This window comes from Lampris incognitus, chromosome 3, assembly GCF_029633865.1.
Source record: "Lampris incognitus isolate fLamInc1 chromosome 3, fLamInc1.hap2, whole genome shotgun sequence".
Lineage (NCBI taxonomy): Eukaryota > Metazoa > Chordata > Actinopteri > Lampriformes > Lampridae > Lampris > Lampris incognitus.
In genome coordinates this window covers 95,725,128-95,797,216 of record NC_079213.1, presented here as the reverse complement: position 1 = coordinate 95,797,216, position 72,089 = coordinate 95,725,128, and the positions used below count along the sequence as shown (strand labels likewise).

The following is a 72,089-nucleotide window of genomic DNA, read 5'->3' as shown; positions in this document are numbered from 1 at the left end:
CAATCTTTGTGCCTTGCAGGATGATGTCATCAGTGAGCTCACTACTGATTTGTTTGTACTTCTTGAGTGTTTCAGTGTGGTGTGTGTCACTTGCAACGTTGTACCATATATTATCTCTGATGTGGGTACTGACCTTCTGCAGGACTGGGTCTTTAAGTGTTTCGTCTTTTATCGCAAAGTTGTGCCACAAAGTTCACATACCCCTCCGTCACCTTCTCTGCTCTTGTTTTTCCACTTGTCTGCACTGGAACATGTAGTCCGCAGGGTTCTCCGCTCCTTTTCTGTATTCTACCCTGAAGTTGTTGGGCTGTAGTCTCAGTGCTCATCTTTCGATCCTGGCAGGTGTTTCAATCAGGGTTTGTTCCAGATCACCTTGAGTGCCTTGTGGTCTGTGACAAGGGTGAAAGGATTGCCATAAAAAAGGTACAAGTGGAAGTGTTCACAACTCCAACAATGGCCAGTGCTTCTCCCCGAGTGTAGCGTCTTTCTACATCACTGAGGGAACGGCTGGCGTGGCTTCTGGTGCTGTCTCTCCCCTTCTTCCTTTTGGTAGAGAATGGCGCCCAGGTCGATAGGGCTGGCATCCACGACAAGTTCTGTCTTTGCTAGGGTCAAAATATGACATTACTGTGTTTGATGGTCTGTAGTGCTTTGTCTTGCTCTGTAGTAGTGCTGAAATTGAAGCAAAGTCTTTGATAAAGCATGAGCAATAGTTGGCCATACCTAGTAGGCCCCTGACTTCAGTCAGGTCTCGTGGGTTGCTGAATGGCGGCGACCTTTTTGGGGTCAGCTGAGAAGATGAACCTGAAAAACTCAAGCTTGGACTTGTTAAACTCACTTTTTCCTGTTGAGCGTGAGCCCTCTCTCCTCAGTCTCTGAAACACCGCTCTGAGGCTGTCATCATGGTCAGTCTGCGTTTTTTCATAGACGATGTTATCACTCAGGTTCTTCACCCTTGTAGTGTGGCAGATTGCATCCTGAAACACCTCCGCTGCTGAAGATATCCCAAAGTTCAGGCCGTCTCAAGCCTAGGTGTGTTGTGAACATCGTGATGTACCTGCTGTCCGGGTGGAGTTCAAGCTGATGGTATCCAGCTGTCAAGTCAAGCTTGGAGAAGACTGTCGCTCCGTTCAGCTCGTGAATCACGTCGTCCGTCCATGGTGGGGGTGATGTGATGTTCGCACTGGATGGCGGTGTTGGCTTGTCTCATGTCAGCACATACTCACCTCGTCTGGATCTTTTGGCTTTGGTGGTGTGATGATGGGTGAGACCCATGGCGTAGGGCCTGTGACCGTTTCAATGACGTCATCTTCTAGCCTTTTCAATTCCTCTTCAACTTTGTCGGATGTGAAACGATGCAACGCCGTGTATTTGGACCCAGTTGCAGAGAAGAGGCAGAGGCAGTTGGTTATGTACAAAGTGGCTTTACTGGACTTCAGCAAGACACAAAAGACTACTGCCAAACTGCAAACTAGAATAAACCTAAAATACCAAAAGCAACAACCCTCTCAACACAGAGGAGGCAGAAGAGGGTTCAGGATACAAGAGCTTCCGCAGACCGACGGGAAGCCTCTCCAAGATTCGACCACAATGTCTGCAAAACAACCCATTAAATAGTCCCCAGCACAGGCGCACATAATCACAGGCCAACCAGTACGCAGGTGCAACGCATACTGGCTGATTGCAGGCCGATAGGTAAATGTCACCTATTGAATGCTGGTCCTCTGGCCAGTGATTGTGTCAAAACAGCACTCGCCTGTGTGGCTGACAGGTTGGCTGAATGTCGGTGTTGATGTGCAGCTTAACTTGAAAGTCTTTTAACTTGCCAATGCCTTGAAACAGCTCTGGGTAGCTGTCTACCAATTCATCTGCTACTGTTCGGCTGCTTGGGGAGGTCACACTGTTCACGATTTTGACGAGGCCTAGTTCCTCAGCTGTTTTGTAGCCTAGCAGAGAGCAGCTGTCACCAGTCATCACATAGCATTTAGCTTTAGTCTTTTTATCTCCTGCTTCCGTGTTGCACGTGAATGCACCAGCTATGGGCAGTGGTTTAGTGCAGCCGTAAGGGAATATCCTCATGTCAGCTGGGGTGAGTTGTGGGCGTGGTCTCAGTGTACTGAGCACCTTTTCTTTTTTTTCTTTTTTTTATTGGAAACCAGTGTTCTATGTATGTTAGACACAAAGAACAGATCAGTGTTTAACAACATTTTCCCTTCTTTTTCTTTGTCTTTTTTTTTTGGTGTTAGAACAGAGATATACAACACCACCTTGTTCCAACCCCCCACCCATCCCAAATTCTTAACAGGGAAGAAGAAAAAAAGAATGCACATAGAGAACTGAATAAGTAAATAAGACACACATGTATACACACACACACACACACACACACACACATACATACATGGAGTTAATAAAATGAAATAAAATAAAATAGGGAGGTCAGTGCAATCAAAAGGATGCTCGGGATGTCCACCCCAAGGAATGGATTTATTGATAATCAGTTGGGGTCCAGAGAGGTAAGAGAATTTACATATGAGATAATAGGCTGCCATTTTTTTGTAGAACTTAGCAGTTGAGCCTCTTAAAGAATACTTCAACTTCTCTAATGAGAGTAATGTCATTAAATTCTTTAACCAGGAGGTAGTGGAAGGTGGATTTGGGCTTTTCCACTGTAACGGAACACGTCTATGGGCAATGAGTGAGGTAAAGGCAACAACATCAGAATTTTCCTTGGTAAGACTGGTTGGCATAGGGGGTACCCCAAAGATGGTTATCAAGGGGTAGGGATCTAGTGTAATTTTGAGGGCCTCTCCTGTCATCTTAAAGAAAAGGGACCAGAACTGAGCTAATTTTGGACAGGAGAAAAACATATGACTGTGATCCACTGGTGATGAGCCACATCTATCGCAGGCATCTCTCATGCCTGGAAACAGCCTACAAAGCTTAGCTTTTGTAAAAATGAACCTTATGCAAGACCTTAAACTGAATTAAACTTAAACGGGAACATGAGGATGTAGCGTTGACCCTGGCTAGTGCCTTGTCGCACCATTCATCTGTCACATCACGTTCTCGCTCCTTTTCCCAATCCGAGGATGATATAAGGTCATATAAAATTCAGATCATGCCACGTGCCCTGGGGAGAGAAAGTACCTTAGAGACAAGAGAGCCTACTGGAAACTGAGGGAAAGATGTGAAATGTGTGCAAGCATAATTATGAGCTTGAAGATACCGGAACAAGTGATATTGAGGTAAATTGTACTTTAAGCAGAGATCATTAAAAGTGTTGAATGAGCCCTTTAAATATAAATCTGAGAAATGGGCCAGGCCGCTCTCTCTCCACAGATTGAAAGCTGTATCTAAATTAGAGGGAGGACACAAGTGGTTATTACAAATGGGGTTGCATGGAGTGGGGGCAGAAAGTTTGAAATGTTGCCTATATTGTTTCCAAATTTTCAAAGTAGAGAGTACAATTGGATTTCTAATGTATTTAGGACAGCAAGAAGCCAGAGGGGCACAGACCAGAGCCCTCAGAGATGGAGGACAGGAGGAGTTATCCTCTATTATGCACCAGTCGAGGTTGGGAGAGTTACACCAGGCATGAATATTTTTGAAGGTTGTTCGCCCAATAATAAAATAAAAGGTTAGGCAGCACAAGGCCCCCGTCCCGTTTATCCTTCTGCAACACCGATCTATGAGCCCTCGGACTCCTCCCAGCCCAAATAAACTGTGAAATTGTTTTGTCTAACATTCGAATAAATGATTTTGGCAAAAATTCTGGAAGGGACTGGAAAAGAAATGAGTATGGGCAGAATGTTCATAATAGAGTTGATTCTGCCTGTCAGAGAGAGAGGGAGTGAATCCCAGCGCTTCAAAATCAGATTTAATTTCCATAACCAACTTCATGAAGTTATGTTTATGGAGAGAGGGGAGGGAGTGAGCAATTTTGACACCCAGATAACAGAAACTACTGAGCACCTTTTCACTAATAATGTTCACTGCAGCCCCTGAGTATATCAGTCTGAAATCTTAACATCATTCAGTCTAATGTATGTCTGTGGCAGCATAGCATTGTTGCTGCCACTGGCTGCGAACACATGCCTTGTCACTACTAGATGAATCTTGTGTGTTAACACTATGTGTTGTTGTGCTGTTAATACACTTTCTTGTGTGTTTTGAATTGCTTACTGTCTCTGGGTTTCATTTCAAAGTCTTTTCCAGGTTGCTTTTGCTTTAACCTGCACTGCTTCGCAAAGTGATTCAGCTTGCCGTATGCTTTATAGTCTTTCCCTTTTGCTGGGCATTCTCCATCGTTACGGTATTTTCCACCGCAGTTGTTGGGCCTGGCTGTCCCAGCGTGTCGGCTGGTAGCTGGTCGCCCCTTCTGCTACACTGCATTCACTGATGCAGCTACACTCTGTTCCATGTCTGCTGCTTGCTCATCTGACAATTCCAGTGATCTCCTGTGCTCCAGGAGTTCATCCAGGCTGCTATCAGGCTCCCTGGAGCGCTCGTCTGCATAGCCATGTTGAAGAGCAGCTTTGAATCGTTGCGTTTTAATCTCCTCGTCGACGTCGTAAACTCACAATTCTTCGCTAGCATATGTAGTCTTGTATAGTATGTGTACACTTGGTATTGCACATTCTTTTTAGGCACGAAGTACTTTCCTAGCTTCTGCTTTACCTCAGCAAACTGGTCTGCCTCTGCTGCCAGTGTGTCATAAATGTCATGAACACATTCTCCTGTTAAGTGTAGCAGCAATTCTTTTTGCCTTGCAGCGCCTGTAATGTCCATGGCAGTAGTATAATTTTCAAACTTCTGCACCCATTTGGTCCAGCGTGGTCCTACTGACCCTGGATCCGTTTCTGTGTCGAAAGCTGGCAAAGTGACGGTGTTTGCGGGTGACATTTTGAATTTAAGTCTTTTGCTAGCCACTCATTCAAGTCTCTTTTTCGTGCAGTGTGTCATTAGTCGTCCTTTTGTTGCCGTCACCAATGTGATGATATCGTGTGTAATACAAATAGGCAGACAACTTATTAAACAAACGCGGAACTTTACTGGAGAAGCTCAGGTTCAATGCATACAGCCGTACTGTGAACTACTAACTGACTCATGTAATGTATGACTGCACATGACGGCAATATATCACTGTCGTAAATATTTATCACTGTACTGTTGTACACATCCGTAAACATTACACGCTCCACTAGTATTTATGGCCACGGGCTGCTACTGTTCATACTAACACATATATCCAAACCCCCAAAAAGAAGAAGAAGAAAAAAATCACTGTCCAAGGGAGCACACGCCAGCCGAGATGACTGTCGGAACCGCCGGTCTGCGTGGGCTAGCAGTTAGCCTAGCCTGCCCCGATTACGCGTCCTGTCAGATCGACCTCCGTGTTTCCTCCTCGGGCGCAGCTCTAGACAGGGGCCATGGTCCCTGTGGCAAGCAGACAAAGCAGACCAAGCCCTTCCAGCCGATCCAGCGCCAGCTCTCCCAGCCAGACACCCTTGACACACCTGTCAGACCGTCCTCTGTGTTTCCTCCTCAGGCGAAGCTGTGAACTCGCACCGCCATCTTCCCCACACTGGTACAGGGTGAGGCGGCTGTGAATGTGAATTCGCGCCGCCATCTTCCCACACTGGGAACATAATGTAGCGAATTCGGGGGGCAGTCCGAGATACCGTCGCCACAGCCGGGACGCGAACCCGTATCTCCTGCACCGCAAGCGACAACGTTAACCAGTCGACTAAAGGGTCCGACCCGTTAGTCAAGGACCAACGTGTCTACTTATCCATGCACGTTACACTAACAACATAATCTGCTGTCAGTATTAGTTAATGTGTACCGTCTCTTTAAGAGTCTTTTGTTCACTGATGATGTCACCAGCACGACATCGCCAGTACAGGAAGTGCAGCAGTCAACAGAAAACATAATAAAACCTTGAAATGTTTTGTTCACGATATTGCTATTCTCTACATACATTTCATGCTTTTGGATGCACTGTTGTTTTACTATAAACTGGCAGAATAGTAAAACGACAGCTTCCTAACGGGCTGAGATACAGCAGAGGAGGTCAGTGTCATCACAACAGAACAGTGAAACAGGCTTACAACAGAACACCAGCTTAACAATCAGGCTTCCACGACATTATGGAAGAACAGAAGTCACGATCCCCAAACAGCTTTATTACCGGTTTGGCGGGTCAGCAACATTTAAACGCTCTTGCGACTCCTCTGCTAGCTCAGCGGCTGTCATAGCCTTTGCAAAGGCTGAAGAAGCCAAAGCTAAAGTAAAATATGCAGAAAAGTAAATGCAGATTAGAATGCAAAAAGAAAAACCCAGCCACTGAGGATGCACAAGCCAGTGCATTCTTAGTGCCGGTCCCAAGTCCAGACAAATGGACTTCGGACAAATGGAGTATCGGAGGTGGCTTCAAACTCTTCTACCGTGGTGTGAATCGGAGGAGAAATTGGGTAGGGGTAATTCTGAAGGAAGAGTATGTCAAGAGCGTGGTGGAGGTGAAGAAGAGAGTGTCAGACAGAGTGATGAGTATGAAGCTGGAAATCGAAGGTGTATTGCTGAATGTTATCAGCACATATGCCCCGCAAGTTGGGTGTGAGATGGATGAGAAAGAAGAATTCTGGAGTGAGTTGGACGACATGGTGGAGAGGGTACCCAAGGAGGAGAGAGTGGTGATTGGAGTGGACTTCAATGGACATGTTGGTGAAGGGAACAGAGGTGATGAGGAGGTGATGGGAAGGTATGGAGTAAAGGAGAGAAATGTGGAAGGACAGATGGTGGTCGATTTTGCGAAAACGATGGAAATGGCTGTGGTGAATACATATTTCAAGAAGAGGGAGGAACACAGGGTGACGTACAAGAGTGGAGGAAAGTGCACACAGGTGGACTATATCTTATGTGGAAGGCACGATCTAAAAGGGAATGGAGACTGCAAGGTGGTGACGGGAAAATGTACTTAGGCAGCATCGGATGGTGGTCTGTAGGATGACTTTGGAGACCAAGAAGAGGAAGCGAGTGAAGACACAGCCGAAGATAAAATGGTGAAAGTTGAAGAAGAAAGACTGTTGTGTGGAGTTCGAGTTAAAACAGGCACTGGGTGGTAGTGAAGAGTTGCGAGATGGCTGGGCAACCACTGCAGAAATAGTGAGGGAGACAGCTAGGAAGGTACTTGGTGTGTCATCAGGACAGAGGAAGGAGGACAAGAAGACTTGGTGGTGGAATGAGGAAGTACAGCAAAGTATACAGAGGAAGAGGTTGGCAAAGAAGAAGTGGGATAGTCAGAGAGATGAAGAAAGTAGACAGAAGTACAAGGAGCTGCGGTGTAAAGTGAAGAGATAGAAGGCAAAGGAAAAGGCATATGGTGAGTTGTATAACAGGTTAGACACTAAGGAAGGAGAAAAGGACTTGTACCGATTGGCTAGACAGAGGGACTGAGCTGCAAAGGATGTTCAGCAAGTTAGGGCGATCAAGGATAGAGATGGAAATGTGCTGACAAGTGAAGAGAGTGTGCTGAGAAGGTGGAAGGAGTACTTTGAGGAGCTGATGAATGAAGAAAATGAGAGCGAGAGAAGGTTGGATGATGTAGGGATAGTGAATCAGGAAGTTCAGTGGATTAGCAAGGAGGAAGTGAGCACAGCTATGAAGAGGATGAAGAGTGGAAAGGCAGTTCGTCCTGATGACATACCTGTGGAGGCATGGAGATGTTTAGGAGAGATGGCGGTGGGATTTTTAACTAGATTGTTTAACACAATCTTGGAAAGTGAGAGGATGACAGGAGTGGAGAAGAAGCATACTGGTACCGATTTTCAAGAACAAGGGCGATGTGTAGAACTGTAGCAACTACAGAGGTATAAAGTTGATCAGCCACAGCATGAAGATTTGGGAAAGAGTAATAGAAGCTAGGTTAAGAGGAGAGGGGATGATTAGCGAGCAGCAGTATGGTTTCATGCCACGAAAGAGCACCACAAGTGTGATGTTTGCTTTGAGAATGTTGATTGAGAAGTATAGAGAAGGCCAGAAAGAGTTGCATTGTGTCTTTGTAGATTTAGAGAAAGCATACGGCAGGGTGCCGAGAGAGGAGGTGTGGTATTGTATGAGGAAGTCGGGAGTTGCAGAGAAGTATGTAGGAGTGGTGCAGGATATGTATGAGGGAAGTGTGACAATGGTGAGGTGTGCGGTTGGAATGACAGATGGGTTCAAGGTGAGGGTGGGATTACATCAAGGATCGGCTCTGAGCCCTTTCTTGTTTGCAATGGTGATGGACAGGTTGACGGACAAGATCAGGCAGGAGTCTCCATGGACGATGATGTTCGCGGATGACATTGTGATCCGTAGCAAGAGTAGGGTGCAGGTTGAGGAGAGCCTGGAGAGGTGGAGGTATGCACTGGAGAGAAGAGGAATGAAAGTCAGTAGGAGCAAGATGGAATACCTATGCGTGAATGAGAGGGAGGCCAGTGGAATGGTCAGGATGCAAGGAGTGGAAGTGATGAAAGCATATGAGTTTAAATACTTTGGGTCAACTGTCCAAAGTAACGGGAAGTGCAGTAGAGAGGTGAAGAAGAGAGTGCAGAAAGGGTGGAGTGGGTGGAGAAGAGTGTCAGGAGTGATTTGCGACAGAAGGGTACCAGCAATATTTAAAGGGAAGGTTTACAAGATGGTTGTGAGACCAGCTATGTTATATGGTTTGGAGACAGTGGCACTGATGAAAAGACAGGAGGCGGAGCTGAAGGTGGCAGAGTTGAAGATGCTAAGATTTTCACTGGGAGTAATGAAGAAGGACAGGATTAGGAACGATTATATGGAGGGACCACTCAAGTTGGACGGTTTGGAGACAAAGCAAGAGAGGCAAGATTGAGATGGCTTGGACATGTGTGGAGGAGAGATGCTGGGTATATTGGGAGAAGGATACTGATTATGGAGCTGCCAGGAAAGAGGAAAAGAGGAAGGCCAAAGAGGAGGTTTATGGTTTGGTGAGGGGTGACATGCAGGTGACTGGTGTGACAGAGGAAGACGCAGAAGACAGGAATAAATGGAAATGGATGATCCACTGTGGCGACCCCTAACGGGAGCAGCCGAAAATAATAGTAGTAGATTAGAATGCAAAAAGCACACTTGGATGCAGAGAAAGTATACTTAGATGCACAACTTGATGTCCTAAATGCTGAAAAAAAAATAGCAGCAGCAGTTGCAAAGGCCAGAGCATTGGCGGCAGCCCTCGTGTGCAACAAAGAATCGAACTTTGAGTTGAAACGTGATGTAGAATTCAGTGCTCATGATTCTGCTCAGCGAACCATTGACTATGTTAAAGAGCAGACCAGGCTATGGACTGACACTCAGGCAGACCCAGTCATGACATCAGAAGACCCAAGGCCACCACCAGTGCCATCCCAAATGTATGGCTTAGACACAGACAGTAGCTTTCCCCATAGCAGGCCATCTACAAGGGCCACCTATGATGTTGAAACACATTTCCCTAGCAGTTATCGTAGAGAGACAAGTTACCTACTCTGATCCCAATGCTACCAGGCCATCACAAACCACAGAGCATTCAGGCTTTAGAGAGCAGAAGCACAAAGCTTATTTTGGCCATGTCAGGCAACCTGAGAATCATAGTTACTTACTCGCAGATACTCTCCACCATGGTGTGGCGCAGCCACCAGCCCTAACCCCAGTGCCACAATCTCAGACTTACCCACAGGTCAAGCCACACCCACCTTCACCAAAAACACATGCCCAGTTTCCTGTTAGCACCCCACAGGCTCACTATGGAGACAGTCAGAATATGTCTGATCTTGTTAGGTTCATGGCAGGTAGAGAGGTTATTGCCACAGGCCTACTGCAGTTTGATGATCACCCAGAAAATTATAAGGCCTGGAAAGCGTCATTCTTGAATACCACAATAGGCCTTCACCTCTCAGTTAAAGAAGAGATGGATCTCCTAGTTAAGTGGCTAGGTGCGGAGTCAAAAGAACAAGCAAAAAGGATAAGAGCCATACATGTCCATAACCCAGAAAAGGGACTGCAGATGGTTTGGCAGTGACTTGATGAATGCTTTGGGGCACCTGAGAGTGCATTACTCAAAAGAGTTGACAGCTTCCCAAAGATTTCAAACAGACTGGAAGAAACTGAGAGAACTGGGAGATCTGTTGATGGAGCTTCAAGCAGCAAAATCAGAGGGAGTGCTTTCTGGTCTTGCCTGTTTAGATACAGCACGGGGCATAACCAGCATAGTTCAAAAGCTGCGCTTTAATCTACAGGAGAGATGGATGATGCTAGGCTACACGTTAAAAAGCAGCATGGTGTCTCCTATCCTCCATTTTCTGTCATTGTTGATTTCATATGAGTATCAGATCAAGCAAAGATGCGCAATGACCCTAGTTTCTTTCTCCCTCCCCATGCAGACCACACAAAACAAGAACACCTTAGAAACTCGAACAGAACATCTGTCTCAGTCCACAAGAGAGACATCTCTCTGAATAAAACAGCAGACGAAGACATACAAAAGGCTAACATTGATCCAGCAAAGCTGTGTCCAATTCATAAGAAGCCACACCCTTTATACAAATGCAGAGGGTTCAGGGAAAAGTCTGAAAGCCTTTCTAAAGCAGAATGGCATTTGCTTTAAATGCATAACGTTAACCACACACCTAGCAAGGAATTCCGAAAGGTCTTTAAAGTGTAATGAGTGCGGCAGTGAGAGGCGTCACTCTGCTCTACACCCAGGGGCTGCACCTGAGTCTGTAAACGCCCTCACCCCTACTGAAGATCATGGCGGGGAGAGGTGTGATATTTCCAAAGAAGATGTGTCAGCCAGTTGCACTGAAGTCTGCAGAGGTAATCTTGAGTGGTAAAACCTGCTCAAAGATCTGCCTCGTCAAAGAGTTTCCGAATGGTCAGCAGGATAAGGCAATCAAAGTGTATGCTGTTATTGATGACCAAAGTAATCGTTCCTTGGTGAGACCAGAATTCTTTGTTTTCAAGTTGGAAAGCCACAGCTCTCCTTACCATCTAAAAACCTGCGCAGGTGTGGCAGAGACAAGTGGGAGATGAGCACATTGCTTTCCAGTAAGTTCCACGGACGAACATGTCACACTTTCTCTTCCGACCTTAATAGAGTGTAACAACATTCCAAATAACCGGTTGGAGATCCCTACACCACAAGCTGCTCTTCAACACCCACACTTACTTACAGCCTATAGCAGGCCAGATCCCAGAGCTTGACCATGATGCTCCAATTATGATGCTACTTAGCAGAGATATCATCAGAATACACAAGGCGAGAGGACAGATAAATGGACCACATGATGCACCATATGCCCAAAAACTAGACCTTGGGTGGGTCCTAGTCGGTAACATTTGTTTGGGCAGAGTCCATAAGCCACTTAGCGTCAACGTCTTCTTTACCAACACTCTGGAAAATGGTAGACAGTCCCTCTTTAAACCATGCCCCAACACTTTTCATGTGAAGGAGAGTTTCTGTAAAGTGAATGCCCGAGGAATGCACACTAATGTCTTAGCTAAGAAACTGACACAAGACAAGGGCAGATGACATCTTCAAGAGAAAGGAAGATGATGAAAAGCTAGCCCCTTCCATCGAAGACCTGACCTTCCTACATATGATGAAACAAGGCTTCTACAAAGATAAAGGAAACAGTTGGGTAGCCCCCATCCCCTTCAAGCCTCAGAGATGGCATCTACCCAGTAACAGAACAGGCCCTGAATCATTTCAGATCATTAGATCGGTCTTTCTCAATGAAACCTGACATGAAGGAACACTTCTTTGGCTTTATGGAGAAGATACTGGAGCAAGGCCATGCCGAAGTGGCTCCTCCACTCAAGAAGCATGCGGAATGCTGGTATTTACTGCTGTTCGGGGTCTACCACCCAAGAAAGTCGGGCCAGATCAGGGTGGCCTTCGGTTCAAGTTGTCCCCAACAAACATGCCTCTTTGGGGCCCTTATAGGGCCACTGCGGGCAGGAACAAGGGCTCACTGTGGGCAGCCCACTGTGGGCCCCGTTACCGGCATGAAATGCGGGGCACATGTGGGCCCCACACTAAAGGCCCCTGGTGGGGCCCCAGTGGGCAGCCCACACTCAGCCCACATGGCTGCCCACACTAAGCAGAGTGGGCCCTCACTGGGACCCATTGTGGGCCCGCAGCATGCCCATAGTACGTATGCCCACACTTTGGGCTGGGAGCAGTGGTCCCACACGGGCCCATAGTGCCCCATGTGTATGCTAGTGACATTTATTGACAGCCAGCTTCAACAAAAAAATGAAGAAAATATAAATTATACGAAGAAATAATTTATTGAAAATTGGAAACAATTGGAATGGAAACATAGAACCACATTTGAACACAATAAGAACATTAAATATAAAAAAAACCCCAAACATGAAATCTATTTATTTTTTGCTCCTTCTGTTCCTTCCTCCGTCTCTATCCCTGGCATTTCTGAGCCACATTTTGATGGCAGCTTCCACCTCGGATGCTGTGGCCCGGCTGCTTTTTGTCACAGCATCTGAAGAAAACAGCAATTGAAATCTAAGTGCACAGCATGAGTTAGCCCCAGGTGGAACATTTAATCTAGCCTGGGATTCCATTCACCTGTTGGGGTAGTCATAGGAGAGGATGGCCTGCTGACAGTTGGAGGACGCATTTCTTGAGAAAACATTGGACATAATGAGAAGAATCCCATCATAATCCCTGGACGACATCACCTTGCATTGCTCATTGTGAGACATCATGAGCAGTCTCAACATCAGGGGCGGCATTTAACTGAAGGTGCTGTACACATGGCAGGTCACTGGTTTGTGGGAGCTAAAAGATCTGTATGCTCCCTCGTCTTCAGATACTATGTTACTTGCCGAAGGCTCCGTGGCAGATGTGAAGTGCAGAAAATGGCAGACTTACCCATGGACAGAGTCGGCACTGAACTCTACTTAACACATCCAAAAAATGAAAGAGTTCCTCTTCCATTTTTTAATTGTAAAACAAGTTTAATTTCAACAAGAAACAGACTTAAGCATGACATCTTTTTTTAACAATATGAACAAAGTCACTCCTTCACAATAACCTGTCCAATAAAGACTTGCATTTTCCATCACAGAACCACTTCACATATCAATCGAGAGAGAAAGAGAGAGGGGGGGGGGTTGATTTTTAAAAGTAACTTTTTTTTTTAAAATGCAGCCATATTCAAAACACAAGCAAATAAATAACTACTTAAAAATAAATAAATCGCATCAATTCTCTAGAAAAAAAGGACAAGTTGGTTGTCGTTTACCGAGCACAACACATCCCCATGAGCCCAGATGACACTGAATTGCTTGATATCTTTCATTTCTCTGTAATAGAGAGAGAGTACCGTTTAAACTGTATTTTTTGATGCTTTGGCAACATTGTTGTAAAACTTTCATGCCAATAAAGCCCACACACACCTGAGAGAAGGGTGTGTGTGTAAGAGAATGTAAGTGTGACATCAGGTTGTTTGGCTGGGACAGACGTGTAAAATATCCCCGTCTTTCCCTCGAGCTCCTGACAATGGGGTTTGTGATCAGCTGACATTCCAGTGTGAAGTGTCACATACTGGAGAGGTGAGAGGAGAACATCAGCGGGGCGGGATCGAAAATATGTGTACAATGTGTGTATTCTTTCTGTGTGTGTAAGTGTGGGTCTGTGCATGTTTTTTTTGGGACAAGTGTGGTGTGGATGGAAAGAGGGGACTTGAAATGTTGTGTTGTAGTATAAGGGCAAGGCCAAGCCAAGTCACTCTCTTGCGCGCACACACACACACACACCCACACACACACACACGCAGTCATGCATTTCATGGAAGTGTGAATAGAAGCAAGCAGCTTGCCCTTTCATGCCCTCACTGACAGAATCAATGCATCTATGTTTAGTCATGGGGCTGGTAGGGGCTTGCTCCTATTTGGATTTATGTTTCTCATGATTTTCTCACTTGGAGGTCACTCACTTGTCTTTTAATCTTGATTTATTTGTCGAGCGTTTGTTTCCATTTTATGAACTGTGTTTTAGTGAGTTATCCGATACGAGGGTTTAAGGACAGGATGTTGTGTTGCTGTAAAGCCCCTTGAGGCAAATTTGTAATTTGCCATATTGAGCTATACAAAATAAAATTGACTTAACTTGATGTTTTCATGTTGTGTACTATTGTGCATTTTTTATTATCAGCTATGAAACGCTGTATAACTCCTGTTTTGAAAAGTGCTATATAAATGAAGTTTATTTACTTGCTTGCTTACTTACTTAGTTCCTAAATTACCAGCAACACAAAAAATAGCGCAGGGGGGAAAGCCGGCATACTAAAGGGCCTCTTCATCACACAACTGTTCCTAAATAGGGAATATGCATGGCTGCTTTGCTATGCTAAAGATGAGCAAACAGTTTAGAGAGCCGTGTCTATGTCGTCCTTTGGCCTCATCATCCCACTGTGATTGACATCCATTGCAGAAAGGGAGGTAAACTTAGCACCTGCGTAATGGTTCATTCCATGAAGGAGTCATGCACGCATGATACCCCCTAGGGGGTGGGGAGATGCGGCTGGTACGACAGCTGCGAACCAAAGCTAACAGCACCAGCAGAGGAACACCACTAATCCTAGAGCAGACTCTCACTTGGCTCTTCCCAAACAAGGAGCCAAATACCATTGCCTTTAGCGGATGACGTCTGGCTGTAACTTCTTTTTTTGCGGGTTAGTCTTTCTTGAATGATACCGAATCTCCTGTCCTTTGAATCTCACCAGCCCCCTCCCCTTATATTCAGTTCCTCAGCCCAGTTGTGATCGGTCCATCATCAGCTCAGGCCATGTTCTCCGGCCTCCTAAGGCACAGCAGATCCCTTCAACACAGATTTTCCTCTGGATCCCCTTTATCTAGAGTAAGTCGCTTTGCCCACTGTTTCCACCACACCACATGGGACTGCGTATGCACGTGAGAGCACCTGAGCACACTCACTCACACACACGTTCACCTGCACACGTTCACATGCGTGTGTGGACACACGCTCACACAGGCTCAGCCTCAGGCACAGAGACCTCACATAAATGTAAACACACACACACACAGGGTCTCCCATGGGGGGGGGGGGTGTAAGCTTTCTGGAACCCGGCCGCTAGGGGGAGCCCACGGAGGCCAATAATCATGTTCATCCTAAATATAAGCAATTATAAGGGCAAGTACCATTGAGTGTGAACTGGCTGAACAGATGGACTTTTAAGACATTATAAAGGACTTTGCTTCCAGGAAGACGGCCGTGTAAGAGGCAAAGATGAAGCTTCGAGGTAATAAATTGCATTTTCTACTGTGTGGCGTAAGTGTAGCAGAGCTTTGTTGACCTTGGTGTGTTTAAGTGTGTCAAAGAGCTCTATTGTGGTGTATGTGTGTGTGTGTGTGTGTGTGTGTGTGTTTAGTAGGAGAGAGAGAGCAAGCAAATGCATTGATATGAGTAAAGCAGATTTGTGTGTGTGTGTGTGTGTGTGGGGGGGGTTCACTGGATCTTTTCAGCGGCCCAGCAATTTCTGTGGGTGGGCTGGCACACACACACACACACACACACACACACACACACACACACACACACACACACACACACATAAACAATCATAGTTAGAATATGTTTTGGTGGCCCTTTTAATTACCCCAGAAATGAGTGCAGTGTTCTCTAGGTGTAGATATGAGCACACAGACAGACAACTTGACCCAAGAGTAATCGCTGAAGAGCGTAACACTGGCAGACAACCTCAAAGCTCCCTTTCTTCCCTCCTGTGCTGTGTCGAAACATGCACGTTACCTTATCTGTTCTGCCACCTGTGCCGTTTTGAAACTTCCCAACTGCCCAGCCACACAGATGATGTAAAGTTTCCTGAACGCAAACGTAATGACCCTCTCACCAGAAATGTGTCTACTCCCCTCTGAGCTGCTGGGTGATATTTCCTGCTGGTAAGTAGGATTTCTGAAAAAGGATAGCACTTTACAAAAGGCAAATGAGTGGTTACTGATGACTTCAATATTTGTTAATAACTTGTCATAAATCAGTAATACGGTGTTAAAACGCAATGATTAAAAGACTTTTTGGGTTGCCAGGTTGGGAGCCCACATGGGGAGCGCCTTCACAGAAGTTGTTATGGAAACCATGTGATTGGATGAAGCTAGCTGAGCAGTTATGTGCCAACCTCACAAACCACAACCTAAAGATTGCGACAAAAGTTGCTGTCACAACTGCACAAAAATTGACTTTTGCATATGCACGACACCCCCCCCCCCTTTTCCTCCCCAATTGTATCTGGCCAATTACCCTACTCTTCCGAGCCATCCCGGTCACTGCTCCACCCACTCTGCCTATCCGGGGAGAGCTGCAGACTACCACATGCCTCCTCCGATACATGTGGAGTCACCAGCCGCTTCTTTTCACCTGACAGTGAAGAATTTCACCAGGGGCATGTGGCACGATCTCGCTATTCCCCGCAGTTCCCCCTCCCCCCTGAACAGGCGCCCCGACCGACCAGATGAGGCGCTAGTGCAGCAACCAGGAAACACATCCACATCCGTCTTTCCACCTGCAGACACGGCCAACTGTGTCCGTGTAGGGATGCCCGACCAAGCCGGAGGTAACATGGGGATTCGAACCGGCGAGCCCCGTGTTGGTAGGCAATGGAATAGACTGCCACGCCACCCAGATGCCCCCCTGCACGACACTTTAAAGTTGCAGTATTTGTAGTACACAACTTGCTGAGAACGAAATCGGTGGTCGCACACATGTAAGTCATGTGGTTTCTGAGAGAATGTCAGTGGAGACTGTCAAATTGATAATAGGTGGGCTCCTAACCTGGCAACCCAAAATGTCTTCATAATGAGTTAAACCATCTAATAAATGATTCTTAATGCAGGAATAAATGAGTTATTAACAAATATAATAATGTATTAACCACTTCGTAGAGAATACCTTTTTGTAAAGTTTCTTGAATGTTTGCGTAATGTACAAAACATGTACAATATGACAGTTGGTTAGCAAAGATTAACCTTTGACCTTCCAGCCCATCCTTCACCTCTGGATGACTGTGTACTCATTGTAGTTTCCCAGTCACATGCCTGTTCACTGAAGCACTAGGAAAATATGCCATCCAGCTAGTTTCCACCAAAGACACCCGAAGCATGCAGGCATAGCTCTCTTAGCACGCTGGAACCAGCTCTGACAGGCCCGGACTTCGCTGTCGGGACCCCTGTTTGCAAATACCCTTCAACTACACACTGGGGTGGGTTGTAGGGCAACAAACAAAGACTAATAATACACAGCTCTGTGTGTGTGTGTGTGCATGTGTACATGTGTGCGTGCATACCTGAATGAGTATTCTTATGGCCTGCAAATCTCATTCCAGTGTTTATGAAAGAACAAATAAAGAATTATGTTGAAAAATTGCTGTCCAAAATGCGGTGTATCTTGTATTCAATTTGTAAAAAAAAAGAAGCAAACTTTAAAGTTAACATTTAGTTTTAAAATGTGTAAACCATTTGTCAAACGTATTTTAGTTTGGTTCATTTTCATTCGTGATGGATTGCAACTTTGTGTAAACAGTGTTTATACCTGATACTGGAATGAAACTTAAATTACTCATGTTCACTGTCCGTTAAGGTTAGAGCCCTGTGTCTTTTCTGTCTTGCGTCTACTGAGAAAATCGTCCCTTAGATTCAATACATTTTTTTTCACTGTTTCTCCTCCTCGCTACACCCCTACCCATACCCCCCCTCCTCCCACTCATCTGCTAATCCCTGCATCTCCCCCAGGTCAGCCCACCTCCAGTTACCCAGCGTCACACTAACTGGGTCAAGATGTTGATGATGACGGCTAGGCCTGCTAATACTGCAGCGCTGCATTGCAGAGGCCCCATCGGGCCAACAGTATGGTGAAGTTCAAATAGTGGACTTTGGTCCCATTTCTACTACTACTGATACAAGGAACTGTGTTTGACTGCTGTGTCGTAACACCCATATGTCTACTGTGAATGACTTAGCTCCACTGTCTGTTATAACACTAGCTACATGTGCTTGTGTGTGTGTGTCTTCTGAATGCAGCCACTGACTATGCAACATGTGGAGACTCCACATGACTCCATGAGTCCATGACTCCAAATAGATCCCCAAAGCACTTTTCCACGGACTCCGAAAGGTCAGATAGATGTATTCCAGTTCAGCACCACCTCTACATTACTATCTATGGTGATCAAGTCTGATCAGCACATAGCTTTTTCAGATGCTGAGTATTCAACTTTATCAAATCAATAGTCCAGCTTTTCCCATACTACACCCCTACATGTATATACACACACACACACACACACACACGCGTGTATACATGTATATACATGTATATATACATTCATACATGTATGTGTGTGTGTGTGTGTGTGTATAACACCCCCCCCCAAAAAAACAAACACCTATCACGATTGCCTTAATCATATTTGTCAAGAGTTTTGCTAATACTTTTTCCCCAACTACTGTTGCCGAAGTAAATATCTGAAATATGTTTAAACTGCGAGCTGCATGAGCTGGAATGTAAACATGTTACAATTACAACCGCAGACTATGAGAAGTTCCATAATGATGGCTCCCCTGAAGCCATGATGTCCTTCGGATTCTCAGACCCAAAGTTATTCCTCTGTGGACCGCTCAAGGATTAAAAATTCATCATAGAAATCAGCAGAAGCTGGCGGCCGTACTCATAGAGCATACATAGTATGTGTGTAGAATCAATGGCGTTGTCCAGTCGATCATCTTTTACTTGTGATATATGCCAGTTCAGTGGCAACCTGCTTCCTTTGCCACTTGTAATTTCAAAATCTTGAAGTTTCTGGTGATATAATTCCACACACCCTCTCATATTCCAGTCTGTGATTCTGCACTGGTGTGGCTAACCTTGGCTTTACTTTATAAACACGTCCTTAGCGAGAAGTAAACAGATGGTATATCAGCTAGCTTAGTATACATGTATACTATGCTAGTTATGTTTATGTACACTATACATAGACATACGTGCCTAATGATTGGTGGCATCGAGTAACACTGAACCGAAATAAAACATACACGGAGCAGGGTAAGGGGAGGATACTTATGACTTAGTTTATGTGTCAGGTATGTTAATGAACAATAAAACCAACACTATGTGGTCGAGGGACAGGATGGGGTTAAAAATAATTGTAGTCAGTCAATAAAGATTTAGCAAGCATTTGAAAGATTCAGCTGGTAGAGTGTAATGGTGTTTTTGAGCAATTTCATAACAAGCAAAGCAAAAACATCACAGTGTTTGGACTGATGTGTCCATGACCCTGACACCCTACACTAGCCTATATTGTGAAAGCAGGTGGTAAGATGTTATGGATGAAGACCAAGCATCAGCAAGTGATACTGATCCCCGACCTTCTTCTTCATTTGGGCAATTCACCTATGTGATGCTATTTTTTCTGTTTATTATATTACATTATTAATACATAACCATTAAATTATGTTAACGTGAACAGATGGAGATTGTGTATTTGAATATGTGGGAGTGAATTTGTGGCCTTTTTATTAGCTTGCATTCATACCGAAGCAGCACAACAGCGGCAAAAGAAATACGGTTCAGCCCAAAAAGTCAAGTGATTAAAGTTGCAAGAATGGTTTAGATTTGTCATTTTTAAAGAGGTAGAAAGTTCGAGTTCAGGAAAACTGTTGCCACAGTCATATTGGGGCATCATTTGGGCAGCACGGTGGCGCAGTGGTTAGCGCTCTCGCCTCACAGCAAGAAGGTCCTGGGTTCGAAAACCGGGGTTGTCCAACCTTGGGGGTCATCCCACGTCATCCTTTGTGTGGCATTTGTATGTTCTCCCTATGTCTGCGGTGGGTTTTCTCCGGGGTTCTCCAGTTTCCCCCACCATCAAAAAGACAGGCACATTAAGGTTAATACTTGTGTCTGTGCCCCTGATCAAGGCATGGCAAGACGAACTGGAGTTGGTCCCTAGGTGCTGCACAGCAGCTGCCCACTGCTCCTAGCTACACAGCTAGGATGAGTTAAATGCAGAGCATAATTTCCCTACAGGGATTAATAAAAGTATATCAAAATAAAAAAAATAAAAAAAGAATCAAAGACATTGACACCTCATATACATACATGATTGGTGGCACGGTGGCCCAGTGGTTAGCACTGTTACTTCACAGCAAGAAGGTCCTGGGTTCGAACCCAAGGCCATCGCAGGTCCTTTCTGTGTGGAGTTTGCATTGTTTTCCCTGTGTTTGCGTGGGTTTCCTCCAGGTGCTCCGGTTTCCTCCCACCATCAAAAAGACATGCGTGTTAGGGTTAATACTCCTATCTGTGCCCGTGAGCAAGGCAATGGAAAGAAGAACTGGAGTTGGTCCCCAGTCACTGCAGTTGCCCACTGCTCCTATACAGTAGGATGGGTTAAATGCAGAGGATGTATGAAGTATACGTATCTTCTTTTTAAAAAAATACATTATAGATTATATTAGCCATTCATCCATTATCCAAGCTGCTTATCCTATGCAGGGTCATGGGAAGCTAAAGCCTATCCCAGCAGTCATTGGGCGGCTGGCGGGGAGACACCCTGGACAGGCCGCCAGTCCATCACAGGGCTGACACACACACACACACACACACACACACACACACACACACACACACACACACACACATTCACACCTAGGGACAATTTAGTGTGGCTGATTCACCTGACCTACATGTCTTTGGACTGTGGGAGGAAACCGGAGCACCCGGAGGAAACCCATGCAGACACGGGGAGAACATGCAAACTCCACACAGAGGATGACCTGGGATGACCCCTAATGTTGAACTACCCCAGGGCTCAAACCCAGGACCTTCTTGCTGTGAGGCAGCCGTGCTAACCACTGCGCCGCCCTAGATGATATTATAATCATAAAAAAATTGGTAATGGAATGACTAATAAATAAAAACAAATTGAAATGTGAGCATAAATATCAAAATGTGGCATGAAATTTATGCATTTACTTACTTAAATTGATTCTACGTGTGACATTAAATAAGGCTTGAAATTAAAGCTGTCACTTTTACCCATCAAAGTTGGGAGAGCGGGCTCTTGCAAGTATTATTTTTAGATAGATGCATCGACATATAAAGTATTTATGCTTACATTTCTATTTATCATTGTCATGTTACACGATACATTATTTATATGTTAAATAATTCATTCTTTTTTTTTTTATTCCGGTGTACTCCCCCATAGAGCGTAGTGCATTAGACCAAATAAAATATGAAAATATGACCCAAGTAGAAACTGAAAAGCCATGCACCAGTGTTGGGCAGCTAAACTCTGGGTGGGGCATGGCACATGTATGTGTGTATATATTTAAATATACACTCACTGGCCACTTTATTAGGTACACCTTGCTAGTACCGGGTTGGACCCCCTTTTGCCTTCAGAACTGCCTTAATCTTTCGTGGCATAGATTCAACAAGGTACTGGAAACATTCCTCAGAGAGTTTGGTCCATATTGACATGATAGCATCACGCAGTTGCTGCAGATTTGTCGGCTGCACATCCATGATGCGAATCTCCCGGTCCACCACATCCCAAAGGTGCTCTATTGGATTGAGATCTGGTGACTGTGGAGGCCATTTGAGTACAGTGAACTCACTGTCATGTTCAAGAAACCAGTCTGAGATGATTCGAGCTTTATGACATGGCACGTTATCCTGCTGGAAGTAGCCATCAGAAGATGGGAACACTGTGGTCATAAAGGGATGGACATGGTCAGCAACAATACTCAGGTGGGCTGTGGCGTTGACACAATGCTCAATTGGTACTAAGGGGCCCAAAGTGTGCCAAGAAAATATCCCCCACACCATTACACCACCACCAGCAGCCTGAACCGTTGATACAAGACAGGATGGATCCATGCTTTCATGTTGTTGACGTCAAATTCGAGACTCATCAGACCAGGCAACGTTTTTCCAATCTTCTATTGTCCAATTTTGGTGAGCCTGTGCGAATTGTAACCTCAGTTTCCTGTTCTTAGCTGACAGGAGTGGCACCCGGTGTGGTCTTCTGCTGCTGTAGCCCATCTGCCTCAAGGTTCGACGTGTTGTGCGTTCAGAGATGCTCTTCTCCATACCTCGGTTGTAATGAGTGGTTATTTGAGTTACTGTTGTCTTTCTATCAGCTCGAACCAGTCTGGCCATTCTCCTCTGACCTCTGGCATCAACAAGGCATTTTCGCCCACAGAACTGCCGCTCACTGGATATTTTCTCTTTTTCGGACCATTCTCTGTAAACCCTAGAGATGGTTGTGCGTGAAAATCCCAGTAGATCAGCAGTTTCTGAAATACTCAGATCAGCCCATCTGGCACCAACAACCATGCCACGTTCAAAGTCACTTAAATCACCTTTCTTCCCCATTCTGATGCTCGGTTTGAACTGCAGCAGATCGTCTTGACCATGTCTACATGCCTAAATGCATTGAGTTGCTGCCATGTGATTGGCTGATTAGAAATTTGCGTTAACGAGCAGTTGGGCAGGTGTGCCTAATAAAGTGGCCGGTGAGTGTATATGTGTGTGTGTGTGTGTGTGTGTGTGTGTGTGTGTGTGTGTGTGTGTGTGTGTGTGTTGTATATAAATGTTGAAGAATATTTTGATTGCGGGTGGTTTACTTGTCATAGACTTTGAATTCCAGCTTTGCTTTGGGTCATTGGTTATATAGAGTCAAATGCAGCGTTCCCTCTATGACTCATTTTTGGTTAACGTTATTCCATCCATTCAGAGTAAATATTTGACTAGATGTCACTGATGATATTCTGCTTCCAGTATCCAAACCCACCCCTTCCAAGAAATGAGGGCAGCCTTTCACTGAATTTCAATACATTCTGAACCCACCATTGGTTCATGTTATTCCGCCTATTCACAATGAATATTTTTACCGATGATATTCCTGTTCATATAATCCAAACGCGTGCGCTCTATCCTTGGAAATGATGGCGGCGTTTTTATTGAATTTTCACAATGAAAGCCTGAACAGTTTAACTGCTGGGGGAAGCTTCCTTCATTTGCATGTTATTACCATCATTTTCAGTGGAACCCCTGGGCGGATGTTTACTGAGTAAACCTGTTGCAGGAATATTCTTTGACTTTAAGGTTTACAGGAAAGACAGCTGTTGGACAGACCCCCCCCCCCCGGTCGACTAAAGGACAATGAGCTCTCTTCTATGGATTTACCTCTGTTATCAGAAAAAAAAACAGATAGAGAAAGAGAAGGGAGGAAAAACTGAGGAATGGAAACGCGCGCGCGCGCGCTGGATGCTGGCACAGATTTGCAGAATTGGGGGAGGTGGAGCAGATAACGCGAGAGAGGAGGAGAGAGGGCGCGTGAGGAAAGGAAGGGGAGAGAGAGGTGGGTGGCTGAGCTAGTGGGACACACGGGATGAATGACGTCATCGGTGTGGACAGAGGGCTATTTTAAGCGCGCGATACGGAGAAGGGCCGCTGTGCTCCCCTCCGGGCCGACGTCACAGATGAGGTCAACTCTCCACGCGTCCTGGCAGCCGAGGCGCGCGGCCCGCGATCACCTTCGGTATCAACGATGATCCGATTATCTCAAGCAGACGGCGAAGCAAAAGGACTATTCGGCAGATACGCCGCAGCGGGAAACAAGATGGGACAGGAGAGGAAGCGAAGGAGTGAGGCGGGGGAGAGAAAAGGCAGGACAGAGCGCTTGGGAGAGAGAGAGAGAGAGAGAGAGAGAGAGAGAGAGAGAGAGAGAGAGAGAGAGAAGGGGTAGGGTTTTTAACAGGAGAGGGAGACATAGAGGAGTAAACAAATTATGAAAGAGTGAGAGAGAGCAAAGAGCAAGAGTGGGGGAAGAGGGAGACAACTGCAGATATAAAACAGGCGCACCAGCCAAGACTGGAATTAGCCTGCAGCGCTGAATACTATTAAACTCGGAATGGAGGGGGATTAGCGGGCACGGATACTGGAGCGCGTGTGCACGTGCGAGTGCGTGCGTGCGTGCGTGTGTGTGTGTAAGTATTTGACCACGTGGGAGGAAAGCAGGGTGATTTGGCAAGTTGTGAACTCGCTGGAACCAACAAAAGGAAATGCCAGCATCTGGTATTCGTCACTGTGTGCTGTACACACGCATTCACCTCCATTATCTTCTATCTCTTAGCTTTGTGTGGAAAAGGGCCGGTGCTACTGGTTCACATAATGACCTTCCTCTCTTTCGCTGATACGACGTCCCTTGCACACTCACTGACCTCTACGAGCAGATTTTACAACCGATAGTATTCAGTGAATTGGTGAAGCTGTAAAACACACACACACACACACACACACACACACACACACACACCACGTTGTTTTTACCAGAAATGAGTAACACACAAGAACAGTGCCAAAACCACCTACCCAACCACCCACACTTTTCTGCCCCGAGTGTCTCTTTCCCTCTTTTTCACTGTTCTTGTTCTGCCCTTTCCTATTGTATTCTGTGCATACAGTCTCATCTGACCTTTTTCAGACCATCACCACTCCCAAATGCTACAGGCTGTGCAAACAGGAAAAAAAAATCAACAAATAGAGTTAACACAATTTCCAGGCCTGCCAAGTTTCAAAGCTATAAAGGTTCTTATCGTGCCCGGCTTGTGTCATGTGGGTGGATTTTATTAGCTTATTTAGCACATTCAGCCCAGTTTCAGGGGATGTCCTATTGTGGGCCCTTTCAATGTGAGGAGGCTGACTCTGCCGCCACAAAAGGCTGCAATTATCAGGTCCACTTTGCGGGGGTGTCAAGTTTGCACCGCTTGGATCAGGCTGTGAAGTAAGAGGCTCACAGAATGACTCTGGGTTTTTGGGAGGACAGCGCAGCGCCTCAGCTCAGATGGCACAGCGTCCTCCTGTGAGTCGTGCCATGCTGCCCAGATAGCATCAGGATTTGGGCCACTTCAGGCAATGATGCGGCACTGATGGCCTTCTTCTGGCCCTAATAAAATGGATGTGAGCCTGAAGTGGCCCACATGTATAATAGCAAATATGGCCCAAATATGCCAAATCAAATGTGGGCCTTTTTTGGCAAAGATGTAGTGCTCTCGGCTCAGCAATATATAATTTGGATGTGACCCTGAAGTGGCCCGTGTGGTAAATGGTGAATATGGCCCAAATATCACAAAACAAATATGGGCCACCTTTAATATGTGGCACATGCGGCATTGCTATGGCTTGGTTCTGGCCCAGATCTGGCAAACAGGAGCTGACCGCCCAAGTGCACACAGTATGTGGGTCGGATGAAAGTGTCAGTGTGGGACGTGTCCAGGCCACAGCAGTTTTACTATCTGGATGGCCTCACAACACTGGAGAAACTGTGGACGAGATGAATGGCCCAGCACACGGGGAAAGAATGCAAAACCAAGAGTTGAGTTTCAAACTGCAAACGTGATAGGCCCTGCCTTAGTGGTGCAAATCAATCAATCAATACATGCTGATTGATGACACGCCTTGATCTAACTGCGACAGGCATGAGTTTGAGTTTGAAGTGACATTGATGTGCTGATTACACACTTCTTTAGTCATATGCATGCCAGTGGCTTTAATCACGAACACTGAAGTCAGGAACAATGACTCATTTTAATGCATTAAGTCTATATGTAATCATGCAGGGGGGGGGCGGCTGCACCCTCTCCATAGTCTTGTCACTGCTCGTAGAGCAGGTAAACACATTGACAAACATATCAATCAGCAGTCTAGGGTTATTTGTACTGTCACATGCCAACAATTAACAAATGGATTGTTGATTGCTCACCAGCGTGATATACAGGTTTTGTCGCCCCATCACACCCGACACTTTGGAATGCGTTGGCCAAGGATGTGATGACGTACTCTTTGACTAACGTGTAATAATAAGAGGTGGGGCTGAAACTCATCATAGATAATCTCATTCACGTATGCAACAGTACACATATAGCACAAGACACGGACACAGACCCCCCCCACACACACACACGCACACACAGGGCCATATGTTGAACATTCCATCTCTATAGAATAAATGCAGTGAACCTGCTCGGTTGTGAAATATACCTGGAAGATAGCCAGCATGCCTCAGGCTGCTACTCAGACTACAAAGCTTACTTGGGTCTCGGGAGCCAAGTTTGCTCACTCAACAATAAATGAGAACGAATTGAGTTTTACTGTTTTTCTTAGAGAAGTTACACACACACACGGTGTGTGTGTGTGTGTGTATGTGTGTGTCTATATGTATGTATGTATGTATGTATGTGTGTGTGTAGTATATATATATATATATATATAGTAGCGAATTCAGGGGGCAGCCGGGAACCGCAGCCGGGAATCGAACCCGGATCGCCCGCACCACGGGCGACTGCGCTAGCCAGTCAAATAAAGGGTCTGACTCGTCAGCCAAGGGCTAGCGGGTCTAGTCATCCATGGTCGTCACACTATATCTCATCTCGTCTCATCTTCAGCCACTTTTCCGGGGTCGGGTCGTGGTGGCATTGCTATGGCTTGGTTCTGGTGGCAGCAAGCTAAGTAGGGCACTCCAGACGTCCTTCTCCCCAGCAACGCCCTCCAGCTCCTCCTGGGCGATCCCAAGGCGTACTCAGGCCGGATTGGACATGTAGTCCCTCCAGCGAGTTCTGGATCTACCCCGGGGTCTCCTCCCAGTTGGCCGTGCCCGGTAAACCTCCAAAGGAAGGCGCCCAGGAGGCATCTTAATCAGATGCCATAACCATCTCAACTGGCTCCTTTCAATGAGAAGGAGCAGCGGCTCTACTCCAAGCTCCCTCCAGATATCCGAGCTCCTCACCCTATCTCTAAGCCTGAGCCCAGACACCCTATGGAGGAAACTCATTTCAGCTGCTTGTATCCGCGATCTCACCCTGTCGGTCACTACCCAAAGCTCATGACCATAGGTGAGGATTGGAACGAAGATTGACTGGTAAATTGAGAGCTTTGCCTTCCGGCTCAGCTCCTTCTTCGCCCCAACGGCAGCTGATGCTGCACCAATCCGCCTGTCAATCTCCCGCTCCATCCTACCCTCACTGGTGAACAAGACCCTGAGATACTTGAACTCCTTCACTTGAGGCAACAACTCATCTCCAACCCGGAGGGAGCAATCCACCATTTTCCGGTAGAGAACCATGGCCTCAGACTTGGAGGTGCTGACTCTCGTTACGTGTGTGTGTGTATGTGTGTGTGTGTGTGTTGTAGCGACCGCAGGAACTGCCGAAGCCGGAACGCGAACCCATATCTACTGTACCGTGGGAGACATCGCTAACCACTCGACTAAAGGGTCCGACCCGTTAGCCAAGGGCTACCGAGCCTATTCATCCGTGATCGTTACATTACATTACCCCCCTCCATCGGATGCTCTTCCTGAAGGAGGGGGGTAGTGTAACGTGCATGGATAAGTAGACACGGGTCGGACCCTTTAGTCGAGCGGTAAGCAATGTCTCTCGCGGTGCGGGACATACGGGTTCGCGTCCCGGCTGCGGCAGTGGTTGCCCCCCGAATTTGCTACAATATGTATATATGTATATATATACTATACTCTGAGTTTAAATCACAATAAAGAAAAGCAGTGTTGTAGTGCAAAAGCCAAGGGGACGTCGTGACTCATAATGTTGGAAACAGGCTCTGGTTTGCATGTTCTTGGCTTGGATAGTCTGAAGTTACTGTAAGCTGTGACTGTGACTAACTCGTGATTTGGAGTGACACTTTCTTTTCTTGTCTCCCCACATCGTATGATTTTAGCCCCATTTTCTCTCTGCTTCTCAGGCTGAGAATCTGACACTCCTCAGCGCGTTGTCTGCTTTGGTGTGTAAAACCGAGGAGCTAGAGATGTGTCATCAATCATCTGTGCTGTGAGCCGGCAGGCTGTGGGGAGGCTGAGCAGGAAACACTTCAAACAGTGGGATCCATATGCAGGTGTGGGATCAGAGGCCTCGGCCAGACCCACGCCCTCTCATTCCTCTCCATTTACCATGTAAGCCTTTTCCAACCTCCGCTCCACCCTCATCACCCTCACACACACACACACACGTCCTCCATTCCTCACTGTTTTTCCTCATCTACTCTCTCTCACTCTCTCTCTCTCTCTCTCTGTCTCTGTCTCTCTGTCTCGCTCTCTCTGTCCGTCTTGCGCTCTCTTTCTGTCTCGCGCTCTCTCTCTATTTTATCACACACACGCACACTGAGATCGCGTCACACCTATCACTGACCCAGTTTCTCCCAACCTGGCCTCCTCTGAGGTGTGGCATCACATCAGAAAGATCCCACAAATCTGCCATCAACCTATAACCCAACACCCCCTCATACTCCCACCGGCCCTAACCTCGCCTTTGTCCCCCTGTACCCATTTGCCTTTATTCAGTAGAAGAACACATGGCTTTAGGCTTTACCTTTATCAGTAAAGAGGCTTTTCCTTCTAACTCCTGAGTCATCGGCAGAATATATTGTGATTTTATGTGATCTATTCATTTTATGAAGATATGGATCAGTTCTCGCCTTACATGATCTATTATCTATAAACAAGTCTTTTTTCAATTATAGATTTGTTTTATAGTTAATGTGTTGACAACCTCAATGCCACACTATCCTATACATCGTCTTGACGCATGCGCAATAATCCAGGTGAGAAAATCAAAGAAGGTGAAATCAGTTCATCTGGATACAGTGTTTCTAAATGTTGTATCCACAACGTTTAGAAACATTGTCATCTGGATACATTGTTATCTGGATACAGTGTTTCTAAACATTGTGGACACGTTTAGAGACACTGTATCCAGATGAACTGAATTCCACCTTCCTTGATATCCTATACATCAAACACTGACTTCGTGAACTTTGGAAATGCGGTCTTACAATTGGACTCGAGACCAACCTGGACCAGAAAACTGCAGACCAACCAGATTTTTAAGCCCTTAATTGATGTAGTCTTCTATGTTTTTCCAGGCCAATTCCACAGGCAACTCAAAACAAAGGCTTCTCTTCTGCAGGGACCACATTATACTGTTTCAACAGGATCATACAATGTGTGTGAGGCTTTGATGAGCTCACCCTAGATTACTTTTCACAGCTCTTTAGCAAACAACGTAGCTGACGACCATACAAGAGATTTACAACCTAAAGTTATATTTTGCCTTCAGTCAAACAGGTGGAAAGTTGACTCACCCCCTAAACTATATACTGGCTTTGCACGCTTTCACTTTCAAAGACTTCAAATTTGAGTCCTCGTGTGCGTATGCGTGTGTGCGCATTGCTGCACGCGCCCACCCATATGTGAAGAAACCATTTACTGTAAAACCCTTTCCAACAGTGACATTCCTTGCTTGCGTAGCAGAGTTTTGTTTTTTTTATGTTTTTGTTTTGCCATGCAAGGTATGCCTTCTTTGTGTGTCAGCTTCCTGTAGCAATACCGAGAACAGACTGTGTTGTTGGTCAGATTTGGGCTGGGCAAGGTGTGTCTGTCCCACTCACGAGCCACTAAGAGTGAATCAGGAGGAAATGGCGGTGGTAGAGCAACCGTGGCCAACTGAGTGTGTATGGCATAGCTCATTTTTCTCCTGAGGCAGAGGGCGGCCCACTGGTGACTTTGATGGATAGGAATGCTGCTCACCCACCCACACACACACACACACACACACACACACACGCCCACACATGTCCCACACACTCAGTCTCACACACAAATGATTGTTTTCGCTCATACTCACGAACCCATTTGTTGCACGCACACGCGCACACACCACGCACACACACACACACACTCACACACGCACGCACGCACGCACGCACGCACGCAGGCTGTTCTGTCCCACCAGATCTGATATCCAATGTGAAATGTTTACGACCCGCCCACGCTCCCTTCCTCCCTTGTCAATAACCTCTTCCCAGAAGTGTGTGTGTGTGTGTGTGTGTGTGTGTGTGTGTGTGTGTGTGTGATGCATTATCATGTGGACTTCTGGTACATGGGGGTTGCTCTAGCATCCTCCATCACTGACTTATTCATTTGCATCCTAGTAGACCATCATCCGCATACACCGAGGAGCAATTTGTCTCGGGCTTAATGATGATACATTTCCATATGAGTACAATTCATTTTCAAAATCACATTGTTATTTGTCATACAGGTTAGTCATTCGGGTTATGTTGGTCTGACTAATATTTTAAAGAGAGGCAGCTTATTCTTCACATCTTCAATAACAACACACCGTCACCACAACCACCTTCAGTAACATCATGGTGAGAATAATACCTTCGTGAAAAAAAACACCGGGTTGTCATTTGTACTGCGTTGCTGGATTCTGGAAAACAAGGTCAGGGTGTCCTACATGACCTCCGCTGCGTTAACACGCAGCCTTTTCTGCAAGCACAGGAGGCCGTGGTGGAGAGCAGAACCCGACCCTCTCAAACCACCAAGATGACAAACATCAATGCACATTAGCGTCCTCTCTGTGTACGTTTTTTCTTTCTTCCCCCCAGTCTTGTACACACAGATCCTTTATCTTATGCTGACAAATGATCTAAGGAGCTACAAAACAACCTTATTCAGCAACGTGCTCCTGGATCAGACAAAAGGACCATCTCTCAACCGCAGGGAACCTAACCAGTCTGAGTCAGCATCTCCCAGTGTGTGTGTGTGTGTGTGTGTGTGTGTGTGAGAGAGAGAGAGAGAGAGAGAGAGAGAGAGAGAGAGAGAGAGAGAGAGAGAGAGAGAGAGAGAGAGAGAGAGAGAGCCTTTTCCACCAACAGGGAACGGGTTCGGTGCCGGTTCGCAAACCCTTTTTTGAACGGTTCAGAGCATTTCGACCAAAAATAAATTGGTTGCGAACCTGGAAAGTTAGTTCCGAACTGGCACCAAAAATTAGCAGGTTTTTCAGCGCGAACCGTGACGACATCAATGGGCGCGTGACATTCCAGAGGAATAAGAGAGGAGATAGGCTAACGGTAGATACTGGCGAAATTGGCAGATAACAAGGGTGCGCAGTGGTCAGCGGAGGAAACTCAGTGTTGGGTTGTTATCTGGGCATCTCCCGAGTTTCAGGAAAAAACTAGAGAGTAGCACGAGAAAGAGTAAACTGTATGGCGAATTGGTAGAAGAGATGGCCAAGGATGGGGTCACAGTCGAACGCAAGAACAAATTATCAACAAGTTAAAAAAAACTTAAGAAGGACTACAGAGACGATAAAAAAGAGATGTCCAAAACTGGAGCTGGACGACATAATAATATGATGCCATATTATTGCTAGCTAGTGGGTTTCAGTGGGATGTAGCTAATGTTTACATCCGGTGTGCAACGCACAAAGTCCTCCGTTGATGACGTACAACGGTTCCGCTAAAAACTGGTCGAAACGCGGGCCCGTTCGCCAGCCCTTTTCGACCAAAGTAGCTCTGGATCAGGCACCGGTTTCGTTCAGGATTCTGAGAACCTTGGTGTTGTGTGGCGAAGGGGCCCGCGTTTCGACCCCCCCCCCCGAAACTCGGGAGATGCCTAGATAACAACCAAACACTGAGTTTCCTCAGCTGACCACTGCGCAACCTTGTTGTCAGCCGATTTCGCCATTATCTACCATTAGCCTATCTCCTCTCTTCTTCCCCTGGAATGTCACGCGCCAAATGATGTCGTCACGGTTCGCGCTGAAAAACCTGCTATTTTTTGGTGCCGGTTCGGAACTAACTTTTCGGGTTCGCAACCAATTTATTTTTGGTCGAAATGCTCTGAACCGTTCAAGAAAGGGTTCGCGAACCGGCACCGAACCGGTTCCCTGTTGGTAGAAAAGGGCTAACCTCCTGGTTCACAGAATCCTGAACGGAACCGGTGCCTGAACCAGAGCTATTTTGGTCGAAAAGGGCTATCAGAGAGAGAGAAAGAGAACCAGTCTTTAGTTAACATACTTCTTTAAACAAATTTAACAAAATCATTTAAACGGAAAAGACGATATCTTTTTAGCAACACGAACAAAGAAAAAGACAGAAAGAGAGAGCGAGAGGGAGAGTCTCTGCAGATTGGCAAATAATTGATGTGCGTTCAGACTGATGGTTGATACGGCTCAATCACAACAATAGACCGCATTTCACGAATGTTTAAACCTTCGTGTTTCTCCGTCCTCAGGTGACTGAGAGACCGCCATTTCAGGTGCTCAGCATAACCACTGGACAAACTGTTCGGCGGTATCAGCTGTGTAAGATACGGCGACAAGAGCAGATAAAGGGACCAACGCACAGCAGAGGGAAACGCAAATACATGGAGACAGAGGCAGAGATAGAAATGGCTACTGGAGTTAGGCAAAGACAGGCACCCCTGTTTGTTCAAGGAGTCTGTGGGAGATAACGCCAATGTTTTCTTAAGCAACTCTGCCCTCTCCCAAATGCACACGCGCGCGCGCGCGCACACACACACACACACAAAGGTGATTCAGTTCTGAGATAGTGTGATCCGGTGTCTTACTGTATGTAACGTGTCTTGTAATCAGACCAGACGGTCTGTCCTGCAGCTTGAAGGACAGATCTCAGCTGAGATGTTAGCATTTTTCTAAGCAGTATTTGTTCTGTGTTTTTCTTTCTGACACACTGTGCTAGCTATCGATTACTGCCTCGCTGTGAACCTCAGTGTGATGATTATCAGCCATCTGAGCAAGACAAGTGTGATGTAGCTGGGCCGAGTAGAAGTGACCATCTGCGGCATGTCTGCTGGGCCGCACCAGTTATTAAATACAAGCCTAATGTGGCACAGTAACGGATTTAAAGTGGTAACAATAGCTGACAAATTGAGTCAAAACTATTTAATTCAAAATGTCTATTCCAATTTACCAGAATGGTAACACAGCATATTTACTGTGGGTTGACTATCAACACAAACAATACTGAACACCAACTAAAACCCTCAAATCTAGTGAGCAGATTTAAGATCTGGGAGAGGTATTGGATTTTGAAACACAGAATATATATGAGCTGCTGAAATAGGGCCCTGTGATGGCCTGGCGGCCTGTCCAGGGTGTCTCCCTGCCTGCCGCCCAATGACTGCTGGGATAGGCTCCAGCGTTTGGGTTAAGCGGCTTGGAGGATGGATGGATGGATGGATGGATGGATGGATGGATGGATGGATGGATGGATGGATGGACGGATGGGTGGAAAAATAGAAATGATAATTGAAGTTGAGAGTGCCAATGCTGACCTAACTACTGAAATAATGAGCTGTTCTGACAAAGGTCTAATGAGTTTGGGACCTGCTGTTGTCTGGGGTTGCTTCTGGAGAGATGCAGGGCCAAATTCCTGCAAATCAGGTTGTGTTTACCGTACACTCCTGGTTTCCAGGCGGTCTGTTTGCCGGTGACTTTTTTTTTTATCTGTGTCGTCAAAAGAACAGCAACACCCATGATACCGTAAAGCTTTCGTTTCATTGACTTTCTCTTAAGGTCGTAAATTACGCGTCGCTGAAGTTTCACACGGGCTCCGCCGTGGAAACCACGAAAAAGGCTTTTCTCCCTGCACGGACCGGCTGCAGCAAGCGCTGCCGCTTTGCACGAGCGGTCGGTCTCTATCGCGCGGGTCACATCTGATACTTTGTTTCAATCGGGATTAAAAAAAAGAAAAAAGGCACGGGGGGGGGGGGTACGAAATGAGGGGGCAACCTTAAATCACACGCTGACATAACACGAAGGCTACACCCATAACCGAGAGGACTCCCTTAAAGAAGTGTCTCACTTCCTCAACTGCGCTTTAGTAAGCGATATACACCGGTGAACGTAGACGTGCGTCAGCCGGCAAACCGGGGATCGGGTCTCTTGTTTGGACCAGATCAGGACCGTCCGGACTGGAATACACAGTGTACACCGCAACACCGTGTAAAACCACACAGATCTGGCAGAGTGATTTCTTTTTTTCTTCACCCCGACTTTTTGTTCGTGTTCTCACCTTGTGGATATTTCTAGTATCTGGATTTATTTTAAGCGTTTCTCACAGTTGCCGCTCACGTTACATGCCAAAGCTGGGGCAGCACAGTGTAACGTCAGATACTTTTACGCGGAGCTTCACAGTTTTCGCCACAATAATTGGTAAGCACACGTTTGCACCAAGGCAGGTGCATTATTCATGTCTGGTGATTGATTATGGCATTGCTTTACTGTATTTTACTGTACCTTTACTTCACGGTATTATTGCTATAGCCCATGTGTATGTGTTGTAAACGCTTGACAAAGGCGGACGAGGAGATTGATTTGAAGCGAACAGCTGACTGCCATCTTCCATGTAAAATACGTGGGCATGATTTTCTTACAAAAAAAAACCAACGACAGATCATGAGGTTGAATTTTTGGCTTGTTCCAGACAGCAGGTTTCCTCTGAGACAGCCAATGTATATAATATGGATGCAATATGGATGTGTGAAGTCGGTACGTACGCCTCTCCTTTGTAGCGTTATTTATTATGGCGTTGGCCAGAGTAACTGGCTTTAACCCAGTCATGCTTATTGTATAAGACATTTGGATGAGTGGACCTTGAGTTGTATTGCCAAAGAAGGGATGGCTCACAAAATTGTATGATAGTCATCATACTTCCCAATTCTGCCCCGCGTGCTATCAAGTCATAAGTGAATATAGTAACATAGCAACAACGCTGAATCAGAGGCACGCTTAAATTGTTTATTTTGTGAAAGTTCGCCCTTCGACCACTAGAGGGCGACTGATGATATAATTTTCAAATTTAAAGCCCGTGTTTGTATTGAACGAGTTCATGCTTTTCTTTTTCTTTCTTTTGGCGAGCGGCGTCTGGATCTTATGAATCCGTGCGTAAGTAACTCTTTCCCCCCGTACCCCGAGACTGAAAAAACACATCATGTCGAAACGTTCATGAGATTACTCAAGAGGACGCGGGTCACTCTTTTTTTTTTTTAAACTTGGATGCCCCCATCCGCCCCCCTCTCTCTTAATGTGCAAAAGATGAGAGATCGGATAATGCCGATGACCTAGGCTTTGGGCTCTTCCTAAAGAGAATACCCCGGCTAATGCGTCATTTGCATACCTCCGGCGATTATTTGGTCTGCGCGTTGTGTGGCGGAGGTCAGAGGAAAGAGGATGACGTCAGCGCTGCACTACTCAAGGCTGACATCGACCAGGAAGCAGCGCTCAGGGCGGTATTTCGTGATGACACGGAGGCTATATCAGTAAGAATATTTGACCCTGGTGTCCCAGAGAAACGCTGCTGATGTAACTTGTCAACCAAAAACACAAGATAATGATAAGATACAATAAGAGTTTGCATGCATATGTGTGCTATCTTTGGAAGGTGGGTCGAGGTATCAGTAAATACCCCGGCTGTTTATGGCAGCGTTGTGTCAGTGGGCTGCGCATTTTGGCTGTGGTGTAGCGACATATTTTTTGTCCTGTTGTAATTTATTATGAATGGTCTAAACTTTCCTGCCCTCCACGTGGGTGTACATCTCCGCTCCCTATTGGTTGGGATTAGCATAGACCCAAAGTAGTGCCGCTGTGATTGGGCAGGTGGCGTCGCGGGGGAAGGGGTTGTGGGCGCGGCTTAACTATGGTGGAAGTGGCATACTTTGTCACAATGTTCATTGTCGACTTTTCATTGGAGCTCCCGCGGATATGAGTGCGCAGCGGAAAGCCTCTTGGTTCTAGCCGTGCGTGGCTTTTCGCTTTCAAGGCATACTTTGTCCTCTAAAGCTCGCAGAGGTCTTCACAACGATCAAGAAGGACTTTTAGCTTCTTTTTTGTTTTGTTTTTAAATTGTCCTCCTCGCATTTTTCTGTCACAAAGGTAACAGTCCGTTGCATTTTCCCCCCACCTGCTTGTCTTTCTTACTGCCGTTTGTCCATGTACTGTGTGTAGCGTTTAGGAATTGGGAGACTTTGGCGTGCACATTGCGAAAAAAAAAACCCCACAAAAACCCGACTAAGCCTTATGTAGGTGACGTTCCTGGGAATATCCTCATGATAACCGGAGGGAGCGGACTGATTTCGATAACCTTCTGTCGGCGAGCGGAGAGAGAGAGAGAAAGGAAAATTTAGAGGCACCGAGAGAAATCTCTGAATGTTCCCTTTGAATGCACCCAGATCCCATCTTGTCGAAGACGCCGGGATAATTTAACTGAAAAACAAACAAACAAACAATACGGATCTGCTTTCCATCCTGCTCAAACCCCCCCGCTTCTTTTGCGCGTCTTGTCTCCCTTCTCTGACCACAGGTTATCGAATGGACCAGCAACCCAGCGCCCGGAGCTGCAGCAGTCGCGGGGCTCCGTCCTGTGAGGCCGTCCCGAGCGAGCCCTCCATGAATCTGTCCATCCATTCCACCACCGGCACACGTTTCGAGCTCTCCCTGCCATTGGAGGAGACGGTAGACGGACTTAAAAGGAGACTGTCACAAAGACTCAAAGTACCCAAAGAGAGGCTCGCCCTTCTGCACAAGGAAACGTGAGTACATCTTTTTTTTGTCGTTTGTTTGTTTGTTTGTTTGTTTGTTTGTTTGTTTGTTTGTTTAATCGTAAAAAAACCCAAATTGTCCAGCTTTATACCGGCTTCCAGTGGTGTACACACCACGTTGTTTTTAAACTTGTATTTACACTATCGGGACGACCTACGATGTGTCTGCTTCCGTCAGCGTGATATTGGAGGGGACGTGCTATTATTGACCGCTGGGACGCACGCACCAACACTATTGGAATTGCGCACGCGGGAGAGCGATCGACGAGGCAGTCTGCGGATTTGCATCGATTTAACTCGCGCTCCTTCGTTATAAATGCCGAAGCACCGCCGAATCGCTAATACCGTACGAATGAAGTTGCACCGGCAGGAATGGGTGCGCAGCCTGACCCGTGTTGCATGTGCTGGTCTGCAGCATGACCAGGCTACCATGTACTGGTCTGCAGCATGACCAGGCTACCATGTACTGATCTGCAGCATCACCAGGCTACCATGTTGAGCTGATAGAGATCTGGGGTGGGAATCATAGCTACGGCTAAATACGGGGAAGTGACGAACGCTCAGTAGTTGTTTTAAGGGTGCACTGTGAAGTGTACAAATCTGGTAGGCTATGCCGTGCCAAATATAGGGTGTTATTAACGTGTGGTTAACCCCTTATTGATAATATCAGCTACGAATAGCGGTACGGTACTTGCCTGTGTTGTTATTCCCTTTAAGGGCCGGGCAAACCCCAACAGACAGCAAAAAATAGCAGTGCAGCCTCATAATTACCCAACAAACTGCTCAGTTGTTCCGATTAAGGGGCGCTGCGTAGACATTTTGTGTACTTAAGCAACGCCTTTTCCTTTCATCATGCGAAACTAAATGAAACCGGTCTCTGTTGAATCACACTTGGGTTAAATGGGCTAACAATGGCGCGGGTTGTGGTAAGCATTAAAAGGAGTGAGGGTCATTACCTGCAACAGCTAGCATTGTTTTTCTGTCCTCAACCCCCTCATGTAATCTCCTAACAAATCACATCATCCCTTAAAACCCGAAAACCCCTCTTTAATCCCCCCCCTCCTCCTCAAATTGTCCACCAACAGTAATTCCAAGTGTTGAATGCTTTTGTTTAGTTGCCCGAGCTGAGATTTGGGTCATCCCTGTGCAGTGCAATAACTATTTCTAACATATGCATAAACGCATAGCCTATAAATGGACATAAACCCTTCAAATAACACGAGATGAGTAGCGAAAAAAATGGATTATGGCACGGCTAAATTGATCTGCATAGACCGCTGCCGTCGTGTCCTGCAGTCAAGTACTTGTTTTGTATGTGCATGCAAATGTTAAACTGTTTTTGTAATGTGGCGTCTATTTCATTATGAATACTGATGAGTTCAAAGCTTGAGATTTTGTTTTTAGCCAGGAGTTCTTGTTTCTCATCACAGTTCATAAAACACCTTGGAAAAAAATACTTGCCTCCACTCAGGAATGTGGCACCATTGCCAGATATCCACCGTGAACAGTTGACAAAGTCCACTATGCTCAAAATTGAAATATGACAGCCCAATCAATACTTCTCTTTCAAGGAGCTTTTCACCCTCGGCTCTTTTTCAAACTAGTTTTGAAGTCTGTCTGCCCCTCTTGGCTGAGGGGTGTCTCGTGTCTGAGGAGAGAAGATATTGTCAGCACGGTCTAATTATGTTGTTCTCTCCGACCCCGCAGGCGACTGAGTTCAGGCAAACTTCAGGATCTAGGCATCTCAGATGGGAGCAAGTTAACACTTGTACCCACAGTTGAAGCAGGTTTAATGGTAAGCCTCGCCAGACTCTATAATTTTATGCAGCCTTATACAGGATAGTTATTTGGGGGCCCACAAAAAAAATACTATTAGTGCATTTAGTTAATTAGTGTATTATTATTATGTGCGATCCCTACATTATCGCAGATTAATTCAAGAAATTAATTTCAGCATGTTTTATTCGTTGACAAAAACTGAGCTTTCCCTCTGTGCAATGCAGTCTCAAGCATCAAGACCAGAACAGTCAGTGATGCAAGCCTTGGAGAGTCTAACAGAAACTCAGGTAAGTGTTTTGTCTCTCTCTTGCTCTCTCTCTCTCTCTCTCTCTCTCTCTCTCTCTCTCTCTCTCTCTCTCTCTCTCTCTCTCTCTCTCTCTGCTGAGGTTTACATAATGCTGAGTTAACTACTGTTAGCATGTTAGCATGGCTGCAGTTTCCATTGAGCTTTGGCATTGTGTGAGTGTGTGTATGTGTTTGAATTGGAGGTTGCAAGCGTTTGGATAAACACAGTTTATATAGAGCAACACGGAGATAAGAAGAGAGGGGGAGAGAGAGAGAGAGAGAGAGAGAGAGGCGAGCTGCATGAGCACAAGCCTCTTTGCCTGCCTAATCTCACCCTCTTAGCCAAGCCAAGCCAAGCCAAGCTGGACAACCAGCGTGAGCTGTCAGGATATAATAAGCAGCAACACCCTCCTGTATCCTAGTAACATCTGTGTGTGTGTGTGTGTGTGTGTGTGTGTGTGTGTGTGTGTGTGTGTGTGTGTGTGTGTGTGTGTGTGTGTGTGTGTGTGTGCGTGTGTGTGCGTGCACATGTGCGGACATGCCATCGAGCTAAAATGACCAGAACATAGCACTCGCCTACATGGAGAGAATGTTTCTCACACCCATTCCTGTTTGTTTGTAACTTGTAAATCACTTGGCTTTATTACGCAGATACAGCACAGACACAAAAACCCACAAAGCACGCACACACTCACACACACGTTTCCAGGAAGTATGCTGTGACTGCATACAGATAGGGTGTAGACTTTCTCACTCATAAATAGAAGATTGATTTGTCAGATGACAGTTTTCTCAGTCAATATTAGCATAGAGTTCCTGGAAGAGCAGCGTCCTTACACCCGCCATATGCATGTCCGTGGCTGTGTGAAACCAGGGCAATACAGTATATACTTGAGTCAGCGTGGTGCGGCGCTCCATATGATCAATAGTGAAAGTAAAATGAGAAAGGCGTGAGCTGCCGAGAGAGGCGATAAGGTCAGCTGCACACAGACATCAGCGATGATGTATGAAGCGCTGTCTGCAGCTGACTGACTCAGGTTGACTTCCTTTGTGCTGTTGGACAACCTTGAGATCTACGTCACTGCGCCAGCGATGAGCTGTTCACTGACTAATGCCGAAACAGCATAAGGTGGTGAGAATATGGACTCAATATCGACAGCTGGATGTTTCATTCTTGCAACATCATCCTTGCATCCTGAAGAAATAGTCGACGGGTTGATGTAGCGTGTTGTGCGATGTTAAGGTTTTGTTGGAGTGTGCGAGCCCGTTGGTAGATGTGTGGAAACGTGGCTCGGTATGACTTCATCTCCTGCTGATAGTTTTATGGTGGAAATCCTGGCCTTGTGTGTGTGAACTCAGCGTGCTTCTCGTAACACCGACAACAGATGACGAAGTGTGTAGGTGTGTATAAATGTTTGGATATTTGTGTGTGTGTGTGTGTGTGTGTGTGTGTCTGCACAAGTCAGGGTGGTGGTGGTGGTGTGTTGGAAACATGCCTTGCCCATCATGCCTAACAGGGTGGCCACAAGTGATATTTTAACCGAAGGATCTGGTAAGCCAGGTCTCAGTTTTTCGCGACCTGTGTCTTTTTCTCACTCTTGTTATTTCAGACAGCCAACAGCGCCCGGCGGGATGAGTCAGAACCGAAGGCTCGCATGTTGCTTCTCCTGCACTTGGTGCCGCCACTGAATTTGTATCCCCTGTTTTTATTAGTCACACTACAGCAGCGGGCAAAACGTGAATGACTGGCAGATGAAGAATGATAACGGGGTAAAAGGTTAAAATAAAGGCACAAAGCTGCTTTAGTGTGTTTTTATCCGGGGTAATTGATTCCACTTTATAATTCATGATCTGCAATGGAAAGATATAGATTGCGGAGAGATTACGGATCCAGAGTAAGATTAGAAAATAGGAACACAAAAGCTTTTCCTCATTTCCTCTCTCTCGCCCCAACTCTGGGGCTATCAAAAATCAATCAATGCACTTAGCTCTTAAAAGTGTCTGATAGGATAACTGATATGCCCATATGCCCAAAAATAGTTGCAATAAGATGTGGGGCCGGTTGTTGGCTGTGGCAACGTTAATGCAGCAAAACGGGTGTGAGCTCCCGTCCCTCGGTCCCCGGTGCAAATCCTCTCCATCCATCTGCCTTTTAGTCACCTAAGCTGTGGTTTAGCGACGGGGTGTTTTGCCTAGAAGTAACGTCTGCGTTCACGGAAGTTTAAGCTGGACAGATCACCCACCTTCTCTCCATCAGGATTCTGGGGATGGTTTCTCTGCCCACCAGGGCAGAACACGACAGCTTCCAGGGAGCGGGGCTATTTCTGACTTCTGTGGAAGCATGATACCGAGTGTTTTATGGAAAGGGAGCCCGGACAATTATCGGAATGAAATTTATATATATATATATATTATTTTTTTTTCTTTTCACTCCCTTTCTCCGTCTCCTTGCTTCTCCCTCCCTTGTTTCTGCTTTACAGCTTTTCCAGGGCCCTATAATTTTAAATGTGCTGTGGTTGGCAAGTCTGTCTATCCGGGCCGTGTAGCTGCCTTGCTCGACTGTTGTGGCCGGATACTATAGAAGGATGACACAGGCTGCTTTAATTCCTCCCCCTGGTGTCTCAGTAGACTGCTTTTTTCCCCTTTTTTTTCTTTTTTTCATGGCATCTAGCCGCATTAAGCCACTACCCTCCTTGACAGCCCATCAGAATGGTTGTACTTTCTGCTCTCTTCTCGTTTTGGTCTGCAAAATAAGATGGGGGGGGGTTGTGTGCACGCGCACTCACATGTGTACAGACACAGACACCACAGAAACGATAGGGTATACTTAAGAGGATTGCTCAGCCTGCTTGGAGAATGAGAAAATGTCTGATCCCGTTTGTAAAAATGAATGTGTGTTTACAATGCAAGCACCGAAGGGAAATGAAAGTAATATATACTATTTCGGGGCATATGTAGCCAATGACATCAGCTCTCCCCATCTATTGATCTTGGTATTTGACAGAAAGAGAAGGATTATGTGTCCCTCTCTGCACACAGGGACTATTTGCTCATTGATGCACATTGATGTTAGAATGAAAGCCAAGCAGGCAGGCAAGCAGGCAAGCAGGCATCACCCTTACCATCCCCCATTGCCCTTCCCCCCATGCAGCCCCCTCTTTGTTCCTGTTTCAAAGCATGAACACCAAACCTGCCCAGCTGACAAACCCTAAGACGGAACAATGATTTAGGGTCTTTAAGTTTGACCCCCCTCCCAGCCTCTTTTCGTCGTCATCCATACAGCTATAGGCCTTGGCTGTATTCAATTGACTGCAGCGGTGCATACTGGTTTCAAAATCAATGTATGGCCCAGCTGGAAGGAGACTTGGCAGGCTGCAGATTGACATATTTTTGCCTTGAAGAGGGATACAGCTTGCCTTGGGAAGAGGCGGTGTGTTTTCTGATTTCGCACATCCCCCCGTGGAATAGATTGTTTCGCATAGGCCTAGATTCTACCTTACTCCTCACTCCCTAGTTATCCACCTGAGAAAACATCACTCTTGCCAGCAGCCTCCCTAAGTTCCCCTGTATCCCCCCCCCGCCCCTCTTGCTTCTCCTCCAGTCACATCCTCCTCGTCCAGGAAACCCAGCTCCCCGATAAGGCAGAGAGAGCGCCGTCACTGTATGTGGAAGCGGAGCGATGCAAACTAGTGGGGCTATACGAATCTGTGGGGGAGTCACCTCTAGGTTACCCTCTCTTCGTCCTCTGCTACTCCACCTCCTTCAAGGGAGGTGACATGCAGGGCCAGGCAGGTGGAGGAGAGCAGGGGAGAAAACTGATGATATGCATTCCGGCCCATATTTCTGTCCTAGTTGGGCTTGTGAGTCATAAAGCCCTGGGCACAGGTTCAGTACCGTTTCATGTCTGCATGTGTGTGTGTGTGTGTGTGTGTGCGCTCATGTCATTTAACCAGCTCTCTCGGTTGGACATGGTAGGAAAGGATGAGTGTACGTGTGCTTGTGTGATTCAAAGATGAGTAGATAGAAGGAGTGTCTGATGGTGGGATGGAGATAAAGAGGACGGAGCAGAGGGACATTGCTGCGACAGCTGTGGCTAGAGAAGAGGAAGCTCGCCACGTACTGACGAGCCTCCGTCACCGCCTTACAGACGTGGCTGCAAACTAAACTCTCCTCAGTCAGATTTTTTTAATATACTGAAAAGATTTGAAATATGTGCGTGTGTGTGTGTGTGGGGGGGGGGGGGGGGCTGCTGTTTGTGGTGGCACACAAATTCACATACAAGGATGATTTGTCTATGTCTTTATACCTGTGTGTGTGAAATGGCTCAATGCAGTTTCCACTCCCGGACCCTACACCCACCTTATCTAGATGCTAGTTAATCAGCCAGATGGACACTACTCGAAATCATTGGAGGGTAATTGTATTGAGGATTTGGGGAGTGGACGGAATTGAAAAATGACCGAGTTGGTCCGGTGGTCAATAATGAGAGAATCCTCCCCCTTTTTACAGCACGGGATCCCCCCCTCTTTTCTTCCCCTCTACCATTGAAATTGTAGTCTTTTTAATATGCATGCAGGCAAAGACGGGGGGGGGGGGATCTCATCTCTTTAGAATGGTAATAAATGCCTTTTTTGTTGCCTAATCAAAAAGCTACAGAAATTAATTCATTGCTGAATGTGTAAATCAAATTGTGTATGGAATAAAAAGACAATGCTGATCTAAAGGCCCATTCACTCCCTACTCATGTAAATCCCGGTCTTGAAAATTGCATTAATAAGCTGATCGGGGAGTATTTTTGCACCTGTGTAATCCCCTTTGTGATGCTTATACACACAGTTGGTGGGGGATGCAGGGATGGGTGGAAGGAAACAAGGTGTGTTGTTTGAACAATCAAAGCGGAGATGAATTTTTTTTTTTTTTTTGCGTGGGATTTCATTGTCCAATTGTGTTCATCGTAAGCAAGTTTGTCCTTTTTTTCTGTATGCATGCGCGCTTGTTTGCGGTGTGCATGTTCTGACCGTGCATTTCTAATGCGTCTTTGTCTTTGCGTGTTCCCACGTCCGGCGGTCAGAGAGTCTTGTGTGTCTGTGTTTGAGTCGTGACCGTCATTGTTTTCCATTCCCTGGCGGAGGGACTATCCTTTTGTGATTCAAGTAGAAGGCATCGTGACTAGCGGGGCTACCGTGTGGGAGAACGGAGCCCAGGAATACCCGATGCCCCCCTCCCCACCTCCATCATCACCCTAATGAAGCCAATTAGACACACACGCTTGCTACTATAGACCCCCCCCCCCCCCCCACACACACACACATACAATCTTCCCGGGGGTGTCAAGGCTTGGAGTCATCACAGACTCCCAAAAAAACAAAAACAAAAAAAACCCCAAGTCAATTTTATTCACTCTGAGATGCTGTCTGGAGGAGCAGAGATATTTTCATATTATATTTTCATATTTTTATGAATGTTCCTCCGCGGGGCTGATTTACTCTGCTGTGGTGGACCGTGGCGTTTGAGGTCTCCGTCTCCAGCTGTTTGTTAGTTTTGACAAAACTGATGGAGATGGGACCAGGACCCTGATTGTGACACTCATTTCAGATGATAGCCCGGAAACATCTCAATTAGACGTTTTTGTGACCACTTGTGTTTCGAGACAGAGGACACGCAGAGTAGTCACAACACTTCAGTTCACACAGATGAGATGTGTGAGACGAGGTTTTGTTTTTGTTTGCCGTCCCACCTCCCCGAGTGTTGTTGTTGCTGATGATGTCATTGTTACATGCACCCATAAATCTCTCTGTAGCTGGGCACAGAAACCATTTCCCCCAGTCGCCTCCCCATCATCACAGGGCCTGGTTAAAATGGTTTAATCAGCGGGTATCAAAGGTGATGTGGAGCAACCGTGTGTGTTTATGGACGAGGGGGAGCGTTAGCAGCAGGTGCTGCTTTGCTGCAGGCAATTGGTGGAGTGAGAGGGAGATTGCTCCTCTGTTGCTCGACTTGAAACGGAGCTAATGCAAGAAGGTTTGGGTGAGGTGTGTGTGTGTTTGTGCGTATGTGTGTCTGTACACACACTCGTGTGTGTGTGTGTGTGTGTGATAGGGGTGTAGCGATCCATCGATCTGGATCGATTCAAGGATCAACAATCCTGAAAACATTGATCCATATCATTATTTTAAGATACACCTAGGATGTGAAAAAAAAATTTTTTTTTGGATTTTCCCCTTTCTTCTCCCCACTTGTACTTGGCCAATTACTCCACTGTTCCGAGCCGTTCTGGTCGCTGCTCCACCCGCTGCTCCACCCGCTGCTCCACCCCCTCTGCCGATCCGGGGAGGGCTGCAGATATGGTTGCCAACTGTGCCTTAAAATAAGGAATCGTTCCTTATTATATATAAAATATACACTACCGTTCAAAAGTTTGGGATCACCCAAACAATTTCGTGTTTTCCATGAAAAGTCACACTTATTCACCACCATATGTTGTGAAATGAATAGAAAATAGAGTCAAGACATTGACAAGGTTAGAAATAATGATTTGTATTTGAAATAAGATTTTTTTTACATCAAACTTTGCTTTCGTCAAAGAATCCTCCATTTGCAGCAATTACAGCATTGCAGACCTTTGGCATTCTAGCTGTTAATTTGTTGAGGTAATCTGGAGAAATTGCACCCCACGCTTCCAGAAGCAGCTCCCACAAGTTGGATTGGTTGGATGGGCACTTCTTTGAGCAGATTGAGTTTCTGGAGCATCACATTTGTGGGGTCAATTAAACGCTCAAAATGGCCAGAAAAAGAGAACTTTCATCTGAAACTCGACAGTCTATTCTTGTTCTTAGAAATGAAGGCTATTCCATGCGAGAAATTGCTAAGAAATTGAAGATTTCCTACACCGGTGTGTACTACTCCCTTCAGAGGACAGCACAAACAGGCTCTAACAGGTACTATTTAATGAAGATGCCAGTTGGGGACCTGTGAGGCGTCTGTTTCTCAAACTAGAGACTCTAATGTACTTATCTTCTTGCTCAGTTGTGCAACGCGGCCTCCCACTTCTTTTTCTACTCTGGTTAGAGCCTGTTTGTGCTGTCCTCTGAAGGGAGTAGTACACACCGGTGTAGGAAATCTTCAATTTCTTAGCAATTTCTCGCATGGAATAGCCTTCATTTCTAAGAACAAGAATAGACTGTCGAGTTTCAGATGAAAGTTCTCTTTTTCTGGCCATTTTGAGCGTTTAATTGACCCCACAAATGTGATGCTCCAGAAACTCAATCTGCTCAAAGAAGTGCCCATCCAACCAATCCAACTTGTGGGAGCTGCTTCTGGAAGCGTGGGGTGCAATTTCTCCAGATTACCTCAACAAATTAACAGCTAGAATGCCAAAGGTCTGCAATGCTGTAATTGCTGCAAATGGAGGATTCTTTGACGAAAGCAAAGTTTGATGTAAAAAAAATCTTATTTCAAATACAAATCATTATTTCTAACCTTGTCAATGTCTTGACTCTATTTTCTATTCATTTCACAACATATGGTGGTGAATAAGTGTGACTTTTCATGGAAAACACAAAATTGTTTGGGTGATCCCAAACTTTTGAACGGTAGTGTATATATAAATTATATATATATAGTGTAAGGCACATTATATTTGTTATGCCGTGCCGCCCCGTCCATCCAACCCCCGTCCCTGTCCCCTGTTCCTTATTTCCATTTCAAGGAGTTGGCAACCCTAGCTGCAGACTACCACATGCCTCCTCTGATACATGTGGAGTCACCAGCCGCTTCTTTTCACCTGACAGTGAGGAGTTTCACCAGGGGGACGTAGCACGTGGGAGGATCACGCTATTCCCCCCTGAACAGGCACCCCGACTGACCAGAGGAGGCACTAGTGCAGCGACCAGGACACTTACCCACATCTGGCTTCCCACCTGCAGACACAGCCAATTGTGTCTGTAGGGACGCCTGACCAAGCTGGAGGTAACACGGGGATTCGAACCAGCGATTCCCGTGTTGGTAGGCAACGGAATTGACCGCTACGCCACCCGGACGCCCCATAGGATGTGAACATTTTAAAGCTCAATATCTGTAAACCACTGAGCACAGAACCTTGTAAATCCAAGGTGATGAAGCATGGATGTGTGCATGGTTTATGTTCATAAATGAAAGGTTTTCAAGGGCTCTTTAAGTTAGCTGATGATAAAAGACACATTTACACTTAAACGGGAGAAATGTGGCACATATAGTCAAGTCAATTTTAGTTGTATTACCCAATATTACAAATTTGCCTCAAGGGGCTTTACGGCAACACAACATCCTGTGGACGAGGTCTATTTTTATTCTTTTTATTAAGAAGACTAGATCGTTTTTCATTCTAATGTCTGGAAGAGCTCAGTCATAACATTTGTCAAATATATTTTAGTCGCTTTTGTGAGTTGATATGAATGTAACTGTGTTAAATGGGAATATGACGTCGTCTCATATCGATTGCAGACATCGTATCGTGGCGAACGTTTATATCAAAAAGATATTGTATCGCTCCCCAAAGAATCGATAGAATACTGTACGGTGATGAAAGTCGTGGTTTACACCCCTGGTGTGGCAGTTTGTGTATGTGTGTGTTAAACGGCTTAACGCAGCTGGTAAGTTGGTGCGGTGATGCAGTTGGAGAGTGAGATATGAGGGTGTTGGCAGGAACCTGATAATTTTGAACTTTGCCATTCTGGTCTCTCTTTTCACCCAGCTGATCAAATTCAGAAATCGCCAGCTGGTCCTCTCTCACTCCTTTTGCCCCCGCTTTTTCTTATCAGGTAGCATTACAGATAGCTATCTCTCCAGCATGGCCTTTGAAGAGAGCCTAGCTTGCTTTTAGGATTTAATGCATGATGCAAGTCATTGATTTTTTTTTCTCTCCCTCGCTTCTCTTTTGAGAGCCTGCAGTTGCATCTTTAGCCAGTATGTCTACACCGAGACCATATCAATAGTGTCCTGGTGCGATCAAAACATCTAGGTCAATAGGCGGGTAATAAGCACGGTTTTGAACCTTGCATATCACCTGGCTTTTGGGATAGGTGAGCAGCTGCACTTTAGGCGAAGCACAACTGGTGGAGGGCCGCATCCTTCTCTGAAGGCCTCCCTCGCGCCACCCCTCCATCCTGCCCTCATCTCTTCTAACCCCCTTTTCCCAAGCACGACACTGCTCGGTTGTTGCTCAATATCAGCTCAGTGCTGCCTCTGCCCCCGCTCTATCCTCTCTCTCGCTCTCCCAAACACTCTTCGTCCTGCTGTCTCTCTCCTTATCTCTCTCTCCCTCTCTTGCTTAGTTCGCTCAGTGTGCAAAGGAAGAACGACTGCAAATGAGTTCCTTGAACCACAGGGACCCCAATAAATAAAACTGTCAGCCAGAGATGTCAAGAGAAAAAAAAAGGGGGGGGAGAGAAGGAGCCAGAGGCACACTCTCACTGAATATTTCATCACCCTCCACCACCACTACCACCATCACTACCATCACCATCACCCTGACATCCTGCCCCCATCCCCCTTCACATCCTCACTCATGCCCCCCCCCCTCTCCTGTCATCCTCCTCCTTTCTCTCTCGCCTTGCTTCACCCCCCACCCCACCCCATCCTGGCTGCCCCTTATCATATTCTCCTTCGTCTCTACATAGCAACCAAAACCCTGCCACTAAACAAAATGCCACCCAGGCCCCCGAAAATAAAAACAAAATGGTAGATGCCGATGGCTCGCGGGGCAGGTTGCGAAAGGAACGATGATGGCAATGAGGTGGGATGGCTCTTCATCGGCACCTGCACGGCACTGAATAGACTCTTCTGTCATTATGTTGACAGGATACTATATACCGCCACTGAATGTAATCACTTTTGGTTGGTTCTGTTTTGAACAAATGCACACTTTGTTCTTGTGGCATCGCCTCCTCCCCACATCTTCTCTCTGCATGCCTCTGTTGCGTTGTAAGGCGGGGAACAATGACGGGTTGGTCTCTCCTCTTTCTCCGTCTGCCTTAACATAACAAAACCTGGGCCCTCCGTCTCGCTTTACTCACAGTGAACCACTACATATGGACTCCAGTTGGCTTTGTAAAGGCTTGGAATTTGTCTAGTGTGCAGGGAAGAGGAGGAACGTGGAAAAAGAGAGTAGAAGTAGGTGGAGGGTTTCAGACTCAACGACAAGCAGAGAGAAGCTCTCTTTTGTTTGCCTGTGATGTTCCAGAAAGCTCTATCTGCTGTTTATTCTGACGTCAACGCCAGCCAGCCACATTGGCTGTCTTGGCTGTGCTCCTGAGAGCAGACAGGCATGTTTGGACTGGAGCGGAGCTGCTAGCCGGGACCTCTGGGAATCATCTCAGCGCTACACTTCCAGAGCACCCCCCCTCCGCCCCCTCCCATCACCCCCACCTCCTCCTCTTCCACCCCCTCTCTCCCAGTCTCACGCCGTCTGGTTGAGGCTTGCTGTTACACGATCGCTGTAGCCAATCTAGCCTCTGGCAGGCAGACCGGGCTGGATCATCCTCTGCCTCCTCCCTTCCCCCAGGAAATGGGCCCTATTTCAGGTGTTCCACTCCACGGCTCCTGGCTCCCAGATACACAGCTCGAGCTGTCCGCCCTCCATTTCAGTCAGAGGTGTTGTGGAAATGACATGTCAGGCCAAATTGATGTGGGCGCTAGTTTAGAGGACTCGGAATTCAACACCTGAGGGCTTAGTATGGGTTCTTTTGTTTACCCTTGGAGGGTGTGGAGAGACGTAGAGAGTTGACCCATTGCGGAAAGCGCTCGCATTGCAGTCGTCATCGAGCTCTCCCCCCCCCCCCCTGTTCCTTGTCATTTTCTCTTCAAGTGAAACATTGGTTCTAAATGTCTGTGTTTATGTGGGTTTGTGGCCTTTTAATTTCTTACCTAAAGAGAATGTCGTGGTGGGTGATGTGTGTATGTTCGGAGACCCTGTGTGAGTCAGACAGATGGTTACGGAGGGGGGAGATCTCTGCACGCATTTTTAGCTCGCGTGTATGGAACACCAAGTGGGGTTTGGCTGAGCAACTTCAGAATTCTGCTTTATGAGTCAACAGCAGAGATGCCAAGACCCCTGAGTGACAAACCCACTGAGGAAAAGGGGGGGGGGCGGTAAAAAGGGAGAGAAAAAAAAGTGTGAAGGAGAAAGCTTGTCTATTTAGCAGTCTAAACTGAAGCCTGGGGAGTGGTGTTGAGAACTCGGTAGGAGGACATGAATTTCAGCTCAGCAGTTTTAAATAATCTACACTAGTCATTAAAGGGTAATCGAGGCGTCTCTTGCTTTATACTTTTCCTACCTCTCTCTCTCTCTCTCTCGCTCGCTCTCTCCTTTCTCCTTCTACTCGCTCTTCCCCAGGCTTGGCAGATAGTGATGTGTCACTGCTTATACACACACACACACACACACACAGAGCAGGCCCGGCTCTCTTCTGTTCCTCTAGGCTTTTAGCTCGTCCCCTCCCCCCAAACCAAACAGTGGAGACCCAATGTGTTTGCATGGAAGTACAAGGGGTGCGGTTGAGGGGGGGGGGTGTGTGGGTGTATCGTGGCACATTGCAGTGTCATTCTCCTGACAGCTGTCAGTCACAGTCAGAATCAGTGACCCCACCCCCACCCCCTCAATCGCAAAACACACACACACACACACACACACACACACACACACACACACACACACACATCTCTTCTGTTAAGTCACAGGTGACCTTTTGTATGCGTGCATGTCCTCGAGCCATCTCATCTAGCACTCCTTTCTGCTCCGCCTAACTTCACACCCTCGCTTGATCGAACAAGAGCACAAAGAACACAATGTTTTAGGGCCTGTTGAGTTTTATTGTTTTACCATGCCAGGTGATCATGGCAGGGCGTTGACTGTGTCAACAAACCGTTAGCACTCGAGTCCATACGCTGAAAACGCAGCATTTCCATTCATCTGCTTGTATTTTTACCTGTTTTCATGTCAGGTTTTTTTTTAACTTTTTTTTTTGGTCATGGTTTTGAGTGTTGACTTATTTGTTTTTTATGTACCCATCATCCTCTCCCGCTCTCTCTCTCTCTCTCTCTCTCTCTCTCTCTCTCTCTCTCTCTCTCTCTCTCTCTCTCTCTGCTTTTTTTCCCTACAACGTGTCAATACCGATGTGCAAAGGTCACCCTGGCTGCAGAGAGGCAGATGCGGTCGATAGAGAAATAAATAAGGAGGAGGACAGAGAGAAGGGGGTGATTGAGGGTAGAGACTGGTGATTCACAGGGTTAACTACAGGCCAGCACTGCACAAGTACACTCCAAAGGCTGCAGGGTCTGTGAGGAGCATGACCTCTGCCCTCTTTGGCTTTCTTCCTCTCTATTTATGAATTTCTGTATCATTAACCCTCTCTGCGGTTCAGATTCTCTCTCTCTCTCTCTCTCTCTCTCTCTCTCTCTCTCTCTCTCTCTCTCTCTCTCTCTCTCTGTCACTCTCTCTCTTGGTCTCGCTCTCTGTCAGTCACTCTCTCAGTCTCTCTCTCTTTCTCTCTGTCTCTCTCAGTCACTCTCTCTCTGTCTCAGTCACTCTCTCTCTTGGTCTCTCTCTCAGCCACTCTCTCTCTTGGTCTCTCTCTCAGTCACTCACTCTCTCTCTCGGTCACTCTCTCGGTCTCTTTCTCTCTCTTGGTCTCTCTTCTCTCTCAGTCACTCTCTCTCTTGGTCTCTCAGTCGCTCACTCTTTCTCTCTCGGTCACTCACACTCTCTCTCTCTCTCTCTCTCTCTCTCTCTCTCTCTCTCTCTCTCTCTCTCTCTCTCTCTCTCTCTCACAGTCACCCTCTCTTTCGCTCTCTCTTGGTCACTCTCTCGTCTCTCTCGGTCACTCTCTCTCACGTTCTTTCTCTCCCTCTATATGTTCTCTCCCCTCCCTGTAGCTTTTCTCCTTCTGTCTCTCTGCCACCCCCACACCAACCCCCTCCTCTCACTCTCTCAGTGATGTAAATGTGTACGCGTCCTGTGTCTCTTGTGTCCAAAAGGACGCAGTAAACCCTCTATCAACGCGTCCAGGGAACACGCCCTATTTTGCTAAATTGTGAACAACAAATCCGTGTTGAAATCATAGAAATAAACGAAAGAAACCCCACCAGGGTCACCATTTTCTAACCGTCTCTAACTCGCGCGGACGAGATCCCGTGTTCGGTCATCGTGACCTGCTACTTTAGCTGCAACAAGCTCGCCGCACTGATTTCATTTCAACAATCAATGCCACAAGCTTGGTCATGGTAAATAAACCCACGGGGCCACTGTCACTCATGTGGATGATGACCGATGATCAAAGGCTTTATGCAGCGCGTTATAACTCGTTTGGGTGCTACTATGTTGCTACAGACGCCAGTTTATTTTTATCTGAATAAAGTTTTGTTCATGTTTGATTGATTTTGGGGCTATTATGTTGCTACAGACTCTGTTTTATTTATTTGAACTTTGTGGTATGTCATGATGTGGCATTGTTTTGTAAATACAGATTTGGGATTTAATGTGTTAAATTTTCAGATCCATTTTCCGCACATACATGACTATAACCATAATTATAACTATATATAAAACATCAAAAATGAGTTTAACACTGCAACATTTTTTTTATTAGGGACCCACTCAATTTCCCTAGAACCCACTCACATCACCACCTGTGGGTCCCGGGGACTCACTACAGTGAAAACCTGTTTACATCACTGCTTTCTGGATCGCTCCTTTCTCCTCCCTCTCAGGACTAAAAGTGCACAGGAGATAGGAGGGGTGTTGAAACCTTTTTGGACAGAGACGTCAGCTTGTGTTAGCCAGAGTCTGTTGTTTCTCCTCGCTCCTTTCAGGGGGGAACCTGAGACATCATCACTGCTGAGTCCTCAGGACCCACAGAAGCTTTCTGACCCCTGAATGCCTCACCAAGAAAATGCACGCATACACACACACACACACTCAAACACACTCATACAAACAAATGTGTGATCACACACATATATACACACACACACACACAAGCAGCGAGTGGCAGGACACAACAAACGAGCCACAGGCATGCGGGGGCGGGAGGCGAGGGGATACGGGTTGGGGGTAGGGGCCACAAGAGAAGTTTTGTTGTCTGGTGTGAGTCTTCCAAATTGTGACAACCTCAATGCTGTCTGTGTGTGTGTTTGTTTGTGTGTGTGTGTGTGTGTGTGTGTGTGTGTGTGTGTGTGTGTGTGTGTGTGTGTGTGTGTGTGTGTGTGTGTGTGTCCCCGACTGGGCTACTGGTAGGTCAGTCAGGGCCTCCACACTTGGCCCCTGCTGCCATTCTCAGTGCTCCAAAAATGGGCAGCCCTTCCAGATCCGTCGCAGCCTCGGGGACAATCGGCCACTCTGTGTGTGAGACGCAGGCTGGGTGTATTTCCTGGACTGCAGGCTGATTTTTCAGGCCCTTGGCCAGATAGAAGGGTGGCCTTTGTCTCTATACTGAATGGCACTGCACACTAAGAACTGACTAAGTGAGGAGTTGGCAGTGGGGGAGAAAGCAGGAGTGGGATCTGTTTGTGTGTGTGTGTGTGTGTGTGCGTGTGCGTGCACGCGCATGTGCGCATGCATGCGCTTCCAGTGGGTCTCTACATGCATCCCACGCCGGCAGATGTAAATAGGCCAGTGTTAGAATGGTGATTGATTGCAGGATGGGCTACTGAGCTCTCTCTCCATCTCTCTCTCTCTCTCTCTCTCTCTCTCTCTCTCTCTCTGATTGACTGCAGCTCAATGCACTATTCTGTCTGCTTCAACTGTCTTTTCACTTAAAAAGTAGAAGTTTTAACTTTCATTGGAGACTCCTTCAATTTGAACACCTTATTTTTTTATGAACATTTTAAGTTAGTATTGAGTTTTCTCATATTGTTGTGACGGTAAATTAAGACGGTAAGAGGCAGTAAGAATTTATCAAAATGTCTGGATACGAAGTTAACTTGTGTTGCTTTCCCTTTGTCCTACCTGCAGGTCAGTGACTTCCTGTCTGGCCGCTCCCCCCTCACCCTGGCATTGCGTGTGGGTGATCACATGATGTTTGTCCAGCTCCAGTTGGCAGCGCAGCAGTCTGGTGGTCCCCAGCTCCAGCACAGACACCTCATCACTCGGGGCAATGGAGATTCCACTATGGGGCAGCCCACGGGGCAGGCTCGTGTCCCCCACCCTCACCCACAGTCCCACTACCACCCCCACCCACACAGCCAGCCAAACCCCCACCTGTCTCAGCCTCACCTGATGCCCGCCTCCCCCTCTTCCCCAAACTCCCCTTCCTTCCCAATGTCTTCCTCACATCAGCTGATCCCCCCCATGTACCACCACTCACCCTCCCCTGGCCTTTGTAGCCCCCCTACCCCCCCTCCTCCGCTGCCTCACTCTCCTCACCCCTCCCACCTGCCTGGGAGTCTTTTCCGCTCCTCATCCCATCACCATCACCATCATCATCATCATCATCAACAACAACAACAACATCAACACCTCCACTACCACCACCAACAACAGCAACACCAGCAACAGCCCCCTTCAGGCCAATCCAGCCCCCAGAGTGGCCAGCCCAGCCCTGCAGCATCAGTCACCTGCCCTGAGGTAAGCCTTGGTACAGTAACTTACTGCTGGAGCTGTAATATTTTATTACTGCTCTAAGTTCTACATACATACTGAGAGTATATGCCCCCATGGGAGTGTAAACTAATTTCATTAAAACTTTGCACTAAATGGCATAGTCTCTGTTCTGTTGAACATTGCAATTAACTGCTTTATGTCCAGTGAGATAACTTAGATGATTTTGTTCGGTTAACTTTCTCATCAATGAACAGTTCATGGGGGTAGGTTATGGCCAATTGACCTGGGTCTCATGCGCACGGCTAAATCTCCCTCCATTAGACTGATTAGATTAGCGGTATATCCTAGCAGCATGAGGGCAAACCTATGGTTAACTCGGGTCTCAGCAAGGTTTACACGTGATAAATGTGTGTGCACGCGTAGGTGTGCTTCCAAAGCACACTTCATGCCAAACACTTACTCATGTTAGGAGTGTTTGATTTCAGAGCACAGGCATTCATACCCACAGGCATACATGTGCATGTGCAGGTACATATACATAGCATGGACAGGCCGGGAGGGCACTACATCCATTCGACCTTAACCAGCCAAGAGAAGAAGAGAGGAAAAAGAAGAGCTGCAAAGAAAGAATACACAAAAATGCATACTTGTCAACAGACTTTGTTGTTTACTTTCTCCCTCTTAACTACACTCCAACTTTTGGAGAGGGAAACAGAACCAGATGTCAGTGGACTATGTGGGAGAGTTTCGTTCACAACAAGGGAGACAGAAAGACACCCCAAAGGAGCAGTGAGAAAAAGGAAATGGCCTTTTCTCATCTGGCTCTCAAAAAGTCTGACTGACACACACACACACGCACACACACACACACACACACACACACACACACACACACACACACACACACACACACACACACACACACACACACACTTGTCTGGACACTCATTGATTATATTCATTCCCTACCCCAACCCTAATTTTAACCACCAGCACTACATGAATAACCTTAACCGTTACCTTACCTTTAACTTTAACCTAATCCTAATTCTAACCTAAACCCAAGTCCTACCCCTAAAATTAGCCCCCTTAAATTCAATACCTTGGACCTTGGACCTTAAAGAAGCGAGGTGGCCAAAATCCTCAGTTTGCAGAAGTGTCCTCTCTCAAATTGGTGCTCACAAATATAGTTTAACAAGAAAACACACACACACACGCACACACAGAACAAACGCAGCCTTCTGTGTGGATCTGGATTTCACTTTCAATTCTTAGTAGAGTTATCCGAGTCAAGCCACCACAAACTTGCTTCATTGCCATTTTGGGTCTGCTGTCAGTTTAAGGTAACCAGATAGGCTCAGTCCTATGGGGCCATACCAGGACGTGGAGCTCAGGTTCTCAGTTTTCTGGGTTTCTTATGACCACCAACCTTTAGGTTACTAGTATCACTCTGATGCAAAGGGTAGTTTCAAAACTGAAGTATGACTTAGCAATGCCTAAGTTTAACCACAACACCCCAAGGTAAAGGTTACCTACAACATACTGAAGAGTATACATGTGGTATTTTTTCTGCCCGACATCTTTCTTCTCTCTTAAAAACTCACTTTGTCTGTCTTGTTTTCTTATGTCTTCATTCAGGCTAACTGCAACACCAAGGGCCCCAGCAGCAGCGCTAGTTCCTTGCCACGTTCCCGTAAGCCTGGTGCTATCATTGAGAGCTTTGTCAACCATGCTCCTGGGGTCTTCTCAGGGACTTTTTCAGGTGAGGGGACAATAAGCTGCTAGAAAGTGTATGGCTTCTCGTTACATCCAGCTGTGAAAAGGTTTTATTCTTAAGAATCTGCATTGGTCAAGCACCGCAGAAAGGCTACATCTATAATGTAGTACTACAATCCAAGTCCTGTCTCTTAAGTCTTACAAATATGAATTATATAAATTCATGGAATTATATAAATTTGTGGACCACGGCCCCTGCATGGAGTTGCACCCGAGGAGGAAACACTGAGGGCGGTTTGAAAGGATGCGGAAGCGGGGCAGGTTAAGCTAACTGCTAGCCCATGCAGACCAGCAGTCTGACAGTCATCCTGGCTGGCATTCGTTCTCCTGGACAGCGATTTTTCTTTTTTTTTGTTTAGTTTGGATATGTGTGTTCTTGTAGTTTTTGGATGTGTTTTTGTCTTTGTGTTGCACTGCTGTGGGCTGGGGGAAATGGCATTTCATGTACTTGCATACATGAAATGACAAAGTGTTCCTGATTCCTGAAATATAGATATGTATATTTTATCGGTAACTCGGTAATAATCTACTCAAAATCCCTCTCACAGGCACTTTGCACCCTAACTGCCAGGACAGCAGTGGACGTCCCAGACGAGACATTGGCACCATCCTGCAGATCCTCAACGACCTCCTGAGCGCTACACGCCACTACCAAGGCATGCCCCCTTCCCTTACCCAGCTCCGCTACCAGACCCAGTGCGGTTCACCCACCTCCCCGTCCCCCTCACCCCCTCCTTCCCCCCTGGCTGCTGATGTTACGGGCCTCTCTGCCAAAGCTACCTCGGTGCCTGCTGGTAGCCCTAGCACCCCACCACCGACTCTTCATCCGCTGATGCAGTGCCAGAGTCAGATCCGCATGTGCAGACCCCCTGGTGAGTGACTGTACATTGCATTTAATATACCCATGCAAGCATGCTATTGACTCAAGCAAACACACACACATGCACACACACTGACATCTACACACTGATATCTGTCCCCCACTCAATCACATACTATTTTTTTTTTTGTGCCACTTGGGTCATTGTGCAGCGAATAGTGCTCCAGGTGTGTGTGTGTGTGTGTGTGTGTGTGTGTGTGCACGCACACACACGTGCGCACACGCCCATGATTGATATGACTGCTGTCAAAATCTTGACAAGAAATTTCAATCTCGTCTGCTGCTCTGTTGTAATCTACAAGAGGATTTGCGTCATCCGTCTTTCAGGTTTTGTTCAGATAATGTGTACTGGTGAGATATCGGTTTTATTTTGATGATTTTGCTCTGCAGGTTTGTCAAGCACTTGGCTTCACCTTCTCAGATTGAGACTGAGAAAAAGTGGCAAGTGGGAAAAAAGACACACAGACGGTCACAGAGAAACTGTCATGGTTTTTGAGTGCGAGGAGGAGAGGAATGGCACTTTTGTTGGGAGGAAGGTGGTGCTTCCTGGTAATACAGCACTAGCTAACTCCTAACGCTTTATCCTTTCAGACAGCTGAGCTGACTGTTTCTTTGTCCATGTGCAGAGGGGATAGGTTTACCCCTTTGAACCAGGGCTGGGCGATGTTTGTATTAGATTAGGCTTTGTAAGTTTTTAAGTCTTCTCTTGAAGATGGGGCTAAAGTTGGGGGTCTTTTGGGGCTGGACCATACTTGATATACCCAAGCCTTGGGGGGGGGGGGGGGGGGCAGTGACTTGGACTAAACCTAATCTGAACATGGGAGAGGGCAATGGTGTCACAAAGACCTCTACATAGACAGACTCGAGACATCGAGAGTGTCAGACAGATGTCCAGAACCGATAACATTCAGTTCGTAGTGTAAGGTTAGATTGATTGTGCAGAGAGCAATAGCATTGTCCTTTGCTGTTTCCCTTTCTCTTGTCGAGGAAATGGGAGCTATTCATTCTGTAACTTGCTGTTAAATTTTGTTTAAGTAGACTGATAGGGAGGATCCTTGAATACAGTGATTAATGTTTAATGTTTTCTTTTGTTTGGAAAAGGCGAAATATACGCCTCCATTGTCTTCATATGCAGACCCGGTCTGGCTTTGCTGCACATGCTGTGACCTTCCATTGGCGACAGAGTTGTAGCGCTATAGGACCCGAGCAAAGGTTCACAGAAAACACACATGGCTGCTCTGCATCACAATGTGTCCTTACAAATCTTCAGTTAACAGTTGGAATAACATAGGCCTATTTTCCGAAGTCTGGGAAGACCCCTTCCTTCACTGCCCCCACCTACTCCCTCCATTCTTTCCTTCTCGCTCTTGCTCGCTCTCATCCTCCTTTGCTTCCACTTAACGGCCCATGCCACAGTTTTCCCCAATGCCGGTCCAAAAAGAGAGACGCCTGTAAAATCCATATTTCTTTCTCGCCTCTCCCCAGCTGTTCACCCCTCTCTTTCCACGTCTGTGTTGTCCATCAATGTGTCGTCTGTGTCCGCTTGGCCTTTAAATAGATGGATGCATTCAGAAATGCAGCTCTGCTGAAAGAATTTGCATTGTGTAGTAGAGGGAAGTGAGAAGAGGAGGAGGAGCCACGGGGGGGGGGGGGGCGGTTAAAACCACAACACTAAGCCTCCATTCATCACATGGGTGTTTATATCCGGTCCATCCGTCTACCAACTGCCCACTGATTTACCACGGCGTCCAGCAGAGAGGAGAAAAAAACAAAACAAAACAAAACAGAGGAGGCTGAAGAATGGCCTCTCTAATGCCCTTTTATTTCTGACTTAACTGCCCCTGTCCAAATTCCTGTTGACAATACTCCCTTCCAGAAGCTGTTGTGAATTTGTAAGCTGACCAACCGAGCACAGTAAAGCACACTGGGACAACGAATGACCCTGTCTGTTTGTGCTTCTGGAGGCTGCATGGTTGCCTATTTGCCCTTGCGTGAGGAGTCCTTGAGAAGCCGATGACTAAGAGCTCTGACATGGTCTTATCAACCAACACCTGGTGGAAGAATTGCTAGTCAAAGCCATGCTCTGCACATCTGGGAGTAGCGGCGCTTGTTGGCCGCAAACTCATGTATTAACTCGAGTTTATACAGAACAAATTGCATTCACTGGGGATTCAGTACACTTTTTTGCTGCTGGAGCCTCAAGTGGTTTGGTGCGAATAGCCTTCTGGCAGTCTCCTCGCAAATTACGAATATGTCTGATTTCGCCATATTGTCAGTAACAAACACAAAATAAGCCCAAAGAGGGCATTTGCACCATAAGGACGGACAAGCGTTAATGCATCTTTAGTGGCACGGTGCTGTAGTGCTTAGCGCTGTCGCCTCACAGCAAGAAGGTCCTGGGTTTGAACCCCGGGGTTGTCCAACCTTGGGGGTCATCCCAGGTTGTCCTCTGTGTGGAGTTTGCATGTTCTCCCCGTGTCTGTGGTGGGTTTTCTCCGAGTGCTCCGGTTTCCCCCACCATCAAAAGAGACGTGCATGTTAGGGTTAATACTCCGGTCTGTGCCCCTGACCGAGGCATGGCAAGACGAACTGGAGTTGGTCCCCGGGTGCTGCAGCTGCCCACTGCTCCTAGCTACACAGCTAGGATGGGTTAAATGCCGAGAAGTATTTCCCGATGGGGATCAATAGAGTGTATATATATAAAAAAAACATCTTTAGTAGTTTTGAATAGGTTGATACATGGTGGTAGACAAAAAAACAAACAAACAAAAAAACCCCAGATGTTTCAGTGTCAAGCCTTTGTTACTGTATGCCACTTTAGCCTCGCAATGTGTATTGAAGGCACGTAGCAAACAAGCGCCGCTACTTCGCCGAACTTCATAGTGTAGCTATGCATGGTACAGCAGCTAAGCTCTGCTTCGTGGAAACCCGTTCCCCATTCAGTTACAGGAATTACCTGTTTGTCCCTATGAGCAGTTTCTGCCTGTGTGTGTGTGTGCGTGCATGGCAGTCAACCTCAGGTTCAGACAGCCTCTTGAAAATGTCACATAGCTTGGCTGTCTCCTGAGAGCCTTTACCCTTTCCACTGCAAGTTCATGTGCGAAGGGGAGAAGACAGGCGTGAATTAAAGGCTTACACACACACACATGAACACGCACACACACACACGCATGCACATGCAAGTATAAACACAAGCGCCTGGTTAAAAGCTTGGAGACTAGCTTTAGTGTTGGGCCTTGATGTGTAATATTGCTGAGTACAGGGCTTTGTCAGCCTAGGACCAGTGTCAGATTTGAACAGGGGGGCTTTAGGATGGCCTGGCAGAATAATAGTTAGATAAATTCCTTTGCTGAGTGGGGTGGACCGACCCTGCTCTACCCTCCTTCGCTCCAGCCCCCTCCCCAGCCGAACCCATTGTTTGGGGACCGCGGACGGGGGACTGCGTACAGGGCACCAGGCTGAGCCATTGAAGGGCAGGGCAGGGGAGGGCTATGGGATTAGGTCCGCCTTTTAGACCCACACCCACTGCAGCTGCTTAGTTCAACACAGTAAACCCACAGCAGGGCAAAGCAGGGGCAAAATGAGCCCTGAAAGAAAGGGAAAAGGCTACCATTCTCCCTTCCCTTGTCTCACTCCTGCCCCCCACATTCCTTCATCCCCCTGTCCCCTTTCTATCTGTCAGGTCAGGTTAACTTAGTACTTACTGGCTGAGACTTGGCTTGCTAAAGACCAAAGGGGTGATGTGCATGCATGCGTGCATGTGGTCACATGCACTGAGTCTTTGCTCCCATAGTGCCCTATCTTAAGCCTTGATCTACTGGACCAGGGTGCAATGCATTATATATTGGCAGACGTTGCTCCCCTGTCATCGCACATGTGACGCTGTTGCCGGTGACACGGGCGTTCTTGCATGCACATGCGCGAGCAGCGGTAGCTCAGCCAATGCCCCAATGAGGCAATACAGCACAGAGCTATCTAGCAAAGGCAGCCAAGCACATCAGGTGCCCTTTCATTGTCGACAAGGAGAAAGGAGAGTGAGAGAGTGAATGCAAATTAAGTCTAAAAGTCATTGAAGAGCCTGTCTCCCTGCAGGGCTGTCGATGCCCTTTCACTGGCTGTCAAAATGCTCACATTGACTCCACTTTGATTGGTTGCTTCACTCCCAGTCTGATTGGCTGCTTCTATTTTGTCTGATATTTGACGATGGATAGCTTATTTAGCGTTTGTGCTTGATTTGCTGGTTGCCTCTTATAGGACCTTGACTTTCTAGAGGAGTCGCGGACTATGGTGGGCTGTGCGCCGTAAGCAATAAGGGTACATTAATTAGCATGAGTTAATGCAACTAGCAGCTAATTAACCCTTAACTAACCTTATTGACATTAGTTAATACTCGTTAATAAGCATTAACTAACCTAACCCCAATAAGCGCTATGTAACTGTTAGCAAATTTGTCTTGTTAACATTTATTAAGTGTGTACAGGTTAATTAAGGTATGAACTAATATTAGTAAATGATGAACACCATTAGTAAATGATTACTATACACATTAGTTAACGGTAACTGTTAGTTAATGATTATTTCTGGTAAAGTGTAACCAGCAAGTTTGCTGTCTCTGGGATTTGGATATTGCTTACCCTTTGACCTAAAGATACGGGGCTCCAGATGACTAAGGGTTACCTGGACCGTAGATTCGCATCCAAATGCTCTTTCACTGAATTCCACTGTGGCCTCTGAGGCAATATAACACAAGGAAGCTCGGAGGGCCTTGATTGAATAACTCTGAAAATGTCCCTCATCACATCTTTGAATGTCATGTCGTGATCTGAAATAAATGGAAATATTACAAGGACATGCTTCTTGTTCAGCGGTTAGCTGTAAATGTATGTAATTGTAGATTATTACAGGGGAATTTTGACCCTGTTCACTGGCTGACAAATGGAATGGAGTTGCGAGAGAGGCCAGGAAAAGAGTCGCTGATAATACCAGAGGAAATCAAGGGCGGCTTTGCTGCATTATGTCTCTCTCTCTCTCTCTCTCTCTCTCTCTCTCTCTCTCTCTCTCTCTCTCTCTCTCTCTCTCTCCTTCTCCCTCTGTCTCTCGCTCTCTCTCGTTTTTACACAGAGATCGGGCAGTAATGGCGTAATGAAGACTTATGTTTATGCTGCCTTGTTTTTTTTTTCTCTGAACCAAACAAAGGCAGCATAATGACGCCCCAGTGTGTGATTTTACGTTGCATGCTGGCGTTGCGGAAGCAGAAGCATCACAATGTGTAACACAACAGCATTGTCGGCTGTCCGTCCTGCAGGCTGTCCCTTTTACACAGACACAGATTTGTCTCTGTGACTACCTCTGCTGCTGGCTTAATGCTGGAACATTGACCCCCCCCCCCATTCAAGTGTTCGTACCTCTTTTTTTTGGACCCCCCCCCCTTTTCTCTCCAATTGCACTTGGCCAATTACCCCACTCTTCCGAGCCGTCCTGGTCGCTGCTCCACCCCTTCTGCTGATCCAGGGAGGGCTGCAGACTACTACCACATGCCTCCTCCAATACATGGGGAGTCAGTCGCCAGCCGCTTCTTTTCACCTGACAGTGAGGGGTTTCACCAGGGGGATGTAGTGCATGGGAGGATCACACCATTCCCCCAAGTCCCCCCCCACCAATAGGTGCTCCGACTGACCAGAGGAGGCACTAGCGCAGCAACCAGGACACATACCCACATCTGGCTTCCCACCCGCAGACATGGCCAGTTGTGTTTGTAGGGACGCCCGACCAAGCCGGAGGTAACACGGAGATTCGAACCGCCAATCCCGTGTTGGTAGGCAGTGGAATAGATCCGCTACGCCCCGTGTTCGTACCTTTTACACAGAAAGGCGAGACGGCTTAGTGGTGCAACGTTCTCGCCTTGAAAAGGCTGTGTAAAAAGCCTTTCTGTTTCCCTCCCTCTCTCTATCTCTTCTGTCTCGAGGTCTCTCTCTCTCTCTCTCTCTCTCTCTCTCTCTCTCTCTCTCTCTCTACATCTGTCTCTAAACCCACCCTCTCTCTTTTCTTTGGATGCTGAGCAAACACAATGTTCTCTCAGTAAGATCACAAGACTTATCAAGGCAAACAAACAAACAACAGCACTAAGACAACTGCTAATGAAGGCCAATCTTTAAGCAATCAATACAAGGAGAAGCTCCTTTAATCTCCCTCACAACCCCCCTTCCACACACACACACACACACACACACACACACCTGTGCTCCCTCTCTCAGTCCTTGCAGTGTTACTAAGCTGGGCTCTAGAAAAGGGAAACTGACTGACACATTAATTATTTATGGACGCCATCTTTCTTTTTCTTTCTTTCTTTCTTTCTAATCATGTAAACACACACAATCTCAGATACTCTAATATTCTGTCTGTCTATCTGTCTGTCTGTGTTCATATCATCCCTCAGTCTTTGCAAGCAGTCATTGGGCAAGACTGTGCTGTGTCTGTGTCTGTGTCTGTGTGTCTGTGTGTCTGTTTGTGTCTGTGCATGTGTGTGCGTGTCCATGCTTGTACAGTCCACCCTTCTTTGCCAGCCCTAATAATAGCCATACTGTCATAAACATAGTCTGGAGTGTCCCAGTGGCCAGCTGTGTCCGGCACAGCTGCCTAAGGCTCCGGTAGTGACGCTGATGAATGGCTTCACACTCACACACACACACACACACACACACACATATATATATATACTGCCTCAAGCACATTCCCAAGGCTCCTGCCAAGCCAAAGGCCAAGACTTCCTACTACACTTGCAAACTGCCCTTTAGTGTGTGTGTGTGTGTGTGTGTGTGTGTGTGTGTGTGTGTGTGTGTGTGTGTGTGTGTGTGTGTGTGTGTGTGTGTGTGTGTGTGTGTGTGTGTGTGTGTTCACACTGAGGCATGCTGAGGCCCCAGAAACTTCTCTAGTGAACTCTGGCAGGTTGAATGACTAACAGAATCTTAGCAATTCCATAGGTAAACACTGCAAAGCATGAAGACAGAGAGACGGCATGGATGCGGCGTGGTGCCGGCTCTCTGCTGTCCTGCACAGATGAGGACAGCCATGTTACGGCAGCCAATGGGCGGTTTTGGTCTTGGCTTAGTCGAGGCTAGGGAGGGACGAAGAAGAGGACCGGAGGGGGGAACAAAGCCTTGCGGCAGTGCAGCACATGGAGCTGCACACTGGAACAATGGCCCTAATGTAGAGAGACCCCCCCCTTCATTGTGCCCCTCCCTATTCTCAAGAGATGACACAATGCCCTCACGCACACAGCATCTGGATCCACACACTTTTTTTGTCAAACCCAACATAAATTTATTGGTTGTGGAAAAAGTCGACGGTGTGAGTGTCTATGCATGTCTGACTGACAGAACACGAGAGTAAATCCGCGTCTTCTTTTCCTGTTAACGCCGTGCCTCCATTCATTAGATCCGTTCTACAAAAGCAGCGTTAGGGCAGCTTGAGGCTGGCTCCGGTTTGTTAGCCTGCACCGCTAGACAGTGGTGAATATTTATAGCCGGAGAACGGCTCTGCACTGCTGGATCCGATAAGCAAATGAGGGAAAGAGGTAAATTAAGCCCACACAAAGTCCGGAATTCATTCCGATGGTAGGAGGAAGAGTGGAGGAGGGTACAATTGATTTCGGAAAACTGCCACCTACGGCTGATCCTTTACCCTCCACCCTCTTTCTCCATCCCCTTCCTCTATTCCCCCTTACCCCAAGGGGAGGAATTCCTAACCCTCCCTTCCACCCCGTCCTTCACGTTGCCCCACCTATCTGTCTCTGGGGAGACATAGGCCAAGGGCTGGGGAGGGGGGGGTCTCTGTATATGTGTGTGTGGGGTGTAGGGGGGTGGAAGGGTGGGGTGCTGGTAGGGGGGTGGGTTGTTGGGTCAGTGAGCTGGGAGCAGGAAGCTGCAACCATAAAAAAGGAAAAGAAGAAAAAAGCCAATCACTCTCTCTCTCCCTCGCTCCCTCTCTCTCTCACTCTCTCTCTGCTTACAATTTCCATTCGCTTGCATTTTCTATTGAAAGCCAATAGCGTTGTCCTGGGCCTGAGATGGATGGCTGCACTAGAGCTAAGGTTTAATCAATAGGTCTTTTTAATTTGCCATCGATCCATGTTAAAAGCTACTGCGGCTGCTGCTGCCACAGTGTGTGTGCATGTGTTTTGTGTGCGAGTGGGGGAAGGGGGTGTACACACAGGTTTGTGTTTATGTGTGTACATCTGCATGGCCGCTTCTGTGTACGTTGCGTATGCATGTGCATGCGAGTATCTCCACCTTCTGTATGTGTTTTTGTGCGACTGCGTGATGTACGTGCGTGTGTGTGAATTTGTGCCAGCGCGTACAGGAGAAGCAGAGAGATGGGTCCTGTTCTTCGGGTTATTGACATTCTAGCCCATTATTTAATTATTTCATTCCCAGACAGATACTAATGGAGCTAGCTAATAGATTGTGGTTGCGTTCCCTTCCGTCCGAGCTCCTGAATATATGCATAAATGGAATTAGGCTTGACTTGCCTGCTGTAGGCAAGCATTCACAATACTGTTCACAAAGCCCCCCCCCCCCCCCCCCCCCCCGAGACCAGGTTCTCCTATAGGCACATCAACAGCTAGAAATGCATTTAGCCGCACATCCAGCCATTGTTGCCTGTCAGCTGCAGTTAGTTGTGTGTTTATGATGGGCAGCTATTAGACGGCGCCGTCTCTTTGTTGCTTGTTTTGAGCACGTTGGCCTCGCGCAGGACTTTCAAGGAGATTTTCCATACTCGGTGTTGAGGGAGGGATAAAGGTTCAGTAGAAAATTCTCAATTTGCATTGTGTGTGTATGTGTGTGTGTGTGTATACGTTTGTTTGAGGAAGCATCCATATTTTTTTGTATTCTGCCTGCTCTTGTCTAACTCAGTATACCCCCCATTTTCTCTTTGAAACACACACACAATAATATGAGGTTTTTTATGCACTATGTACAGTGCCTCGGTGCCTACATTGACTGACTACCTCTTCCCTTCCTCTCCTCCTGCATAGGTGATCGTCTGCGTCAGACGGAGAACCGTGCGACCCGCTGTAAGGTGGAGCGTCTGCAGCTGTTGATGCAGCAGAAGCGCCTGCGGAGAAAGGCCAGGCGGGACCAGCGCGCTCCCTATCAGTGGCTGCCAAATCGCAAGGCTGGACGCAGCAACAGCAACAGCAGCATGTCCAGCGAAGGCTCCCTGGACCTGGACTTCGAAGACTCTGTGTGGAAACCTGACGTCAAGGCTGACATGAAATCCGAGTTCGTTGTTGCCTGAGCCAGAGGGTCCGGAGCCCCCCTGGGCGTTTAGATGAGGAGAGAGGGAAAGGATTGAGTGGAATTGATTTTTTTTTTTTAGAGGTTTTTGTTTTTTGTTTTGTTTTTGTTCAAGGGGATGGATTTGCAGGAGTTAAAACAGTAGTGTGAAGATCGGTTTTCATGATGAAATGATTCAGAAATCAGTAACCATAAAGGCTTCCTGTGACCAGCAGCTGTCACAGGAAAAATGCTCCCCAGTGAAGCTTGTCCCGTCGTGTCCCTGACAGCCAACCTTGTGAAAAACAGCAGAACATTCTTGCGATGCTTGGTTGTTGAAAGGAAAATAACCTGGACTTAACGGGGTAAAGGACTTGAGCTACGCTTAACGTAGACACAGAGACTGCAGATGACATGCTGCCCTATTCAAGACCGAACCATACCCGAACTTGGAACGGGACACAATTCAGTGGGTGATGGTAGTGGTGTTGAGTTTTATTTCTTCGACTTGTCCCCATCCCCCCCCCATCCCCCAAAAAAAGGTGAACTCTGGACAGCTATGGAGAGATCCACACTGGACTAGTAAACAGAAAAGGAGCGCCGAGGCCTTGGTAAGGCTTCGGTGTTTCTCAAGCTCATGAATGGAAGGCAGCCATCATCAGGCTGCCAACCTATGGACTACTGCAACGGGCATTCTTACTGATCTCAAAACTCACACAACAGAGTCTTGTTTTTACCTGTTACAGAGGGGTTATGCTTCTTTTCCAACTGTAGACATTATTATTATTATTATTATGATCGTTGTTATTTTCTAAACAAAAATATGTAGCATTGTTCACAAAGCATTCAGGTTTACGTATAACAGTTCAAAGTAGTCGTTGATTTGCACATTTCCATGATTTGAAACAGTTGGTCAAAGTGTGCAAGAAATTACGTGGGGGGGCCTGGGGGAGTCGGAATAAAAAAAATTTAAAAAAAATAACATGGAAGACGTATTGATATCAATCTTAGTAACAAATGGTGTCGATAGGGATGATTAAACGAATAAACAAATGAATCGATATTAACAGAAAGTGCTTTAGAGGATTTAAAAATCTTTAAAGATGTATATGGAAAAAAAATCTATTTTTATTTCTCTTCCTATCTGCTGTTTTCAAAAAACAGCAGCCCTCTGTGGCTTTAGTCAAGTCATTGACTACCGATAAGTACATATATCCATTCAATCATTCATTAGCTCGTTCATATATTAGTCATTTAGCCACAACAAATGATGAGGAAGAATTTCCATTCAGTCCACCTTATATCGTACAGACCTGAATGGACTTGCTAGGGGGTTTGTATTAGGGTTTGTATACATTAATGTGACAATTGGCAAGGGTTTATGAGGGTGTGTGTGTATGTGTGTCTTCAGTGTAAATTGATTTCATGTATCCCATGTCTGAAAACATAATTTTTTTTTTTTGGGTCAAAACTGTATTCACCCCAAATCCCCGTAGTTACTCAGCTCATGAAGATCAGTGCCGCGGATGCATGGATCATCACTTTATACCGTACCAGAACGAGACACCGGTCTTTTAAAGATGGTTCCCCGATTTTAGGTCCACTGGAAACACAGGTCAGACTGTATTCCTAGACCGTACGGCCGGATAATATTGTCTATATTTTCCATTTCTGGCCAAGAGAAAGAAGAGGGGGGGGGTCTGTATCCAGCGTCATTTTCTAGTGCCTCCACTAGTTCATCCACTGACATATCAGGTTAGGCCTTTCACAGTTTTGCTGCTACACGTGAGGAGATAAAAATGGGAGGGGGAATGACTTTTCTTTGCATGCAAAAGTGTGAAATATACTGATCTTTTTACTATTGTTAAAAGGAAGAAGAAAAAAAAGACTTAAGAAAACTGGTGCTGTGGGGATGGAGGTCAACAACATGCATGAATTTGTAAAAAAGAAAAAAAAAGATTACACAACGCTGCTTTTGTCAGATTATTTTTCTTCTTTTTAATTTTTCATCATTAGAACAGCAGTGTCCTGTTCCAAGTATTGCGATGCAAAGCCAAAACAGATGAAGTAAGACTGGACTAATAACTCGTTGAGCAGTGAACATTCCTGCTCTGTGACGATCATGATGATGATGATGATGATGATGAGCAAAGGAGCAACTGACTCGCTAAATGCTAAAACGCTGGCTTTCCCCCCATGTTTCTCAAGGATCCAGACAGCCTACGAACCATCTAGCCACCTTCTCCCAACCGTTGTTAACAACCAAGACTCATATATATGGACATATTAGCAGGGAACCAATGGACCAGCAGAAATACAGTACTTTCCATCATGTTCAAACTCATTCTAGAGGAGCGTCTAGCCTGACTGTCTGTCTGTTTATCTGTCTATGTCTGATTGATTGACCACCTTTACCATGATTGCACTCCCAGAGATTGCAGTGAGAGATTACCCTTTTTGGTGAACCTCATCTTTTTTTTAAGTGGCCTTAACTTTCACTAAAAATGAGACACTTGGGGACAATGGGGCGGGGGGTGGTGGAAATGTTTTCAGTTTTTGAACTTTGTGTGTGTCGTCAGACGTGTTGTCATCAAGGCACCATTTTTGTCACTGAGGACACTGGGCATCTCTTGTTTAGTGCTTTTAGCTGGTGGAGTCTCTATTATGTCAAGGCTTCTGTGCCTTAAAACGTTGCCCTTGCAGTGTCAGTGTCACATTTAAGCTGAAGAAATTGTTTTCCATGGATTGATATACAAGACACGATAGTAGTCGCAGTCATGGGAGTAGTAGATTTTTAGGGGTAAAGCTTGTTTGAGTGAATTGATAACTCTTAAAAAGGTCGGTTTTATTCCTCAAATATTGTCTTACTCCCATTTCTCTGTTGTGTTGCCATGCTCGATGGTCTCTCCGTTGTCCGTTCCTCGTCCTCCTCCTCTCGTACCCTTCTTCTGACTCTGTCCTACCCACCAACAAGCTGCAAGAGCTACAAATTTGGAAAACGCATTATGTTCGTTGAGGAAGTTTTGACCACAGTACTTACTTACATGGCAACAAATAGCCCTGATTCAGAATGGAAAAGGTCCTCTGAGGACTTCAGACGACATGCACTTCCTGTTTCCTTGGATTCAACCTATTAAAGGACAATTTACCCCCACTCCCTCCCAAATTTGATTTAACTTTTCTTTTGTATATGTATGAACTATATTCTGTGTGTGCCTCACTTCTTTGTGAAACTGAAAAAGATGAAACAAAACAAAAAAGACAATGGGCTGCTGGTATTTAAACTAATGGGTTGGGTTGGCAGGGGTATAAAGATGGGGGAGGGGGGTACATGTTGGTGGAATTCTGATCACATCAGTTAAGTTGCCTGTTCTTTCTTGTAGCCAACCATTGAAAATAATAACAGGATTCAAGAATACAATTTACAATGTTCTAGCTCTAGACCGGTGTAGCACATGTGTGACTGTATTAATTTATGAAACCAAAATGGTAACTGTGAATTATGTATTTCTTTGTGCATTTTCTAAAGTGGGGGAGAAGGTGGTTGGGACATTAAGAGCAATTGATGCCTATGTCCTATACTTTTGTTTTTGGTGGAATATAATGGAAATTATCAGTTTCCCAAAAAAAAAAAAAAAAAAAGACAAAACAAAGAAGAAAAAAAAACAACCCTAAAAATTATATGAATATATTTTTTTTCTTAAGCAATACATTTCAGTGTGACTTGTGATAGAACATTTTTCTTTTTTTTAGGTAATAAATGAATAAAAAGCAAAATGAGGACATTTCGTTGTCTGTCTGAGTATTAATTACGAGTTCATTCGATAACTTCCAGTTTGAGGTTTTCCGCAAAAGTTTTGGCTCAGTAAAGCGTTTCACATAGGACTCCGTTTCAGGTAACCAGATATATATGACTGGTATCTGAAAATGCGGTGAAGCTCTGAACCATACCGATGAAGTATCATTTTCCCAGTATCGAAACCTCAATGTATATAAGAAGACAAGCTCACCATACCGTCCGACAGAGAGGGGAGGGGTGTAGGGTTCGTGGATTTTATGTGTGTGTTTGGGGGGGAGGGAGGGGGTCATCAAGATAATTTTAGTGGGAGAGCCAAAGGACGTTTTCCTCCACATCTGTCAGTAGGTGCTGGGCTCAAGATGAGACAGAATATTGAAGTGGAGCAACACAGAGATAGAGAGAGAGAGAGGAGAAAGAGCAAGTGGTGCATCATGTGAACCTTGCTTCCTGACACATGTACAGCTAAAGGTCCTTTGAAGCATTTGTAGCCCGAGTCTCTTTACTTGGCAGGGCTGACAACAGAGCAGCTTGACTTGGAGCGGCAGGAAACACCTGAAATAGGGTCGAACTTGAAAGGACAAACACCTACTGTATGCCAAAGTATCGCCCAGACGGTGCCCCAATAACACAGCACGCGGCCTTCTCGAATGTGTGAAGTGAAGTAGCCAACATAGCATGAAAACAAAAAACACATGAACTTATGATAATGAATTTGTTTTAGTCATTGGCTAGTTTAATGGAAAGCAAGAAAGTGAGAGTAAGCCAAAAAAAAAAAGGCCGGTGGTGTTAAAACTTCACTGAGATAATTAGAAATGTGCCTGCAAATGACACATGCAGAAAAGTATCTAATGGGAGCTAAAGCCAAGAGTGGAGAATAACTGAGGAAAGCGCTATAACAGTACTGTTGTAAGTGATGGCAATTTCTGGTTCACAGAACTAATTTGTTGTAGAAATGTGAGTTACATTTGGTGACCTGAGTTCTGAAATAAATATTCCATGAGGTACACATAGCTGACAGTCGGCCGTGGATGAAATGTGTTTTCATCTCCAGGATTTGGTGCATAGTTAATATTGCATACATCACATTAAAAAGCAATAACCTCAGTTGAGCAATCAACATCCCACCCCACCACCGACACCCAGCAGCTAGTCAGCCAGAGGCCAGAAGCATTGCATTGTTTTTTTGCACCTTCATTTTGATGGCACAGATAATGGCCAAGGAGTTGAAATGTGTCTCTTGGCCCTTTTCTCTCTTGGCCTCCCTCCCTCTTGCTGAAAGATGGATTTTGTTAATGCAAGCCTCCCACTTAGCGGCTTTCTAAATACAAGCAATGCACCGCCTCCTTTTGTCCCTAGCCTGTGGGGAATAAAGACCCAAACATTGCAGTTTGATGAGCAGAGCCTGATAGAAAATATCGATGACAAAGCATGCGTTGGCTCATCAGTGAACTAATAGTCCTTAATTTCTCCCGATTTCGCGGACAGGCAGCAAAAAAACGTTGTGGTTCGATGGAAGCAAGCCATCTTGGTGACCTAAATTCAATCTGAGATAGATCTAAATACGATCCTCCACTGTGAAAAAGGCAAATCAAGAACACTCTGAGGAGACTTAGATTTCTAGCCGTTTGGTTGTTCATCATTGTAGCTTTTCATGGGGGGGAAAAAGTGCACTCTGATTTCTGTAAACGTATGCATGTGTAACACTGCAATAGCAAGTTTGATGTCATACTTCTTCCACGGACCTATGCAGATGAGTATCTGCCGGCAGACTTAAATGGTTTTGCTGTTGTTATTGCCTTGAAGTTGATTTGACTAAAAACATTTTGCAGTCTTCTAAATGTGCTGGAGTAAACTAAAACAACATCATAGGCTTGAAACAATATCAAGATTGTATCAATGCTAAACAGTTTGGAAAAATCTAAGAACCATGGGCAGGAGGGAAATAGAAGTGATGAATACGATGCTTTGAGTTAATAGTTGAATTAAGATTTTGAAGATGCAAACAGCACAGACACCCTAGAGAGAATGTTGACCTAACTGACTTGCATTAGCTGAACTTCCCGTGCACCCCAGCTATTACCAGTTACTGTACACATTTGCATTTTAGTGGCTGCACAAGAACAAGAAGTCCATCATCGAGCCGATAAACTCACAGGGCTTCCAGTCATACTGCAACTGTCAGGAGGCTCTTCTCAGAAATGGC

At 46.2% G+C, this 72,089-nt stretch overlaps 1 protein-coding gene across 2 annotated transcripts; it reads left to right on the top strand.

The window, feature by feature from the left end:
* The first annotated feature begins 33,821 nt into the window (after positions 1–33,821).
* Positions 33,822–69,866, top strand: midn (midnolin). Of its 2 annotated transcripts, none has more exons than XM_056276969.1 (8): positions 33,822–34,134; positions 36,281–36,509; positions 38,226–38,313; positions 38,522–38,584; positions 53,569–54,180; positions 55,795–55,918; positions 56,481–56,804; positions 65,847–69,866. In XM_056276969.1, the coding sequence occupies exons 1-8, from the start codon at positions 34,059–34,061 to the stop codon at positions 66,107–66,109; spliced, it is 1,779 nt and encodes a 592-aa protein (XP_056132944.1). In that variant the 5' UTR covers positions 33,822–34,058; the 3' UTR covers positions 66,110–69,866. The 2 variants fall into 2 exon arrangements, with proteins under 2 accessions (XP_056132944.1, XP_056132945.1); XM_056276970.1 differs by lacking the exon at positions 33,822–34,134 and adding an exon at positions 35,490–35,853.
* The last annotated feature ends 2,223 nt before the right edge of the window (positions 69,867–72,089 follow it).

Coding starts and splice junctions, on each gene's coding strand:
- midn (XM_056276969.1), top strand. CDS start 34,059: ATGCCAAAGCTGGGGCAGCACAGTGTAACGTCAGATACTTTTACGCGG. Junction 34,135..36,280: donor AGTTTTCGCCACAATAATTG/GTAAGCACACGT, acceptor CTCTGACCACAG/GTTATCGAATGGACCAGCAA. Junction 36,510..38,225: donor GCCCTTCTGCACAAGGAAAC/GTGAGTACATCT, acceptor CCGACCCCGCAG/GCGACTGAGTTCAGGCAAAC.